This window comes from Ranitomeya imitator, chromosome 1 (genome assembly GCF_032444005.1).
Source record: "Ranitomeya imitator isolate aRanImi1 chromosome 1, aRanImi1.pri, whole genome shotgun sequence".
Classification (NCBI taxonomy): Eukaryota; Metazoa; Chordata; class Amphibia; order Anura; family Dendrobatidae; genus Ranitomeya; species Ranitomeya imitator.
In genome coordinates this window covers 905,573,034-905,645,122 of record NC_091282.1, presented here as the reverse complement: position 1 = coordinate 905,645,122, position 72,089 = coordinate 905,573,034, and the positions used below count along the sequence as shown (strand labels likewise).

The 72,089-nt window shown below is 43.5% G+C and overlaps 1 protein-coding gene and 1 long non-coding RNA gene across 2 annotated transcripts; both read left to right on the top strand.

Moving 5' to 3' along the window:
* The first annotated feature begins 24,950 nt into the window (after positions 1 to 24,950).
* On the top strand, positions 24,951 to 25,412 carry LOC138658210 (uncharacterized). The gene is made up of 3 exons (XR_011317394.1): positions 24,951 to 25,043; positions 25,131 to 25,202; positions 25,328 to 25,412. It is a non-coding gene; the product is annotated as an uncharacterized lncRNA (long non-coding RNA).
* Positions 25,413 to 40,704: 15,292 nt separating this feature from the next.
* LOC138658209 (C-X-C motif chemokine 10-like) lies at positions 40,705 to 42,539 on the top strand. Its single transcript, XM_069745721.1, has 4 exons — positions 40,705 to 40,818; positions 40,900 to 41,023; positions 41,337 to 41,420; positions 42,137 to 42,539. The coding sequence occupies exons 1-4, from the start codon at positions 40,758 to 40,760 to the stop codon at positions 42,171 to 42,173; spliced, it is 306 nt and encodes a 101-aa protein (XP_069601822.1). The 5' UTR covers positions 40,705 to 40,757; the 3' UTR covers positions 42,174 to 42,539.
* Positions 42,540 to 72,089: the final 29,550 nt, after the last annotated feature.

The following is a 72,089-nucleotide window of genomic DNA, read 5'->3' as shown; positions in this document are numbered from 1 at the left end:
GAAGCAGGTCTAAAAAACTGTCAGTATACAACTAAATATCAGGTTAGTGATTCACAGGAATGCTAAATCCACAAAAAAGTACTTATTGTGAGTTTTTAAAGACAAATGCAGACACTGCTATTTTTTTTAGAACAGCTCAATGTTCATTTTTTGCTATTTTCTGCAAAGTAGTTAAAAATTATATACATTTTTCTTCATGTTTTGAATTAGAAAACATTGTGCAGTGTTCCCAATGCATGGAACTAAAAACTAGTATAAAGATTTAGTGATTAACATGGTTTTGAACACACTGCTATTAATTTGAACACTACTGTATATACACCAACCTCCAGCCCCAATGCTTGCTATATGTATATAGACCATCTTCATTTGATTTTAACTTTATTTACTGACGTGAGTTTGCATAGATGTGCGCTATGTATAATTTATATTAATTATAATCACATGTTGACACATGATTGGTTCCTTTCCTTTTAACCCTTTCGCGCCCGAGCCTGTTTTTGCCTTCGTGATCGGGACAATTTTTACAATTCTGACCACTGTCACTTTATGAGGTAATAACTCTGGAACTCTTCTATGGATCCTGATGATTCTGAGACTGTTTTCTCATGACGTATTGTACTTTATTATAATGATTTGCATTTATTTGTGAAAAAAAAAACAGAAATTTGGCAAAAAGTTAGAAAATTTCGCAATTTTCATTTTTATGCCCTTAAATCAGAGAGTCATATCACACAAAATAGTAAATAAAAAACATTTCCTACATGTCTACTTTACATCAGCACAATTTTGGAACCAAAATTTTTTTTGTTATGAAGTTATAAGGGTTAAAATTTGACCAGCGATTTTTCATTTTTTCAACAAATTTTACAAAACCATTTTTTTTAGGAACCACCTCACATTTAAAGTCACTTTGAGGGGTCTATATGAAAGAAAATACCCAAAAATTATACCACTCTAAAAAAAATGCACCCCCTCAAGTTGCGCAAAACCACATTCAAGAAGTTTATTAACCCTTCAGGTGATTCACAAGAATTAATGGAATGTGGAAGGAAAAAAATAACATTTCACTTTTTCCCACAAAAATGTTTCTTTATCCTAATATTTTCCATTTTCACAAGGATAATGAAAGAAAATGCACCATAAAATTTGTTGGTAGATGTCTCCTGAGTATGCCAATACCACATATGTGGAGGAAAACTATTGTTTGAGCGCACGGCAGGGCTTGGAAGGGAAGGAGCACTATTTGACTTTTGGAATACATAATGTTAGATGTCGAGATCCCGCCTCTGCACAAGGTGAATCTCAAACCATCTCCGCTGCGGTCTCCCATTCTTCTCCAACCACAGTGGAGTCTGCTTAGCGGAGATGTCGGTCCCAGCATCTAGCTCTGGCTGGTCCTGGACGACTGGCTTCTGCCATTGTAGCCAGTACTGGGCAGCGGCGAGCAGACGTGTTTGGGACTAAGTCCTGCTCTTCCCTTTCTGAGCATGCCCAGGGCAAGATCTCTCATTGGAGATCAAGGGGCACATGCTTAGATACTGCAGCAAATCCCATTGGTCCTTTAGAAAGGTCCTGAAGGTGTTCTTCTTCTGTGGCTGACTCCCATTGGTCCTTCTGGAAAGGTCCTGTTCTTGCTGCAGCTATAAAAGGTTCGCATGGCCGCACGGCCATGCGCTAGTGTACATTTGGAATCGTATGTGTGTTGATGAGTGCAAGTCGTTCTTTAAAATCCCCTCCCTTGTGTTTGACTGTTCGCAAAAGGTGGATGCTTGCTGTCTAGCTCCTGACTAAGCTGCCAACATAAAGACACACGATACAGCATCTATTGCTGTAGCCGCCAGTGCGGCGCCGTGCGCTTATAGAGCGCTTTCCTATCCCAAGTCTGGGTGGTTAGTGGCATCTGCCAAAGCGGCACAGCATGCACTCTTGTGCTTTAAGTTATATTTTCTGTTACTTTGACACCCCAGATGCGGTGTTGAGTGCAAGTGGTCTGAATGTACTCTAATCCTGTGTCTTGAGATAAAGTCCTGAGACTCATTGCTTGTGCTCTTGGTGCGGTGACGCAACAGGATTTGCTTCCTTCACACAGGGTGAAGTTAACCCGTGTGTGTATCCACATTGTACCGCCATATAGTCCGTCATTACTCAGCAGCATGTTCCATCTCTTCTCCGTGGACCCCGGGCTGCGAACGCACCTTATACCATATCTCTTAAAATTTGGTGCTTTCCGCTAGCTTTAACATTACACTAGCACCACTGTCTGGCTGGTAATGACGGACAAACAGCAATCCTTGCTGTACATCCAGCAGCTGGAGGGTAGGTTGGCAGCTCTCGAGCGCACAACCTCAGCTGTGGATGTAACCGCAGTTGCTGTTCAGGCTGCTAGCGTGGCTGCAGCAACCTTGTCCACTGCCACCCCTGTTCCGACTCTATCTCGCCTCCCGCTGCCAGAACATTTTTCTGGTGATAGTATGTCTCGTAGGGGTTTCGTGAGTCAGTGCTCTATACATCTCGAGCTTCAGGCCGCACGTTTCCCCAGAGAGTGGGCTAAGGTAGGATTTATTGTGTCTCTCCTGTCGGACAGGGCGTTGGAGTGGGCTACGCTGCTGTGGGAGCGTGGCGATCATGTGGTGCAGAGTGCTTTGTTGTAACTGAGCTCTCTGAAACAGGTCTTTTTAGGACCTCGTGTCACCCATGATACGGCGCTCCAACTGTTGGCATTGACTCAGGGCTCATCCTTGGTCAGCCATTTTGCCGTTCACTTTCGCACCCTAGCATCTGAGCTGGAGTGGTCGGATAAAGCCCTTATTCCGATATTTTGGAGGGGGCTGGCTGACCACATAAAGGATGCTCTGGCCACTAGGGAGATTACCACCACACTGGAGGAGTTAATAGCAGTGTCCACTCGTATTGACCTCCGTTTTCACGAGCGGAGGTTAGAGCGAGCCCAGTGTAGGCAGAGGTTTCGGCTGGCTCCCACCTTTGCCAAACCTATGGAATCTCCAGTCCAGGCCTCTGAGTCACATGAAGCCATGGAAGTGTCACGAGCGGGATCTAAGTCCCGGACCGCTCGTGCACTCCAGTATTGTCATGTTTGCCAGCAGTCAGGACATGTTGCCACCTGATGTTCCCAGTGGTCGAGGAAACGTCAGCGTCTAGTAGTAGTAGATGGAGGTACACTAGACACGGCGATGTTTGCCTCCAAATTGTCCTTTAAGGGGACAATTACTATAGGCCCATTTTCCCACTCGGTAGAGCTCTGCGTGGATTCTGGGGTGGAGGGCAATTTTATGTCATCTGCTTTTGCCCAACGTCACGTAATTCCCCTGGTAATGTTAGCTCAACCAGTGACCGTACGAGTGGTAAATGGGTCGACACTGCCCTCACAGATAGCACACCAGACCATCCCTTTCACTCTGTCCATGTCGCCATCTCATCAGGAGATTATATCTCTGCTCATCATTCCTGAGGGAATTGACGAGGTCCTGTTAGGGATGCCTTGGCTACGGTACCATTCTCCTCATATTGAGTGGTCCACAGGCAGAACTTTGGGATGGGGTGAATCTTGTGGGGGTAGATGTCAGAGGGAATGTATTCAGGTTGCTACTACTGAGGTACCCGCAGATCTATCCTCTCTCCCCAAGCAATATTGGCCCTATGCAGACGTGTTCTCCAAAAGAGCTGCAGAGACCCTTCCGCCTCACCGCCCCTATGACTGTCCTATTGACCTCTTGCCTAGTGCTGAGCCTCCCCGGGGTCGAGTCTATCCGTTATCTCTCCCAGAGACGGAGGCAATGTCACAGTTCATCCAGGAAAATCTGTCAAGAGGATTCATTAGGAAGTCAGTGTCACCTGCAGGGGCTGGGTTCTTCTTCATGCAGAAGACGAACGGGGAACTACGTCCATGCATAGATTACAGGGGTCTTAATGCCATCACCGTTAAGAATAAGTATCCTTTGCCCCTGATATCTGAGCTCTTTGACAGGCTTCGGGGAGCAAGGGTATTTACAAAATTAGATCTGCGGGGTGCTTACAACCTGATTCGCATCGGTGAGGGGGACGAATAGAAGACTGCTTTTAACACCAGGGATGGGCACTATGAATATCTGGTGATGCCCTTCGGGCTCTGTAATGCCCCAGCCGTTTTTCAAGACTTTGTGAACGACATCTTCCGGGATATGCTCTCCACCTCGGTCGTAGTCTGTCTGGATGATATCCTCATCTACTCCCCAGATATTGACTCCAACCGGAGAGATGTTTGCAGAGTCTTCGACCTCTTATGGGCAAATTCCCTCTACGCAAAGTTGGAGAAATGTGTGTTTGAGCAGGAGTCCTTACCTTTCCTGGTCTATATCATCTCCGCCCAGGAATTGGCTATGGATCCTGCCAAACTACAGGCTCTGATGGACTGGCAGGAACCCCATTCTCTTAAAACAGTGCAGCGCTTTATGGGGTTAATTAATTACTATCGCCAGTTCATTCCCCATTTCTCAACTTTGGTAGCTCCCTTCGTTGCCCTCTCCAAGAAGGGAGCAAATCCCAAATTGTGGTCTGAGGAGGTCTCCAAGGCCTTTCTCTCCATTAAGTCACACTTCGCTAGTGCTCCCATCCTACATCGCCCCAATGTAGATAAGCCATTTATAATGGAGGTGGATGCCTCATCTGTTGGTGCTGGAGCAGTTCTTTTCCAAAAGGATGCTCAAGGTCGGAAGCATCCTTGCTTCTTCTTTTCTAAGACCCTCTGACCAGCAGAGAGAAATTATTCCATCGGGGACAGGAAGTTGCTAGCCATGAAGTTGGCCTTCTCAGAGTGGAGACATCTCTTAGAGGGAGCTCGTTTTCCCTTCCAAGTCTTCACAGATCACAAGAATTTGGTGTACCTGCAGACAGCCCAGCGGTTAAATTCTCACCAGGCAAGATGGTCCTTGTTCTTCTCCCGGTTCCATTTCACCCTCCATTTTCTTTCCGGGGAGAAGAACATTCGTGCCGATGCTCTCTCTCGCTCCGTGCGTGGTATCATCTGAGGAGGAGGAAGAGGAGCCTCGGCTAATTGTCCCCACCGAGAGCCTGAGAACTGTGGCTCCGGTTTTGCTTGAGTCTGTGCCTTCGGGGAAGACTTTTGTACCATCCAATCTGCGTCCGGAGGTTCTCTCTTGGGCTCACTCGTCCAGGGTGGGTGGACATTTTGGGTCCAAAAGGACATCTGAGCTACTGGCGAGAACATATTGGTGGCCGTATATGGCTCGTGACGTCACTGACTATGTTCAGGCATGTGCCTCTCTTGTGCCAAGAACAAGTCTCCTTGGCAACGGCCAGCTGGGTTGCTTTACCACCTGCCGGTGGCGGACAGGCCCTGGGAGATGGTCGGCATGGACTTTGTGGTGGGCTTACCCAAGTGTCTTAGCTGCACCATTATCTGTGTGATCACCGACCATTTTTCCAAAATGGTGCACTTGGTGTCTCTTCCACGGCTACCTTCTGCACGGGCTCTGGCAGCATTGTTCATGAAGCATATCTTTCGCCTACATGGTATGCCGGACAAAATTGTCAGTGACCGGGGTCACAAGTTTGCGTCTCGATTCTGGAGAGAGCTTTGTTGTCTACTCAGTGTTGAGTTGAATCTCTCCTCGGCATATCATCCCGAGATGAATGGGTTGGTTGAGAGGGCCAACCAGACGCTGGTCACATATTTACGACATTTTGTTTCTGCCAGGCAGGATGACTGGGCATCCTTGCTACTGTGAGCAGAGTTTGCGCTTAACAACGCTGTAGCCAACTCCACCGGTCAGACTCTATTCCTCCTAAATTATGGCCAGCATCCGCCTGTCCCTGTGCCCATGCCCGTGTCTTCTGCTGACTCCAGGGTGGCAGACTGGGCTGTGGAGGCACGGGACATTTGGAACTGCACTCAACATGCCATTTGGGCCTCGAAGGAGAGAATGAGGACCTCCGCTGATGCTCATCGGCGCTCCGCTCCGACCTTTGCTCCTGGCGTCTTGGTGTGGCTCTCCGCCCGTAACATCAGGTTGCGAGTTGAGTCCACTAAGTTTGCACCTTGCTACTTGGGTCCCTTCAAGGTCCTTGAACAGGTTAACCCTGTGGTCTACTGTCTGGCCCTTCCTCCACGCCTGGGTATCACCGACACCTTTCATGTGTCCCTCTTGAAGCCCGTATACATGTCCCGGTTTTCCAAGTCATCTGCCGGGACATCAGGTTCGTCTACGAACGATTACGAGGTGAACGCTATTTTGGGGTGCAATGTGGTACATGGCAAAAAATTCTATTTGGTGGATTGGAAGGGTTATGGCCCAGAGGACAGGTCCTGGGAGCCTGCTGAGCACATTCGAGCTCCGCAGCTCATTGCTGCCTTCGAGCGTAGCAAGGTCCAAGGAGGGGGGGCATGTTAGGTGTCGAAATCCCGCCTCTGCACAGGGGGAATCTCGAACCATCTCCGCTGCGGTCCCTGTTATGAACAGGTAATTCAGAACCACAATGGACCTTGAAGTTCAGAGCACACAAAGTGACCTGACAATTACCAAAAACATAGGACGAGCTCTGAGACGTGGGAACTCTGCTGACCGCAATCCCTAATCCTATCCAACCACACTAGAGGCAGCCGTGGATTGCGCCTAACGCTCCCTATGCAACTCGGCACAGCCTGAGAAACTAGCTAGGCCTAAGATAGAAAAACAAGCCTACCTTGCCTCAGAGAAATACCCCAAAGGAAAAGGCAGCCCCCCACATATAATGACTGTGAGTAGAGATGAAAATACAAACGCAGAGATAAAATAGATTTAGCAAAGTGAGGCCCAACTTACTGAACAGACCGAAGATAGGAAAGATAACTTTGCGGTAAACACAAAACCCTACAAACAACCACGCAGAGGGGCAAAAAGACCCTCCGCACCGACTAACGGTACGGAGGTGCTCCCTCTGCGTCCCAGAGCTTCCAGCAAGCAAGAAAAACCAATTAAGCAAGCTGGACAGAAAAAATAGCAAAACAAAATAACACAAGCAAAACTTAGCTTATGCAGAGCAGGCGGCCACAGGAACGATTCAGGAGGAAGCAAGACCAATACTAGAACATTGACTGGAGGCCAGGAGCAAAGCACTAGGTGGAGTTAAATAGAGCAGCACCTAACGACTTCACCACATCACCTGAGGAAGGAAACTCAGAAGCCGCAGTACCACTCGTGACCACAGGAGGGAGCTCTGCCACAGAATTCACAACAGTACCCCCCCCTTGAGGAGGGGTCACCGAACCCTCACCAGAGCCCCCAGGCCGACAAGGATGAGCCACATGAAAGGCACGAACAAGATCGGCAGCATGGACATCAGAGGCAAAGACCCAGGAATTATCTTCCTGACCATAACCCTTCCACTTAACCAGATACTGGAGTTTCCGTCTCGAAACACGAGAATCCAAAATCTTCTCCACAATATACTCCAACTCCCCCTCCACCAAAACCGGGGCAGGAGGATCAACAGATGGAACCATAGGTGCCACGTATCTCCGCAACAATGACCTATGGAATACGTTATGGATGGAAAAAGAATCTGGAAGGGTCAAACGAAAAGACACAGGATTAAGAACCTCAGAAATCCTATACGGACCAATGAAACGAGGCTTAAACTTAGGAGAGGAAACCTTCATAGGAATATGACGAGATGACAACCAAACCAAATCCCCAACACGAAGTCGGGGACCCACACAGCGTCTGTGATTAGCGAAACGTTGAGCCTTCTCCTGGGACAAGGTCAAATTGTCCACTACATGAGTCCAAATCTACTGTAACCTGTCCACCACCGTATCCACACCAGGACAGTCCGAAGACTCAACCTGCCCTGAAGAGAAACGAGGATGGAACCCAGAGTTGCAAAAAAACGGCGGAACCAAGGTAGCCGAGCTGGCCCGATTATTAAGGGCGAACTCAGCCAAAGGCAAGAAGGACACCCAATCATCCTGATCAGCAGAAACAAAGCATCTCAGATATGTTTCCAAGGTCTGATTGGTTCGTTCGGTCTGGCCATTAGTCTGAGGATGGAAAGCCGAGGAAAAAGACAAATCAATGCCCATCCTAGCACAAAAAGCTCGCCAAAACCTCGAAGCAAACTGGGAACTTCTGTCAGAAACGATGTTCTCTGGAATGCCATGTAAACGAACCACATGCTGGAAGAACAATGGCACCAAATCAGAGGAGGAAGGTAATTTAGACAAGGGTACCAAATGGATCATCTTAGAGAAGCGATCACAAACCACCCAAATGACCGACATTTTTTGAGAGACGGGGAGATCCGAAATAAAATCCATAGAGATATGTGTCCAAGGCCTCTTCGGGACCGGCAAGGGCAAAAGCAACCCACTGGCACGAGAACAGCAGGGCTTAGCCCGAGCAGAAATCCCACAGGACTGCACAAAAGAACGCACATCCCGCGACAGAGACGGCCACCAAAAGGATCTAGCCACTAAATCTCTGGTACCAAAGATTCCAGGATGACCAGCCAACACCGAACAATGAACCTCAGAGATAACTTTATTCGTCCACCTATCAGGGACAAACAGTTTCTCCGCTGGGCAACGATCAGGTTTATTAGCCTGAAATTTTTGCAGCACCCGCCGCAAATCAGGGGAGATGGCAGACAAAATTACTCCCTCTTTGAGAATACCCGCCGGCTCAGACAAACCCGGAGAGTCGGGCACAAAACTCCTAGACAGGGCATCCGCCTTCACATTTTTAGAGCCCGGAAGGTACGAAACCACAAAGTCAAAACGGGAGAAAAACAGCGACCAACGAGCCTGTCTAGGATTCAACCGTTTGGCAGACTCGAGATAAGTCAAGTTCTTGTGATCAGTCAAGACCACCACGCGATGCTTAGCTCCTTCAAGCCAATGACGCCACTCCTCGAATGCCCACTTCATGGCCAGCAACTCTCGATTGCCAATATCATAATTTCGCTCAGCAGGCGAAAACTTCCTGGAAAAGAAGGCGCATGGTTTCATCACTGAGCAATCAGAACTTCTTTGCGACAAAACAGCCCCCGCTCCAATTTCAGAAGCATCAACCTCGACCTGGAACGGAAGCGAAACATCTGGTTGACACAACACAGGGGCAGAAGAAAAACGACGCTTTAACTCTTGAAAAGCTTCCACAGCAGCAGAAGACCAATTGACCACATCAGCACCCTTCTTGGTCAAATCGGTCAATGGTTTAGCAATACTAGAAAAATTACAGATGAAGCAACGATAAAAATTAGCAAAGCCCAGGAACTTTTGCAGACTCTTCAGAGATGTCGGCTGAGTCCAATCATAGATGGCCTGGACCTTAACAGGGTCCATCTCGATAGTAGAAGGGGAAAAAATGAACCCCAAAAATGAAACCTTCTGAACACCAAAGAGACACTTTGATCCCTTCACAAACAAAGAATTAGCACGCAGGACCTGGAACACCATTCTGACCTGCTTCACATGAGACTCCCAATCATCCGAGAAGACCAAAATATCATCCAAGTATACAATCAGGAATTTATCCAGGTACTCTCGGAAGATGTCATGCATAAAGGACTGAAACACCGATGGAGCATTGGCAAGTCCGAAAGGCATAACTAGGTACTCAAAATGGCCCTCGGGCGTATTAAATGCAGTTTTCCATTCATTACCCCGCTTAATACGCACAAGATTATACGCGCCACGAAGATCTATCTTGGTGAACCAACTAGCCCCCTTGATCCGAGCAAACAAATCAGATAGCAGCGGCAAGGGGTACTGAAATTTGACCGTGATTTTATTTAGAAGGCGGTAATCTATACAAGGTCTCAGCGAACCATCCTTCTTGGCCACAAAAAAGAACCCCGTTCCCAATGGCGACGATGACGGGCGAATATGACCCTTCTCCAAGGACTCCTTCACGTAACTCCGCATAGCGGCGTGCTTAGGTACAGATAAATTAAACAGTCGACCTTTAAGAAACTTACTACCAGGAATCAAATCGATAGCACAATCACAATCCCTATGCGGAGGTAGGGCATTGGACTTGGGCTCATCAAATACATCCCGGTAATCAGACAAGAACTCTGGGACCTCAGAAGGGGTGGATGACGAAATAGACAGAAATGGGACATCACCATGTACCCCCTGACAACCCCAGCTGGACACAGACATTGATTTCCAATCTAATACTGGGTTATGGACTTGTAGCCATGGCAACCCCAACACGACCACATCATGCAGATTATGCAACACCAGAAAGCGAATATCCTCCTGATGTGCAGGAGCCATGCACATGGTCAGCTGGGTCCAGTACTGAGGCTTATTCTTGGCCAAAGGCGCAGCATCAATTCCTCTCAATGCAATAGGACACTGCAAGGGCTCCAAGAAAAACCCACAACGCCTAGCATACTCCAAGTCCATCAAATTCAGGGCAGCGCCTGAATCCACAAATGCCATGACAGAATAAGATGACAAAGAGCAGATCAAAGTAACGGACAAAATAAATGTTGACTGTACCGTACCAATGGTGGCAGACCTAGCGAACCGCTTAGTGCGCTTAGGACAATCGGAGATAGCATGAGTGGAATCACCACAGTAGAAACACAGCCCATTCTGACGTCTGTGTTCTTGCCGTTAAACTCTGGTCAAAGTCCTATCGCACTGCATAAGCTCAGGTTTATGCACGAAAAATACCGCCAAATGGTGCACAGATTTACGCTCACGCAAGCGTCGACCGATCTGAATGGCCAAAGACATAGACTCATTCAGACCAGCAGGCATGGGAAATCCCACCATGACATCCTTAAGGGCTTCAGAGAGACCCTTTCTGAAAATAGCTGCCAGCGCACCTTCATTCCATTGAGTGAGCACGGACCACTTTCTAAACTTCTGACAATAAATCTCTATCTCATCCTGACCCTGACACAGAGCCAGCAAATTTTTCTCTGCCTGATCCACCGAATTAGGTTCATCGTACAGCAATCCGAGCGCCAGGAAAAACGCATCAATATTACATAATGCAGGATCTCCTGGCGCAAGGGAAAATGCCCAGTCTTGAGGGTCGCCACGTAGAAAAGAAATAATGATCCTAACTTGTTGAACTGGGTCACCAGAGGAGCGAGGTTTCAAAGCCAGAAACAGTTTACAATTATTTTTGAAACTCAGAAATTTTGCTCTATCTCCAGAAAACAAATCAGGAATAGGAATTCTTGGTTCTAACATAGAATTCTGAACCACAAAGTCTTGAATATTTTGTACTCTTGCAGTGAGATGATCCACACATGAAGACAGACCTTTAATGTCCATCACTACACCTGTGTCCTGAACCACCCAAATGTCTAGGGGAAAAAAAAGGCAAAACACAGTGCAAAGAAAAAAAAATGGTCTCAGAACTTCTTTTTTCCCTCTATTGAGAAGCATTAGTACTTTGGGCCTCCAGTACTGTTATGAACAGGTAATTCAGAACCACAATGGACCTTGAAGTTCAGAGCACACAAAGTGACCTGACAATTACCAAAAACATAGGACGAGCTCTGAGACGTGGGAACTCTGCTGACCGCAATCCCTAATCCTATCCAACCACACTAGAGGCAGCCGTGGATTGCGCCTAACGCTCCCTATGCAACTCGGCACAGCCTGAGAAACTAGCTAGGCCTAAGATAGAAAAACAAGCCTACCTTGCCTCAGAGAAATACCCCAAAGGAAAAGGCAGCCCCCCACATATAATGACTGTGAGTAGAGATGAAAATACAAACGCAGAGATGAAATAGATTTAGCAAAGTGAGGCCCAACTTACTGAACAGACCGAAGATAGGAAAGATAACTTTGCGGTAAACACAAAACCCTACAAACAACCACGCAGAGGGGCAAAAAGACCCTCCGCATCGACTAACGGTACGGAGGTGCTCCCTCTGCGTCCCAGAGCTTCCAGCAAGCAAGAAAAACCAATTAAGCAAGCTGGACAGAAAAAATAGCAAAACAAAATAACACAAGCAACACTTAGCTTATGCAGAGCAGACGGCCACAGGAACGATCCAGGAGGAAGCAAGACCAATACTAGAACATTGACTGGAGGCCAGGAGCAAAGCACTAGGTGGAGTTAAATAGAGCAGCACCTAACGACTTCACCACATCACCTGAGGAAGGAAACTCAGAAGCCGCAGTACCACTCGTGACCACAGGAGGGAGCTCTGCCACAGAATTCACAACAGGTCCCAATTATTGTCCAACCGCAGTGGAGTCTGCTCAGCGGAGACGTCGGTCCCAGTGTCTAGCTCAGGCTGATACTGGATGACTGGTTACTGCTGCCTTTCCAGCTTCTGCCATTGTAGCCAGTACTGGGTATCAGCGAGCAGACATATTTGGGACTAAGTCCTGCTCTTCCCTTTCTGAGCATGCCCAGGGCAAGATCTCTTGTTGGATATCAAAGAGCACATGCTTAGATACTGTAGCAAATCCCATTGGTCCTTTAGGAAGGTCCTGAAGGTGTTCTTCTTCTGTGGCTGACTCCCATTGGTCCTTCTGGAAAGGTCCGGGTCTTGCTGCAGCTATAAAAGGTTTGCATGGCCACACGGCCATGCGCTAGTGTACATTTGGAATCGTGTGTGTGTGTTGATGAGTGCAAGTCGTTCTTTAAAATCCCCTCCCATGTGTGTGACTGCTTGCAAAAGTGGATGCTTGCTGTCTAGCACCCGACTAAACTGTCAACATAAAGAAACACGATACAGTGTCTATTGCTGTAACCGCCAGTGTGGCGCCATGCGCTTATAGAGCGCTTTCCTATCCCAAGTCTGGGTGGTTGGTGGCGTCCGCCAAAGCGGAACAGCACGCACTGTTGTGGTTTAAGTTATATTTTCTGTTACGTTGACACCCAAGTTGCGGTGTCGAGCGCAAGTGGTCTGAAAGTACTCTAATCCTGTGTCTTGGGATAGAGTCCTGAGACTCCTTGCTTGTGCTCTTGGTGCGGTACCGCAGCCCTGTGATGCAACAGGGTTTGCTTCCTTCACACAGGGTGAAGTTAACCCTTGTGTATCCACATTGTACAGCCATATAGTCCGTCATTACTCAGCAGCAGGTTCCATCTCTGCTCGGTGGACCCCGGGCTGCGAACGCACCTTATACCATCTCTCTTATAATTTGGTGCGTTCCGCTAGCCCTAACACATAATTGGCTTGAATCAATAGCCGACGTCATGTTGCATTTGGAGAGCCCCTGAGGTTCCTAAACAGTAGACACCCCCCACAAATGACCCCATTTTGGTAACTAGACCCCTCATGGACTTTATCTAGATGCGTGATGAGCACCTTGAAACCTTAGGGGCTTCACAGAATTTTATAATGTTGAGCCATGAAAATTTAAAACACATTTTTTCCCACAAAAATGTTATTTTAGCCTCAATTTTTTTTATTTTCGCAAGGGTAGCAAGAAAAATAGTCCCCTAAATTTGTTGTGCAATTTCTCCTGAGTACATCAATACCCCATAAGTGGTCGAAAACTACTTTTGAGGCACAGTGCAAAGCTAAAAAAGGAAGGAGCGCCATATTATTGTGCAGGTTTTGCTTCATTGGTTTGAGGGGGCCATGTCACATTGGCAGAGCCCCTGAGGTGCCAGAACAGCAGAACCCCCCATAAGTGACCCCATTTTACAAATTACACCTCTCAATGAGTTAATCTAGAGGTGCAGGGATCATATTGACACAAGTGTGTCATAGAATTTGATACCATTGGGCAGTGAGGAGAAAATAATTACATTTTTACCACAAAAAAAATTGTTCTAGCCCCAGATTTTACATTTTCACACTGGGAAATGGGTAAAAATGGTTCCAAAATGTGTTACACAATTTCTTCTGAACTTGGCAATACTCCATATGTGGCTCTACAGTACTGCTTAGCCACACAGTAAGACTCTTGAGGGACGGAGTGCTATTTGACTCTTGGAAATCAAATTATTATAGAATAGTTTCCGGACTCTATATAAAGAGCCCCTAAATGACAGAAAAGCAGAATCCCCCCTCAAGTGACCCCAGTTTGGAAATTATACCCCTTTGGGAATTTATCTCAAGTGTAGTGATTATTTTGACTCCATAAGTATTGTACAGAAACAGGCAGCAGTGAATGTTGCTGAGTGAAAATTGCAAACTGCCATTATAGAGACCGGGACGCTGTAGTGACCAGTAAGTTGCAGTCACCAGTATGTTATGCCCAGCCCGTGCTTCTGGAGGCATGCATCCATAAATTAGGCGGGCTCTCCTCACTACAGAAATGCCAAATATGTGGATGATATATGTGGTTGAGGTACACTGTGTAGCTCAGAGGGGAGGGGGGCATTTGAATTTGGGAGCGCAGAATTTCTTTTACTGGAGTGAGTAGCCATAATGCTTTTCCAGAGCCTAACAAGCCACCATAGCTGGCAGAACTGGAAATCATTACGTGACCTCCGGCTGCCTGGCAAACGTGGGATCTGCCAGGATGAGATCTGATCACATCACGGGGGGGCATCAGAGAGGTGAGTAAAGCAGGGGTCTCCCTCTGCTATCTTCCAAATGCTGCGATCGCGGCATCTAGAAGATAGCCAAGGGTTAACATCATTGGGACCTGATCTAATCAGGTCCCGATGATGTCACCTGTCAGAGCTACCATTCTCCACAGGAGTTCTGGCGCTTGCTGCGAGACCACCCACCACTTCTAAATGTCGGCGCTGCACAAAGCCCAGCAAGTGCCGACCTTTATTTACTGTTGGTGGTCGGGAAGAGGTTAAATGAATTTCCATAATTCTCTAATTCAGCCTTTGACTAAGAGCGACACCTTAATCAGCAACATGTCAGTCTTTGCTATCTTGTGAACCAATTTTTGTCCGTACTTTGGATTTCTAATAGATAAAATAGATTTTGTAATTTAACTCTATATGGATATGCCATTCTCCTTAGAATATTGTTTAATAGCAACTGAAACACTTGATTTTTTGCAAATCACATGTACAAGCATAAACCAAAAAGCTAATATCATTCCCTGACATACATTATGATTTAAAATAAACCTACCAGATATTGCAGAATATTGTATAGTAAGAAATGAAACTGAAAGACTTTCTTCCTGGAAATCACATGTATGAGAATAAGGCGAGAATCTGACATTGCCTTTCCTTTTTCAGGAATTTGAAAACTGATACTAAACAAGAAGTCGCTGTTCTCTCATGGAAAGTACAAAATCTTTTTGTCAAGCACAACATTTTTTTTGAACAATGGAATGGAATAGCTTCATAAACATTTTATCCATAATCTCCTCTCTCAAGTTTCACTTGTCTTAATGTAACCAAATAATATAAAACTTTTTGAGGCTACATTTGTTTTAATCACCAAGTTATATAGTAAGTCAAAAAGTTATACTTGAGAATAGGCTAAGTAATGTCATATTTTAATGCAGAAAATAATCTATGAGAATGTATTTTGTCTTAAAACAGAATCGTTGTTACAAAATGTATTTTCCTAAGTTAAAAAGATTTAGCCATAAAACACCTCTCCTATAAATGGTAGTTATATGCAAAAGGGAATTAAAAGTTATTATATGCAGTCATGGCCGAAAGTGTTGGCACCATTGAAATTGTGACAGAACATGAAGTATTTCACCCAGAAAATTATTGCAATTACACGTTTTGTTATACACACATTCATTTCCTTTGTGTTTATTAGAACAACACAAACAAAACAGAGAAAAAGAGGCAAGATGAACATAATTTCACACAAAACCCCTAAAATGGGCCAGACAAAATGGTTGGCACCCTCAAATTAATATTTGGTTGCACACCCTTTGGAATAAATAACTGCAATCAATCAATTCCTACAAGCATCAACAAGCTTCTTACATCTCTCAACTGGAATTTTGGGCCACTCTTCTTGTGCAAATTGCTCCAGGTCTCTAATATTTGAAGGGTGCCTTCTCCCAACAGCAATTTTAAGATCTCTCCACGGATGTTCAATGGCATTTAGATCCAGACTCATTGCTAGCAACTTCACAACTCTCCAGCACTTTGTTTCCATTCTTTTCTGCGTGCTTCTTGACGTATTTTGGGGGTCATTGTCCTGGTGAAAGACTTAGGACCTATGACGCAAACCTAGTTTTATGACACTGGGCACTATATTACGACAAAAAATCCTTTGGTAATCTTCAGATTTCATGATGCCTTCCACACAGTCGAGGCACGCAGTCACAGAGACAAGAACCTGAAAACATCTTTGAACCTCCACCATATTTGACTGTAAGTACTGTGTTCTTTTCTCATTCCATTTTCAGTAAATAGTAGAATGATATGCTTTACTAAAAAAGCCCTATCTTGGTCTCATCTGTCCACGAAATTCCATCCCAAAAGAATTTTGGCTTACTCATGTACATTTTGTCAAGCTCTATTCTAGCTTATTTATGTCGGCAGTAGGTCCTCCTGGATATCTTGCCATAGCGTTTCTTTTCATTCAAATGTTGATAGATAGTTCGCACTGACACTGTTGCACCCTGAGCCTGCAGGACAGCTTGAATTTCATTGGAACTTGATAGGGAATGCTTATCCATCATCCGGACTATCCTGTGTTGCAAGAAATACTCAGAGAGAGAAATCCAGCACCATCTGTTTGTCTTGTCTACTAAATCCCAGATTAAAGCTCCATAAAACAAGGAGCCAATCAAAAAAAGGCAGTTTGTGGAATGTGAGGTGGCACTCAATGTCCTTTAAAATCCCCCTTTATTAGGGGGACATGTTGAAGAGCAGTGAAGTGTGAAACGGCCGGCCATGTCCACACAGGTCACATTCTGTGCCTGCTGCTTTGTTTTAACTTTTTCTAATAAAGGAATATTTTAACGAGACGGTAAGTGCCATCTCTCTTTTTCTCACTTTCCACAAACTAGCCTGTGTTGCAACCTTTTATCAATTTTCCTCTACTGTCCACGTCCAGGGAGATTAGCTACAGTGTCATGAGTTTTAAACTTCTTGATTTTTGTTGCACACCGTGGACAAGGGAACATCGAGATCTCTGGAGATGAAATTGCAACTTTAAAATTGTTGATATTGTTCAACAATTTTGGTTATCAGGTCCTCAGACAGTTTTCTTCTCCTATTTCTCTTCTCCAAGCTTAGTGTTGCACACCCAGACACACAATCCAAAGTTTGAGTCAACTTCTCCCCTTTTATCTAGTTTCAAGTGTGATATTTACAGTATATTGCCCACACCTGTTACTTGTCTCAAGTGAGTTTGAAGGACCATCAAATGCTTGAAACAAAATAGTTTGCCCACAATTTTGGAAATGTGCCAACAATTTTGTCCAGCCCATTTTTGGGTTTTATGTGAAATGGTATCCATTTTGTCTTTTTTTCTTTGTTTTTGTTTTTTGTGTTGTTCAAATACAGTTTTTTTGGCGCCATTTTTCTTTTTATTTTCAACACTCTATTCCCACATTCACAATCCATTTTCTTATGAAGGTCTGTGTCATGACTCTGTTGTCGGGTGTCCTGGGACCAGGGGCACCCTAGTTTGCCCTGTTCCACGGATTACTTCTGATAGTAAAGACCTTGACTTAGCTCCTGAATCCACCCTAAGTCTGTACCCTTCCTCCACCCAAGGAAAAGAGAAGTAGTAGTGTACTGTAATGCACCAACTAGACTAACAAGGTAATACAAACAGGGATAGAGGAAAATACAAATCTAACAAATATACTCACACAAACAACAGAGGCATATATTGGGAAGCAAAGGATGGGGTAAAACCAAAGTAGGAGAAGGAGGGGAATTAGCACACACCCAAAACCTAGCAACAGACACAGATAAAGCCACCAAATGCATTCTCAAACAACAACCACCAACCACCATCTCCTTACCATGCAGGATAAGCTACCTCTGGACATGAGTGCTTGCCAGAGCCCAGATTATATATGAGAAGGGAATGGCTAACAGTGAACAGATGAGAGCCTTAATGCAGGAAAGCTTCCAAGAGCTCTGAACTGAGATTAACCCCTGCACTGCTAAAAGAAACCTGCACCATTTAATATGAAGGTGAAGTGCTTCTAAACAGTGCCAGTGCAGGAGTAGGAGAAAGCAGACGCTGCGGTCCTCTGGCTCCTCTCTGTTGCAGTAAACACGTGACAGTCTGATTATAAAAATGTCATACGCTTATGAGTTGTTATCACAATAAAATCAGATATTACATATTTCAAAAGTAGTGACAAGTTCTTTTGTCTTTGCTGTGCACCCAACAAGTAGGAGTGCTGTATAGCTTCTTGCGTATACAGTGGGGAAAAAAGTATTTAGTCAGCCACCAATTGTGCAAGTTCTCCCACTTAAAAAGATGAGAGAGGCTAGTAACTGACATCATAGCAAGACCACAACTGTGAGAGTCAAAATTGAGAAAACAAATCCAGAAAATCACCTTGTCTGATTTGGCAAGATTTTTTTTTCAAATTATAGTGAAAAATAAGTGTTTGGTCATTAACAAAAGTTCATCTCAATATTTTATTATATATCTTTGTTGGCAATGACAGAGGTCAAACATTTTCTGTAAATCTTCACAAGATTGGCACACACTGTTGGTGGTATGTTGGCCCATTTCTCCATGCAGATCTCCTCTAGAGCACTGATGTTTTGGGCCTGTCGCTGGTCAACACTGACTTTCAACTTCCTCCAAAGGTTATTGAGATCTGGAGACTGTCTAGGACACTGCAGCACCTTCATATGCTTCATACAAAGTCACTCCTTCCTTGCCCTGGTGGTGTGCTTGGGATCATTATCATGCTGAAAGACCCATCTATGCTTTATCTTCAATGCCCTTGCTGATGGAAGGAGGTTTGCACTCTAAATCTCATAATTCATGGCCTCATTCATTCTTTCACATACATGGATCAGTTGCCCAGGTCCCTTTACAGAGAATCAGCACCACAGCATGCTGTTGCCACCCCCATGCTTCACAGTAGGTATGGTATTCTTTGGATGCAACTCAGCATTCTGTCTCCTCCAAACATGACGAGTTTTGTTTCTACCAAACAGTTCTACTTTGGTTTCATCAGACCATATGACATTCTCCCAATACTCTTCTGGATAATCTAAATGCTCTCTAGCAATCTTCAGAAGGGCCCAGATATATACTGGCTTAAGCAGGGGGACATGTCTGGCACTGCAGGATCTGAGTCCCTGGCGGCATAGTGTGTTACTGATGATAGCCTTGGTTACAGAGCTCCCAACTCTATGCAGGTCATTCACTAGGTCCCCTCGTGTGGTTCTGGGATTTTTGCTCACCATTCTTGTGATCATTTTGACCTCATGGGGTGAGATCTTCTGTGGAGCCCCAGATCGAGGGAGATTATCAGTGGTCTTATATGTATTCCATTTTCTTATTATTGCTCCCACAGTTGATTTCATCAAATCAAGCTGCTTGCCTATTGCAGATTTAGTGTTCCCAGCCTGGTGCAGGGGTACAATTTTGTTTCTGGTGTCCTTCAAAAGCTCTTTGATCTTCACCATAGTGGAGTTTGGAGTGTGACTGTTTGAGGTTGTGGACAGGTATCTTTTATACTGATAACCAGTTCAAACAGGTGCAATCACTAAAGGTAACGTGTAACGTTGCTGTTACCCTTGAAAAACCTGTGGACTAAATGCAGCTTGTGAACAAGCCCTGAAAAAAGTCCTTTCTTCTCATGCCATTGGCCCATTGTAAACCATGTAATACATAGGAAACAAAATAGTTCAACAAATGACTGGCACTATCTTTAAAAATAAGTCTAGAAAGTACTGGAAAATATTGTTGAATAAGAAGCAAAACGACAACACCTGTTTCTTGGAAATCATATGTATAAGCATAAACCATAACATTAAAATTCCCTGACTGACATTATCTTTCAAAATAGACCAACATGATATTGAAGAATACTGTATAATAAGAAGTGAAACAGATATAATTGCTTCCTTGAAATCAGATATATGAGCATGACCTTTGCATTTCACATTCCCCTTCCTTTTTTAAGAATCTGACACTGATACCAAACAATAACTCATTGTTCTCTCATGGAAAGTAGAACATCATTTTGTCAAGCACAGCATCTCTTTTGAGAATAGGAAAAGGAATAGCTTCATAAACATCGTATCCATAATCTGTCAATTTTGATGTGTCATCATGAATACTTCAAAGGCTTTTCCAGTTTGATGTCAATAATGCTTAAATAGTATGGTCAGCAATTTTGTCCATAAAATGGCTCCTGATGGAGGAACATGTGACCAAACCAGTCCATTTGCCTCCTCCAATAGTAAAACACTTCACATGAGAAAGCTGCTTTTTTATTGAGGGAGGCTGATGGACAGGTCTGGTCACATGCTCCTTTATCAGCAGACATTTTGTGGGCAGAAGTTGTGTTCAGTGTGTGAGGAAAGCTGTACTAAGAAGGTATAGAGACCAACCATATTTAAAGGGAACCTATAACGTGAAAAAACACTATTAACCTGCAGATATGGGGTTAGTCTGCAGGTTAATAACATCCTGAACTTGCCTGCTGTTGGCACCTAGATTCCTGCTGCTAGGAAGAAATTAATTTTATTCTTTCCAGTAGCGTTCGAGTGTAGAGAGTGATGATTCATTTTGATGTAAAGTCTTTTTATTTTGTCCACCATCGATCTGTATCCTGAAAGATAAAAAAAAACAAAAAACATACAATAACAACGATAACAGTTGTAGGGATGTGGACTGCCTTACCATGTCCCTACCCCTGAAGACAACTGACTCAACATGTGGATACCATTGCGCGGTTTTATATGTAAAAGTAATTTGTGTCTAATGTAACGTATTATGGTGCTGTAAAGTATGTAAAGTCTTAATGCACAATGTGAATATAGCATAAGATATAGAATAAGGATAATAGGTTTAGCTTACAATATAGGAAATGGTTAAGAATAGATCTAGCCCAGTGGGTGGGCACCGGTGCTGATAAAAGAGGGGCACTCTAGTTAGCAGGGTTCAGAGTCAGTTAGTGAAGTGCATAGTGAAGGTCAAGTTCAGGTGTGGTGGGTTGCTAGGTGCAGCATGAGCCAACCTTTCAAGGTAGTGGGAGGCCGAATAGAGTCCCCTGATGGACATTGCTACAACGTCTGGAGCCTGGGTCTTGGTTCAAGTACCAAGGAGTGAGCCTGGTCTTCTGACATCACGAGATCGGTGGACGTTGAATTACATGGGGGGCAGGTGGCCGGTCCTGGGTGCACTGCCAAAGTGTACATCGAATCCCCGAGGCTGATGGAGTCAGCGGGCTTAGGCCTCTTTCACACTTCAGTCTTTCGGCGTCAGTCAAAAACCGCCATTTTCGTCATTTTCGTCAAATGACGGATCCGCCATTTTTTTTTTGGCGGATCCGCTATTTTCCCATTGACTTGCATTAGAGACGGATTGTGGCGGATGGTCGTCTGTTCCATCCGCCATGCGACGGATCCGTCAATATTTGGCGGACGTTGTCTAGACATTGACGGACTTTGTAACGTTTTTTGGCGCTGCCGAAAAGGCGGACCGCGGCGGATCCATCGCGTCCACCTTTTTTTAGAATAGGCGCCTATGGGCGACGGATCCGTCGCGATCCGCTTTTTGGCGGATCCGTCGCCTCAATCCGCTTTTTTTGATTGAGCATGCTCCAAAAAGTGGATACTTTGCCCAGACAACCCAAAAACTATATAAAGAGGACAGGTCATTCCCAAATGTACCAGCCAGCAAGAGAGACCCTTCCATGCAAGAGAGACCCAGCCAGACCCTGCCAGCAAGACCTTGCCAGCCAGGCCCTGCCAGCCAGCCAGAGAGGCCCTGCAAGCCAGAGACACCCTGCCAGACCCTGCCAGCAAGACCTTGCGAGCCAGGCCCTGCTAGCCAGCCAGAGAGGCCCTGCAAGCCAGAGACACCCTGCCAGACCCTGCCAGCAAGACCTTGCGAGCCAGGCCCTGCTAGCCAGCCAGAGAGGCCCTGCAAGCCAGAGACACCCTGCCAGACCCTGCAAGCAAGACCTTGCCAGCCAGGCCCTGCCAGCGAGGCCCTGCAAGCCAGAGACACCCTGCCAGACCCTGCAAGCAAGGCCTTGCCATCCAGGCCCTGCCAGCCAGCCAGAGAGGCCCTGCAAGCCAGAGACACCCTGCCAGACCCTGCCAGTAAGACCTTGCGAGCCAGGCCCTGCTAGCCAGCCAGAGAGGCCCTGCAAGCCAGAGACACCCTGCCAGACCCTGCAAGCAAGACCTTGCCAGCCAGGCCCTGCTAGCCAGCCAGAGAGGCCCTGCAAGCCAGAGACACCCTGCCAGACCCTGCAAGCAAGACCTTGCCAGCCAGGCCCTGCCAGCCAGCCAGAGAGGCCCTGCAAGCCAGACCCTGCCTGAGACAGCCATGTGAGTACTGCCATCCAGCGTGCGTGCGTGTGCTTGTGTGCGTGCGTGCTTGTGTGCTTGTGTGTGTGCGTGCGTGCTTGTGTGCGTGCGTGCTTGTGTGCTTGTGTGTGTGCTTGTGTGCGTGCGTGCTTGTGTGCTTGTGTGCGTGTGTGCTTGTGTGCTTGTGTGTGTGCTTGTGTGCGTGCGTGCTTGTGTGCTTGTGTGCGTGCGTGCTTGTGTGCGTGCGTGCTTGTGTGCGTGCGTCTGCCTGCCCTGTTTATATGTTTTTCATACTATGCTGGTATTTTGAATAGCTGAGGTGTAAAATGTGTTTTGTGTGTGTGTATAAATGATGTGTGATGTGTTCTGCATTTTTGTTGTTCTCCATAATGTACTTGTATTTCAAATAAAGAGCAGTGTAGCTCCTACTGTACCATAAAAAAATTAAATTTTAAAAAATATAGTAATAAAAATTTCACAAAACTGTCAGTAGTCTCATTTCAAGATAAATGTAATATTGGGTAAACATGCAGTAAAGGTTATATATACAAATGTGTAATGCAAATCTTTGCTATAGAATGTTATCTGGTTTTAGAAAATACAAACTGTAGGGTAATCATAATTAACAATTTTGGGAATTGGTATTTTAATTTCGAATGAGGAACATTTTTTATAAGGTGAAACTTTGTTTAGGTGGGTTTTACCAACATGCGCATTGCGCATATCAATTTAAGTTTTGGTGTTGCTTTAAAGGGTTTTTTTGGGGGTTTTTTTGGTGGGGAAATAGGGGCTAGAGGGTTTGGCAGCTTGTGCATCAAGCATATCTACCATATAAAGTATGACGGTTAAAAAAAAAAATTTTCATTTTGTGTTGGAGGAAATCTAAAAGTTTTTTAAAACGATGTAAAGGTACCGTCACACTTAGCGACGCTGCAGCGATACCGACAACGATCCGGATCGCTGCACGTTGCTGTTTGGTCGCTGGAGAGCTGTCACACAGACCGCTCTCCAGCGACCAACGATGCCGGTAACCAGGGTAAACATCGGGTAACTAAGCGCAGGGCCGCGCTTAGTAACCCGATGTTTACCCTGGTTACCATCCTAAAAGTAAAAAAAACAAACACTACATACTTACCTACAGCTGTCTGTCCTCCAGCGCTGTGCTCTGCACTCCTCCTGTACTGTCTGTGTGAGCACAGCGGCCGGAAAGCAGAGCGGTGACGTCACCGCTCTGCTTTCCGGCTGACCGACGCTCACAGCCAGTACAGGAGGAGTGCAGAGCACAGCGCCGAGGACAGACGGCTGTAGGTAAGTATGTAGTGTTTGTTTTTTTTACTTTTAGGATGGTAACCAGGGTAAACATCGGGTTACTAAGCGCGGCCCTGCGCTTAGTTACCCGATGTTTACCCTGGTTACCAGTGAAGACATCGCTGAATCGGTGTCACACACGCCGATTCAGCGATGTCTGCGGGGAGTCCAGCGACCAAATAAAGTTCTGGACTTTCTTCCCCGACCAGCGACAGCACAGCAGGGGCCTGATCGCTGCTGCCTGTCACACTGGACGATATCGCTAGCGAGGACGCTGCAACGTCACGGATCGCTAGCGATATCGTCTAGTGTGACGGTACCTTAAGTGTAAAGTCCCTACAGCTGCATCTATCCTTTTGTATAAACATCCAAAAAAGCAAAAAGAAGCAATATAGCCATAAAATGATGAAATTTTATTACAAATAAATAAATACAAAATATCGAAATTCATAAAAATGGGACAGAAAAATATGCACAAAAAATAGACACAACTTTCCCCGGACGAAGCTAAACGCGAAACGCGCGTCGGGTTGCTGTCATCACCATCAGGTAAATCTTTTGGCTGCTATCCTCGCATTTGCTATACTTTGCACCTTCTACATGCATGAATTAATACTGAGATAAAGTCTTTTTGCCTCTATATGATCCCTTCTTACTTTTGTTCAACCATTAACACCCCTGCTACTTTGGTTTCACTATGAATATGGTTTTGGCAATATGTGGCAATATGTGTATCACGTTGTAGGCATGACTTTTGTTGCAGAATTAATTAGTACTACATTATTTTGCTATTAGCTAGCACTAGCACTTGAGGTTATGTCTGCAGCGTTTTTCACATGTAGCCTTTATCTTATTTGGAGGATCTTTATACTTTTTTGCACTTTATATGTTCTATGAGGATTACATTTGGTAAACATACTTAGCATGCCTGTGCGTTACTCTTTTTATGCGCAATGCACGTTACATTTATGTCTTGCACTATGCTATATTGTGCATTGATTGCTGCACTTTTTTAGATTTGCTGTATTTACATGGTATATCTTCTTGCCTTTTGGTGGCTACTATTTTTTGTGCATATTTTTCTGTCCCATGTTTATGAATTTCGATATTTTGTATTTATTTATTTGTAATAAAATTTCATCATTTTATGGCTATATTGCTTCTTTTTGCTTTTTTGGATGTTCATGTTAATTTGGAGCATTGCCATATAACTAGGCAGGTATTTCTCCTATTTTTTGATGTATCCTTTTGTATAGTAGCTTAGAACTCTCTGTATACTTACAGATCCTAGGGACCAAGAGGGACGCAAGGGACTGACCAACCCAAGATTGACGCAAGACCATAATGTCTTCTTCTGAGAGCCCCCCAGCACATCAGCAGCAAACTGAGGTGTCTTTTTTTTTCCTTCTAAAATATTTTTTTGGGGTACAACTATGGTAATTGTTTTTTAACCCTTTATGTGTTCTGTATTCACAGGAATATGAAGCAGAGGGGCTAACAGAAGGAGACGGACAGGGTGGAGAAATACAAGGAGCGGGAGCGCATAGTGTAAGTTTTGAACAGACCGATCCTCACATACAATGCACTACACCCAACACAAACATTCAGCACAGCACACAATACATATGCCTCGATCAAAGAACATTATTAATTTTATTTTTTTTTTAAATTAGTCTTCACAATCCGGGGCTCGACGTAGAGTTCCTCAAAGCACCTCCCATAGTCGTCGGAATGATAATCGCGGCGGTCGCCGGAGAGTAAGTTCCTTTTTGTTTTGGTGTTTAGTAAAATGTAAAATTCATGTGTTGTAATCTTTCCCTTTTTATTCTTATATTTTTGTTAGGCTTCATAGCGTGCTCCCGAACAAGATGATGAAGAGGAGGGCATCGATGTGAACACCCTCATCGAAGCAGTACAAAGTCGGGAGCCGCTGTGGAACATGTCGGACCGCCGCCATGCTGACCAGTTAATCACCCGACAGCTATAGGAGGAAGTGTGCAGTGCTGTTATGGATAACTGGGAGGAACTCGATGCTGGGGCCCAGGATCTAGCGCGTAAGTATTCACACTTCATAACCTTATGTTAGCATGATTTAATGTGGTGTATAGTAACCAATTTTTGCTTTCTCTTTCCAGGTAACAGGATTATCGTGCGGTGGCGGTCACTCAGGGATCGCTTCAAGAGGGAGTTTAATAAGGAGATGCAGGCCCCGAGTGGATCTAGAGGACGCAGGAGCAGATACAAACATGCCAGAGCCCTGTCGTTCCTCCGGTCGACGCTGCTGAGCAGAAGGTAAATATTCAACACCACATATTTTCAGTCAAACTGTAAAAATGTGTAACCTTCAATTTTTTTTGCAGCAAGGGCAATTGTAATATCCAGATACTAATTTTTTTTTTTCTTCTTTAACAGCACTTTCTGCAGCACTCGGGAGCCTGCATCAGAGTTGCACCCCTCTGGAGCGATCCCTCAAGAGTCCGCCACCGGGGACCACGTCGACCCCTCTGTTTCTGCACCTTCCCTTTCGTTTGATCCCTCAGCCTCATCCACCAGCGCTGGAGCAGCAGGGCGGACTTCGTCACTTGAAGCTGCAGGTGATGAGTTAGAGTTCCCTTTACCCCACCCCTCTGCCACTGCCGCAACATCTAGACCAACTTTGTGGTCAGGACGGCAGTGCCAGAGAGGTCAGGAAAGGAGCTATGCGCCTGACTTTTTGCAGCTGAATGCATCCTTTCACAGTGCCATCAAGCTTTTGAGTGAGCAAACGTCTGCTGGGTACAATATGCTTAACAAAAGCATACTTGAACTCAGCAGTCGTCTTGATAGGATGCAATCAGATGCAAACCAGTCACCAAGGCACTGTTTTTTTCAGTCGGTCCTCAGGCACATGGAAAATCTAACTCCTGACCTGCAGATGCATGTGATGCAAGGCTGCCACACTGCTCTAGCGCAGGCGATGTCCCATGCCCCTCCACCTACCCTTCATGTTTCAACACCTTTCCCCTCTCAAGCCACCGTCTATCCTCCCGTCCGTCCTCCTCCTGTCCGTCCTCCTCCCGTCCATTCTACTCCTTCGTCATTTGTTCCTTCCCCCCTTAGTCTTTCACAGTTTTTACCGTCCCCCTTCCATTCTTCCCCTTTAACTTCTCCGTTCCCAATCCCACCAACACCTTCATACCTCACACACACCACATCTGCACCTCAACTCTCTACACAACCTCATGTTTTCACCACCCATTCCACTTCTGTTCCTCCCCGTGATGTCCTGTCCCCCACTCTCGACGTGGTCCGCCCTGTCAGCCCCTCCGCTACTATCTCCACCCCAAACTATGAGAATCTGTAAATAAATAAACAGTTTTTTGGTTTAAAAACAATTTTATTGTCTTTCTCTTTTTTTTTTAAAGTTTTTAAGTCACCAAGGTTATGGCAATAGTAACAATAAACAGTGTTTAAAGGGTACCGTTGCAAAACATACAATGCTGCATTAAAGTACAAAGATTTTGTAAGCAAACAAAAAATGGTATTTTTACAAGTGTAAAAAGAAAAAATTTTTTACACCATTTCATACTGCCAGTCAACTGATCCTGCAGGAGACATGAAGTAGTCTGCAAAACTGTCCCGCATTCTGGAGACTGCTACTGGACTGCGAAAAGTGGGGTTGTGGTAATCCCGTAAGGTGCTTTCTGACACATTATCCTCCAGGGAAACTTGTTCTTTTGATAAAACAAAATTGTGCAGGACAACGCACGCTTTCACCACATCATCGACAGTTTCAGTCTGCAGTTTAATTGCAGTTAGCAGGACTCTCCATTTGGCAGTTAAGATGCCAAAAGCACATTCCACTACTCTTCGTGCTCTGGTTAAGCGGTAATTGTAAATTTTCTTCCTCTGGGTCAGTCCACTACTTCCAAAGGGTTTCAGCAAATGTGGGGAAAGCTGGAACGCATCATCTCCAACGCAAACAAATGGTAATAGTGGACCAGTGGTTCCAGGGAGAGGTCTAGGGGGCGGAAACTCAAATGTCTCTCCATATAAACGGCGCCCCATTGGTGAATTTTTAAAGATTTGTGAATCATTTGCGTGTCCATACACACCGATATCAACAGCGATGAACTTGCATTGTGCATCGGCTATGGCCATCAACACAATAGAAAAGTACTTCTTATAGTTATAAAACTGTGATCCAGAGCCTGAAGGTTTGACGATCCGTATGTGCTTTCCATCAACTGCTCCAACACAATTTGGAAACTGGCAAATTTGATGAAAATTTTGGGCGATCTCCAGCCACCTCTCCTGTGATGGCTCTGGGATGTATTCCACTTGTAGGCACTCCCACAATGCCCGGCAGGTATCTCTGATGATCCCCGAGATGGTGGATATCCCAAGCCGAAACTGAAAATGGAGGGATGAGAACGACTCTCCAGTTGCAAGGAATCTGTTAACAAAACGAAAAGACAATAATTAATAAAAAAATTCAAAAAACAACATTACAGTTATAAGTCTGATGAATGAGAATCATTTAAAAAAAAAATTACTTACCGAATAGTCACCATGAGACGCTCTGCTGGTGATATGGAGAATCGCATCTGGGTGTCTCGTCTCCGTATACAGTCTTCCACATAGCCCAATAAAAATTCGAAATTTTCAGCTCTCATCCTCACATAATTGAAGAACTTCTGAGGGTTTTCCCTTAGTTCGATGTAAAGCGTGGAATAAACACCACGGGTTATACGTTGTGCTGTGATGGGATGGATCCACAGCCTTCTCTTCCGCCGCTGCCGTAGGATGCGCAGTCTTTCTTCCTCCCTCTCTCGAACGCTGACTGCCAACTGATTAGCCTCAAAAGTAAAATCCGCATAGATCTTTGCAATGTTCGCCAGGACTCCTTCCATCTCTGCCACTTTCTCTACAACCTTTCAAAGATGTGGTATAAATACATGCTATATATAGTTTTCCAGTAGTTTCCAGTAGCCAATCACATTGAAATCCTCCCCTTTTAAAAAACGGATCCGTCAAAAAACGGTTACAACGGATGTGAAAACGGTCGCAACGGTTCTAACGGATCCGTTTTTTTAACGGATCAAGGCAGCTGATCCGTCAAAAAAACGGATCCGTTAGAACCGTTTTTTCACCAAATTTGACGGATCCGTCGATCCGCCACGATGTCGGACCTAACTGACGCCACACAACTGAAGTGTGAAAGAGACCTTAGGGGTAGTCCAGGAGAAGCGGGCAGCAGAACCAAAGAGGACTTGTACTAAGGAGGAAGGAAGTGTGAACTGCAGTGCCCTATGCCACCTGTCACCACCTGAACTTCAACTGATTAGTAAACATTTGCCTGTTGTAAAAAAACTTGCTGTCCCTTGAATCGTGTGCGGAGGCTCCTGAAGATGGAAGCCTTCGGCCTACAAGTGATGCACATCAGACCCTGCGCCGCACCAGGACAGGGACACTGTAAAGTTGCAGAATGGAACCGGACCACACCAATGGTCGCGACTACTGCTCTGCTGCTCTTTACATACGGACTGTACACGGAGGACAAGCAAGAAAAAAATTGCTTAAAGTTTTCTGGAGGAAACTCTGAATAATTTTTATGTACTAGTGTGAACCTAGCCTTACTCTGGGCACAGGCTGCAAACATTGTTCTGATAAGGCTGGGGTCACATGAGTGTTGATTCTCTCATGCAAGAGAATCGACTTGATTATGCTAATGACATAATTTGATCAGAATGTCAGTTTAGTGTGATCAGATTCTCTCAGATGAGAAAATTGTAGCACAGGTTAGAAGTAGACGGAGAACTTAATTTCCCCATCTTCTTCATTGTGTTAGTCTGTGGATGTCAGACTGCACTCAGATGACATCTGAGTGCAGTCTGATGTTTTACACGAACCCATAGACTTGAATGGTCGCGTGTCATTTGATTTTCAGAGCTAATCGTAGCATGCTGTGATTTTTTCCAGACAGTTTCGGTCTGTGGAAAAGGCATAGATCTGCACTGCCCCATTATATAACATCGGTGAGAGTGTGATCTGATAAAATATTGGATAGCACTCATCCAAATAATACACTTGTGTGAGCAAGCCCTAAACAAAACACTGAAAGGAGGAGACAGAAACTGACCCTTTCACTGCCAGCGTCAGTAACCCAAATGAGAATATTGTTATATTAATGTTGATAAAAACTGGCAAATAAACTGGGGAAAAGAAGCCTCTAACATGCACTTTTTTACAGTATTAAGACAAATCCCCTAACAAAGTGAATTACAAAGTTTCATAACTTTCCATGCTTGAAAAAAATTATAAAAAAAGAAAAAAATGTTTAGTTCACCTGACAAATGGTGATTGGCAGCCTGTTTAGACAGGTGGATAATCAGGAAACGCCCAGCGTAAATAAGCCATTATTGATATTGGATGGTGAACCTTGATCACTGCGTCACTGAATGATATCTGGCACCAGCAGCTCACTGGTGAACTCCGGTGAAAAGTACCGTACTTGTTTTATATTTCTTTGTCCTCTAACATTAAATTATTTTGGTCATCTTTTAGCAGGCCTATACAATTGGGGTTTGTGTTTTTTCATTTGTACATTTAAAAAAGCTTATTTTTAATTTTCCTTTTAATGAACTTTTCTGTGGCTAGATTTGTTAACTTGATTTCATGTTTACATTTCCTATTGAGATCTTTTGTTTTAGCGGTATTGTACTTAGTACTTTCCTTTTAAATCAAAATTTGTTCATTTTAATACTGGACATTTTGTTGCTAGAGGGCATGAACATACTTTAGGAATCTTGTAATAAAGGATTCTTGTAATAAATATTTAAACCCTTCAAGTCGCGGCCCTTTTCCGTTTTTCCGTGTTCATTTTTTGCTCCCCTCCTTCCCAGAGCCATAACTTTTTATTTTTCCGTCAATTTGGCCATGTGAGGGCTTGTTTTTTGCAGGACAAGTTGCACTTTTGAACGACATTATTGGTTTACCATGTCGTGTACTAGAAAACGGGAAAAAAATTCCAAGTGCAGTGAAATTGAAAAAAAAAAAGAGCAATCCCACACTTGTTTTTTTTTTTTTTTTTTTTTTTGCTAGGTTCCCTAAATGCTAAAACTGACCTGCCACTGTCATTCTCCAGGTCATTATGAGTTTATAGACCCCAAACATGTCCAGGTTACGTTTTATCTAAGTGGTGAAAAAAAAAATTCCAAACTTTGCTAAAAAAAAAAAAAATTGCGCTATTTTCCAATACCCATAGCGTCTCCATTTTTCATGATCTGGGGTCAGGTGAGAGCTTATTTTTTGCATGCCGAGCTGACGTTTTTAATTATACCATTTTGGTGAAGATACGTTCTTTTGATCGCCCGTTATTGCATTTTAATGCACTGTCATGGCGACCAAAAAACATAATTCTGGCGTTCCGAATTTTTTTCTCGCTACGCTGTTTAGCGATCAGGTTAATGCTTTTTTTATTGATCGGGCGATTCTGAATGCGGCGATACCAAATATGTGTAGGTTTGATTTTTTTTTATTGTTTTATTTTGAATGGGGCAAAAGGGGGGTGATTTAAACTTATATTTTTTTTTAAATTTTTTTCATATTTTTTTAAATGTTTTTTTTTTACTTTTGCCATGCTTCAATAGCCTCTATGGGAGGCTAGAAGCTGGAATAGCCTGATCGGCTCTGCTACATAGCAGCGATCATCAAATCGCTCCTATGTAGTTGAATTGCAGGCTTGCTATGAGCGCCGACCACAATCTCAAGGAAACCTCTGGTTACTATGCTGACGCATCGCTGACCCCCCCGATCATGTGACGGGGGTCGACGATGCGAGCATTTCCAGCCGCACGCGTCCGGAAGCGCCGGTTAAATGCCGCTGTCAGCATTTTAACTAGTTAATAGCAGCGGGTGGATCACAATTTCACCCGCCGCTATTGCGGGCACATGTCAGCTGTTCAAAACAGCTGACATGTCCTGGCTTTGATGCGGGCTCACCGCCGGAGCCCACATCAAAGCAGGGGATCCGACCTCCGCAGTAATAGTACGGCTGAGGTCGGTAAGGGGTTAAATACTCGCCATTTATGTTCAGAAACCCCATAAATGATCCCAGTCTACAAGAATAAGGCCCTAATTCATCAGTGTTGTTCACGCTGGTTTTGATGAATCAGGGCCTATGTTCTTTCTCCTCTATCTTCTCGTTGAGTAATGCCATGAAAATGCTGCTGTTTGCCACCTCAGGATCTCAAAGACCTCGGTATAGGAGCTGAGTTTAGGGCATTCTTATTTTACAATGAGGAATATAGTATTTAAGCAGGAGCTGTCCAAGTACTGCAAAACTCCTTTAACCCCTTAACCCCTGAGGGTGGTTTGTACATTAATGACCAGGCCAATTTTTACAATTCTGACCACTGTCCCTTTATGAGGTAATAACTATGGAACGCTTCAACGGATCCCGGTGATTCAGAGACTGTTTTCTCATGACATATTGTACTTCATGATAGTGGTAAAATTACTTTATGACGTGGGTTTATTTGTGAAAAAAACACGGAAATTTGGCGAAAATGTTTAAAATTTTGCAATTTTCCAACTTTGAATTTTCATGCCCTTAAATCACAGAGATATGTCACACAAAATTCTTAATAAGTAACATTGGAGTTCAGATTTTGCTGTAATAGTTTGAGGGTGCCATGTCACATTGGCAGAGCCACTGATTTTTTATACCACTGAGCGGTGAAGAAATAATGAATTATATTTTTACCACTAAAATTTTGTTTTAGCCCCAATTTTTTAATTTTTATAGGGGCTAATAGGAATTTTTTTTTTGCAACGAACTGAGGTCCATTTTTTCCTGAGTGCGCCAATACCCTGCATGGCATCGCAAAATATTTGTCAGGCACAGTGCAAAGCTCAGAAGGCAAGGAGCGCCAGATTTTACTGTTATGGTTTGCATGTTCCATGACCCACTGGGAGAGCCCATGAGGTGCCAGAACAGCAGAACCCCCATAAGTGACTCCATTTTACGAACTACACCTCTCAACGAATTCACCTAGGGGTGCAGTGATCATATTGACACCATGGGTGTGTCACATAATTTTATACCATTGGGCAGTGAAGACAAAATATCTACATTTTTACCACCAAATTTTTGTTTTAGCCCCAGATTTTAAATTTTCACATAAGAAGTGTCTACATTACCAGCTCACAAGATCCTTGACCCACTCATCATGGACTGCAAGATTGCTGCCATCATCTGCGCTGCACTGTTATCCGCTACTTTAACCCTTTCACGACATGCGCCGTACTATTACTGCGCATGCCGTGTCACCCCCTTTGATGTGGGCTCCGGCGGTGAGCCCATATCAAAGTCGCGACATGTCAGCTGTTTTGTACAGCTGACATGTGCGCGCAATAGCGGCGGGTGAAATCGCTATTCACCCACTGCTACTAACCTGTTAAATGCTGCTGTCAAAAGCAGACAGCGGCATTTAACTGGCGCTTCCGGCCGGGCGGCCGGAAATTATGTCATCGCCGACCCCCGTCACATGATCGGGGGTCGGCGATGCATCAGGAAGGTAACCATAGAGGTCCTTGAGACCTCTATGGTTACTGATGCTGGCCTGTTGTGAGCGCCCCCCTGTGGTCGGCGCTCACAGCACACCTGCATTTCAGCTACATAGCAGCGATCTGATGATCGCTGCTATGTAGCAGAGCCGATCAGGCTATGCTAGCTTCTAGCGTCCCATGGAGGCTATTGAAGCATGGCACAAGTAAAAAAAAATGTTTTTAAAAATATGAAAAAAATATAAAAAATATAAAAGTTTAAATCACCCCCCTTTCGCCCCATCCTAAATAAAATAATTAACAAAAAAAAACCTACACGTATTTGGTATCGCCGCGTTCAGACTCGCCCGATCTATCAATAAAAAAAGCATTAACCTGATTGCTAAACAGCATAGCAAGAAAAAAATCCGAAACGCCAGAATTACGTTTTTTTGGTCGCCGTAACATTGCATTAAAATGCAATAACGGGCGATCAAAAGAACGCATCTGCACCGAAATGGTATCATTAAAAACGTCAGCTCGGCACGCAAAAAATAAGCCCTCACCCGACCCCAGATCACGAAAAATAGAGACGCTTCGGGTATCGGAAAATGGCACTTTTTTTTTTTTAAGCAAAGTTTTGAATTTTTTTTCACCACTTGGATAAAAAATAACCTAGACATGTTAGATGTCTATGAACTTGTAATGACCTAGAGAATCACAATGGCAGGTCAGTTTTAGCATTTAATGAACCTAGCAAAAAAGCCAAACAAAAAACAAGTGTGGGATTGCACTTTTTTTGCAATTTCACCGCACTTGGAATTTTTTTCCCGTTTTCTAGTAAAAGACATGGTAAAACCAATGGTGTTGTTCAAAAGTACAACTCGTCCCACAAAAAATAAGCCCTCACATGGCCAAATTGACGGAAAACTTAAAAAGTTATGGCTCTGGGAAGGAGGGAAGTGAAAAATGAAAACGCAAAAACGAAAAAGGGCCGCGACTTGAAGGGGTTAATACAAGGTACAGTTATAGAAAGTTATATAACTCTTTACTATTAATGCATTATGTCTAGATGATGACTTATCAATTTTCCTTTCCTAGGAGCAGCTGTACCTCGAGGATATCGCTGTCTGTGCACAACATTTTCTGACAAGCTTAACAATGGAAAAGTTGGAGATTTACCCCAGAAGTTTTACATGTGATAATATTGAACATATCTAAGTAGATCACTAAGGTTTTTGTGCACATTTACATGAACACTAACTTATACAATGTTTTGTTTATACTGTATAAGTTTTGTTATATTATTCAAGTTTTTTTAAGGCAAGTCTGTTGCAAAAATGTATGTATCTATCCCATACATCTGAATGGGATTTGCAATAATCAGTGTACGGAACAGATTTTTAGATTCAGAAATTTCTGTTTCTAAGAGCTAACAACAATTACAGTGGGTACGCAAAGTATTCAGACCCCTTTAAATTTTTCACTCTTTGTTTCATTGCAGCTATTTGGTAATTTCAAATAAGGGCATTTTTTTCTCAATAATGTACACTCAGCACCCGATCTTGACTGAAAAAAACAGAAATGTAAACATTTTTGAAAATTTATTAAAAAAGAAAAACTGAAATATCACATGGTCATAAGTATTCAGACCCTTTGCTCAGTATTGAGTAGAAACACCCTTTGAGCTGGTACAGCCATGAGTCTTCTTGGGAATGATGCAACAAGTTTTTCTCACCTGGATTTGGGGATCCTCTGCCATTCTTCCAACAGATCCTCTTCAGTTCCATTAGGTTGGATGGTGAACATTGGTGGACAACCATTTTCTGGTCTCTCCAGAGATGCTCAATTGGGTTTAGGTCAGGGTTCTGCCTGGGCCAATCAAGAATGGTCACAGAGTTCTGAAGCCACTCCTTTGTTATTTTAGCTGTGTGCTTTGGGTCATTGTCTTGTTGGAAGGTGAACCTTCGGCCACGTTTGAGGTCCAGAGCACTCTGGAAGAGGTTTTCATCCAGGATATCTCTGTAGTTGGCCACATTCATGTTTCCTTCAATGTCAACCAGTCATCCTGTCCCTGCAGCTGAAAAACACCCCCATAGCATGATGCTGCCACCACCATGTTTCACTGTTGGGATTGTATTGGGCAGGTGATGAGCAGTGCCTAGTTTTCTCCACACATACCGCTAAGGCTAGGTTCACATTGCGTTAACAGCAGCCCGTTCAACACATGCGTTAATGGGCTGCTGTTAACGCAAGTGCCGACATTCCATCGCGCTAGCGCAGATAGAGCTAGCAGATGCTCTATCTGCGCTAGCAGGGATGGACCCAGAAACGCTACGGCCCGCGACCCAGGGTCCATCACCCAATGACGGCACATCGCTAGCGCACGCCCATTGTTATGCCACGGTGTAACGTAGTCCATCTAACGGACGCCACACACGCAGTGTGAACCCAGCCTTAGAGTTGTTACAAAAAAAGTTCTATCTTCATCTCATCAGACCAGAGAATCTTATTTCTCATACTCTGGGAGTCCTTCGTGTGTATTTTAGCAAACTCTATGCGAGCTTTCATATGTCTTGCACTGAGGAGAGGCTTCCGTTGGGCCACTCTGCCATAAGACCTGACTGGTGGAGGGCTGCAGTTATAGTTGACTTTGTGGAACTTTCTCCCATCTCCTTACTGCATCTCTGGAGCTCAGCCACAGTAATCTTGGGGTTCTTCTTTACCTCTCTCACCAAGGCTCTTCTCCCACAATTGCTCAGTTTGGCTGGACGGCCAGGTCTTGGAAGACTTCTAGTGGTCCCAAACTTCTTCCATTTAAGTATTATGGAGGCCACTGTGCTCTTAGGAACCTTAGTACTTAGGAACCTTGAGTACTGCAGAAATTCTTTTGTAACCTTGGCCAGACCTGAGCCTTGCCACAATTCTGTCTCTGAGCTCCTTGGTCAGTTCCTTTGACCTCATGATTCTCATTTGGTCTGACATGCACTGTGAGCTGTGAGGTCTTATATAGACAGGTGTGTGCCTTTCCAAATCAAGTCCTATCAGTTTATTTAAAAAAAACAGCTGGACTCCAATGAAGGAGTAGAACATCTCAAGGAGGATCACAAGGAAATGGACAGAATGTGACTTAAATAGTGTTTGAGCAAGAGGACTGAATACTTATGACCATGTGATATTTTAGTTTTTATTTTAAATTAAATTTGCAAAAATTTCTACATTTCTGTTTTTTTTTTTTTAGCAAGATGGAGTGCAGAGTGTACATTAATGAGAAAAAAATGAAGTTTTTGAATTTACCAAATGGCTGCAATGAAACAATGAGTGAAAAATACTTTCCATACCCACTGTACAGTTAAAAATAGTTAAAAACAAGCCATCAGGCAAAAATCTTTCCTCCCATTGAGGGAAAATAATATTTTTTTTTTAGGTTTTCTGAGCCAACGCTTGCAAGAGGACGAGTGATAAACATTTTGCAAGGCGATAAATTATAAAAAAAATCTTACTGTTTCACTTTTAACAGCGCAACGTTAAAAAATCGAAGTCTTCCAATATGTGTCAATCCTGAATTGAAAGAAGTAAAGGCTCTTTTTGGAGGAAGAAATCGGTAGGTGTCAAAGCTTCATAAGGAATGTGATTTTGTGAAATATTTTAGGACTCCATCTTGACTGGCAGTGTTTTTCCTAGTAAAAATATTCATTATCTCTCTAAATGATAAGGTGCATGATCTCTAGAGATCTGAACGTTGATACCCCCACATACAAAAAGTCTACTGAGTGTGTTAAGGCTCCAGGACTGAGCCTGAAGGACTGGACACTTGTTTTCTTCCCGGAGCCAGAGGCTATTTGTTTTCTGTTATTTTTACCAAATGGTTTATGATGCAATAAACCTTTGTGGACTTTTAAAGGAACGTGCCTCCTGAGTGTCAGCCGTCGCACCTGAGTGAGTGAAATCCCTACAGAAGGTATACCATCTAGCTGCCATAACATCACTCCAGCGGACCCCTTAAAGCAGCGTCGGTCACCCTTACTGAATACCACAGGTGGCGTCACGAACATAAACTCTTTATCCCTTTAAAGACCTTTTCCTTTTACACGGATGTCCCAGGGCAATGGACTGGGTCAGCTACCATGACATCCCCCTGTGAACCCCACGGCCCCATGGGGGCGAACCATGTGTTTATTTCTATGCCTGGTATTTTCAGTTGCCCATGTTTATGATGCCTTGTCCGTCTTTTTGGTGTACTGCGGTGCACGGCTACTCCCCTCTCCCCTGGGTGGGGGAAGGGTACAGATGGAGGGCAGATATAGGAGATAAGGCAAAGTACATGGCCCCAGCATCTTCACCTTCAGAAGTAACGGGGAATAGTGTGAACTATGGCACCCTCTAGCATTAGGGACAGGGAAGGAACTTCTGTTCCCTGGTCACCCACAACCGAGTCATGACAGCATGTATCAGCAATAAGGTTCCCTTTAAATTGTTCTTTTGGAGCATGCTTGTGTGAGTGCATATTGTGATAGAGCATTTGTGTTTCTACAGTCATGGCCAAAAATTTTGAGAATGACACCAAAATTATATTTTCACATGATCTGCTGCCCTCTAGTTTTTATTAGTGTTTGTCTGATGTTTATATCACATACAGAAATATAATTGCAATCATATAATGAGTACCAATAGGTTATATTGACAGTTAGAATGAGTTAATGCAGCAAGTCAATATTTGCAGTGGTGACCCTTCTTCTTCAAGACCTCTGCAATTCTCCCTGGCATGCTCTCAATCAACTTCTGGACCAAATCCTGACTGATAGCAATCCATTCTTGCATAATCAATGCTTGCATTTTGCCAGAATTTGTTGGTTTTTGTTTGTCCACCCGTCTCTTGATGATTGACCACAAGTTCTCAATGGGATTAAGATCTGGGGAGTTTCCAGGCCATGGACCCAAAATCTCTATGTTTTGTTCCATGAGCCATTCAGTTATCACCTTTGCTTTATAGGTACCAACAGAATGGTGGAGCTGGAATGGCAGAGATTAATTATTTTAATGATAATTATCTCCTTATTTTATATCATTCCCTAACTTTGGTCTATTTTTTTGTAATCCTGGAAAATAGACAGTAGTGGTTTCAAAAGAAAGGAAGATAAAATAGAAAGAATTATATTTTTTATTTTATCTTTTGTATCTATGACTGTGTCTGAAAAACTACATGTGTAATCCCAGACGTAAGGTACCGTCACATTAAGCGACGCTGCAGCGATATAGACAACGATGCCGATCGCTGCAGCGTCGCTGTTTGGTCGCTGGAGAGCTGTCACACAGACAGCTCTCCAGCGACCAACGATGCCGAAGTCCCCTGCACTGTGTAAGCGCCAGCCATAAAGCAGAGTGGTGATGTCACCGCTGTGCTTTACGGCCAGCCAGCGCTCAGTCAGTGCAGGGAAGCAGAACGCAGGGAAGCAGAACGACGGGGGACAGACACCGGAATGTATGTAGGTAGTGTTTGTTTTTTTTTACATTTACACTGGTAACCAGGGTAAACATCGGGTTACTAAGCGCGGCCCTGCGCTTAGTAACCCGATGTTTACCCTGGTTTCCAGTGAAGACATCGCTGAATCGGCGTCACACACGCCGATTCAGCGATGTCTGCGGGAGATCCAGCGACGAAATAAAGTTCTGGCCTTTCTGCTCCAACCAACGATGTCACAGCAGGATCCAGATCACTGCTGCGTGTCAAACACAACGATATCGCTATCCAGGACGCTGCGACGTCACGGATCGCTAGCGATATCGTTGTTAAGTTGTTCAGTGTGAAGGTACCTTATGGCAAGGTGCTCCATCATGCTGGAAAAGGCATTGTTGGGCGCCAAATTGCTATTGGACGGTTGGGAGAAGTTGCTCTTGGAGGACATTCTGGTACCATTCTTTATTCATGGCTGTGTTTTTAGGCAAGTGAGCCGATTCCCTTGGCTGAGAAGCAACCCCACACATGAATGGTTTCAGGATGCTTTACAGTTGGCATGAGACAAGACTGGTGGTAGCGCTCACTTCTTCTCCGAATAAGCTGTTTTCCAGATGTCCCAAACAATCAAAAAGGGGATTCATCAGAGAAAATGACTTTGCCCCAGTCCTCAGCAGTCCACTCCCTGTACCTTTTGCAAAATATCAGTCGGTCCCTGATGTTTTTTCTGGAGAGAAGTGGCTTCTTTGCTGCCCTCCTTGAAACCAGGCCTTGCTCAAAGAGTCTCCGCCTCACAGTGCGTACAGAAGCACTCACACCAGCCTGCTGCCATTCCTGAGCAAGCTCGGCGCTGCTGGTAGTCCGATCCCGCAGCTGGAACAGTTTTAAGATACGGTCCTGGCGCTTGCTGGTCTTTCTTGGGCGCCCTGGAGCCTTTTTGACAACAATGGAAGCTCTCACCTTGAAGTTCTTGATGATGCGATAGATTGTTGACTGAGGTGCAATCTTTGCAGCTGCGATACTCTTCCCTGTTAGGCCATTTTTGTGCAGTGCAATGATGGCTGCACGTGTTTCTTTAGAGATAACCATGGTTAACTGAAGAGAAACAATGATACCAAGCACCAGCCTCCTTTTAAAGTGTCCAGTGATGTCATTCTTACTTAATCATGACTGATTGATCGCCAGCCCTGTCCTCATCAACACCCACACCTGTGTTAATGGATCAATCACTAAAACGATGTTAGCTGCTCCTTTTAAGGCAGGACTGCAATGATGTTGAAATGTGTTTTGGGGGTTAAAGTTCATTTTCTGGGCAAATATTAACTTTGCAAGTAGAGTAATTGCTGTTAAGCTGATCACTCTGACATTCAGGAGTATATGCAAATTGCCATTAGAAAAAATGAAGCAGTAGACTTTGGAAAAAATAATATTTGTCTCAATCTCAAAATTTTTGTCCATGACTGTATATAAAAGTGTGGAACATACACAGACTAATGTAGTGCATGCTCATACTATGCTAGTCTTGCTGGAGTATAAGACCCCAAATTCTTTAAGAGGTGCTCTCCGCTTAATGAATCTGGAGCATATTCTGAGTGACGTGCACCTCCATGCGCCACATCACAAATGCTCCAGTAGACTTTACAAAGCTCTTATACCACTTTTGTGGCGTAAAAGCTTTGATGAATAGGTCCATAATATTCCATGACATTAGACGACTGAATAAAAAGCCACTTAGGACAGTAGCACAATACACATGCATTCATGCTTTTAATACCTTCAAATTCTTTATTACATTTTTATAGGCTCAAATACATGATGGCGGTGCTACAAAGTCTAGACCATTTTTTGCATAAAATAAAAGCTAAGCAAATGTATTAGCATTTTCTTGACTAACCTAAACAAGGATGTGTAATTTATAAGCAATGAGTTTTATTTAGATTGAAGAAAGTATTGAGTTCCTCTTTCTCTTCTTCTAAATTGATATTATGTAAAGGAAACTTAGAATGTCAGAATTTCCCACTTCTGATGATGTAATACATTAAAGGTCTATATATACGGTTAGGTCTTACTCCTTTAGAGTGTCTACATTACCAGCTCACAAGATACTTCCTCCACTCATCATGGACTGCAAGATTGTTGCCATCATCTGCGCTGCGCTGTTATCCGCTGCTCTAATACAAGGTACAGTTATAGAAAGTTCTATCACTCTTTACTATTAATGCATTATGTCTAGATGATCACTTAACAATATTCCGTTCCTAGGAGCGGCTGTACCTCGAGGAAATCGCTGTCTGTGCACAAAGTTTTCTAACAAGCTTAACATAAAGAAGGTGGAAAAGTTGGAGATTTACCCCAGAAGTTCTACATGTGATAATATTGAATACACGTAAGTAGATGGCATGTAACACAGAATTACTCACGTTATTGCCAGTAAATACAATGAAATAAATGTTTTTATTCTATTCAATGGTTATATGTCCAATATGTAACTAGTATATACAGTTGTGTGAAAAAGTATTTGCGCCTTCCTGATTTACTGTTTGTCACACTTAAATGTTTCAGATCACCAAACAAATATTAGACAAAAGATAATACAAGTAAACACAAAATGCAGTTTTTAACTGAAGGCCTTTATTATTAAGGGGAAAAGAAATCCAAACAAATATTACAAAAAATTATTTTTGCCTTTGTTTTAATAGTGCAACTTTAAAAAAAAGGAATCGCCCTATATGTGTCAGTCCTCACATAAAAGAAGTAAGGGCTCTTTTGGGAAGAAAAAATGGGTAAGTGTCAATGTTTCAGAAAGAATCAAGACTACATCTGGGGCTCAAAATTTTGTCCTAGTAGTTAGATAGATAGTTTCTTTCTATCTATCTGTCATTATCTATGTATCTATCTATCTATCTATCTATCTATCTATCTATCTATCTATCCCATATCTATCTATCCTATATCTATCTATCTATCTATCTATCTATCTATCTATCTATCTATCTATCTATCTATCTATTATCTATCTATTTATCTATCTCTCATATCCATCTGTCTATCTATCTATCCCATATCTATCTATCTATCTATCATCTATCTATCTATCTATCTATCTATCTATCTATCCCATATCTATCTATCTCTCTCTATTTATTTATCATCTATCTATCTATCCCATATCTATCTATCTATCTATCTATCTATCTATCTATCTATCTATCTATCTATCTATCTATCCCATATCTATCTATCTATCCCATATCTATCTATCTATCCCATATCTATCTATCTATCCCATATCTATCTCTATTTATTTATCCCATATCTATCTATCTATCTATCTATCTCTATCTATCTCCATTATCTATCTCTCATATCTATCTATCTGTTATCTATCCCGTATCTATCTATGTGTGTCTGCCTGTATATCTTTCTGTCTACAATAACTATACATCTATCTGTCTATCTGTCAGTTTATCTATGCTAACCAATGTATTAAATCTTCTAGGCAACACAATCATGTTGAAGTGATTCACCACCAGTAGATATGGACATGCATTGAAGACCTTGCTGACCATCTGAATAGTTTTCATAGTCATTATATATCTATTGTTAATTATCAATAATTAATTACCCATAACCAACTATTGAGATTTATTAAGTGATATATTTTGTGATTCATTTTTTGATGATTTCAAGACAAATTATTTTGCTTTCTCCAATTGGCATAATTTATTGAAAATCTTGCATGTAAATACTGTAAATATGTGTAAGTATGTATTATGTATATATAACATGTAAATAGTATATACTATACTCTGTACATTGTTCCTCAAATGCATTTTATACAAAAAAAAGTATTATTTTAACTGAAGTTATAAAGATCCATCTATTAAAAAAAATATACTGTACATATTACTGTATTATTTTACTCAAGTTGTTAAAATATATATATCATTCTGGAAAATTGGAATCATTTAATAATGTTTTTGGAGGTCATGCACATGTTCATATGTAATACATGGATAGTTATACACTGTCGGTCTATAGTCTTATATTGATATGCTTGGATACGCAAGGGAAGAATGAACCTAGGCGTGAAAGTCATTAAATGGGTATTAAATATAACGCAATAAATTCATTATCTACCCTTAATACATTGAATAGGCTTAATGAGGCATTATAGTTTCAGCAAAAAAAATCCCCCCAAAATGTTTTTTTTTTATAATTTTCTAATATATATTTTGCATTTCTTCCCAAATTGCCACATCACTGTTTGCTGTAATTGTTATTGTCAGAGGATACATTGTTTTTATATAATAGACCTTATAGTGCAGCGGGGCTGGTGCAGTGTGATAGATCAGGCAGTGACCCAGTAAAGTTCAAAACTAAGTCTCTTTTAATTATCAGCGTACTCGTAAATAGAATCCTCTGGATCGCAGGCGGGAAACAAAGACAGTCCGTGACTGAGGCCGGTAGCTGCTGGCAACTGCACCGCCATGTACGCTGAGGGGTGCCAGGCCTTTTTGGCTATGCTTGGCTCTGTGTTGCCTCACACAGCTTTCTACACTGCCCGCTTGCAAAACCAAACTGACATACCCAACCCTCTGCTGCAGGGGTTTCTACAAGCAACCTGTGACCGTAGGCCACATGGAAAATACGTCCGGGAAGGAAACGGACCACACCACTACCATCCTGTAGTCCGTTTCAAAAATAAAAGCCTAGAGCAGGTTTTCTTAAATCTGCCTTGGACAAATAGCTTGCCAAGACGAACACTCTTTTTTTTTGCATTTCAATCACAGCTATGCCTGTGGCTGCAATGCACTCCCGCAGCCTCAATATGCTACTGTGCGCATCCTGGAGGACACATAGCGACCCTCGCATATGAAACCGGTCTCTGCCTCACAACACACAAGTAATAAGCTCATTAGACCGCACAGCTCTGATACACATATAATTCTGTAATCCGTCCTGCACCAGTGTGTTCATCACATAGTAAGAAAGGATTGAATTATCATACTGCTTATCATAACAAACCCAAAATTGTAATGACACTCGTCTGAACAAAACGGAAACATTGTACAGAAACAGAAATATATTCAAAAGAAACTAATATAATTTGGACAAATCTTAAAAATAAAAGATCTCCAGACTGGATAATAACAAGTGATAACAACAGAGTACAAAATATGGAAAGAACTAATACATTACAAGATAAAAAGAAAAAAGAAAAAATGACAAAACGCTATCAAAATTAATTTTTCTTGCTATTCGCAATCCTTAAGTCATACAAATTAAGCAAATAATTTTAAAAAAGTACTATTTCATACCAACACGTTAGTTTAAAAGGCATTCTTGAGGAGCCAGTCAATTTTGTGGCTAAAATAGCCCTTACATTGGGGTTTGTGTTTCTCCAAGCTTATATAATTATAACAATAGCAATAATAACAATCATACCACAACACAGACATGGCCAAATACTAAAAAGGTTTCAAGTGTGGCCATGGAAAGTGTAAATGCTGTGACCACACTCAGAGAGGCAATAGTTTTTCCTCTGCAGTAACAAAATAAAATGTGTAAAATAAATATGAATGTTAATTTTAAGACGAGTTCATTATACAGTGACATTTAAAAGTTTTGACACCCTGGGTCAAAATTACTGTTATTGTGAACAGTTAAGCCAGTTGAAGATGAAATGATCTCTAAAAGGCCTAAAGAGAGGTAATCACGTCTACTGCGGAATATGTTGGCGCTATATAAATACAGATTATTATTATTATTATTACTACCCAGGACTTCACTCTTAGAGAGGTATTCACATTAGACACGTTAGGACCCATCAGTTTTGAGACCACCTTGTCATTGGTTGATGGGCATGCATGAATTGCCCAAATTATGTTCTAAGCATCTCATTTTTATCCTAGCATCCACAAGCAGTATTGCTATTCATATTTCATATGTTTCAAATTGACATGCTTTGTCACTATAGAGTGCAACTTTTTTGGTTATTGTATATGGAGATGGATGCTTCTAGTTGGCCCTTGTTCTCATTAGCTTGGAAGTGCCAGTCAGTCTTTTTGTCATTGTATGTTAGCTTTCTGACCGAGCACTCCGCCCTTCAGCATGTGGTGGATTTTAATTGCTGATGGGTCCTGCCTACCCATAAAATCAGACTTGGAAGAGAGGTAATCACATCTACACAGGAATTCAGTCTTCAGTCTTAGAGAGGTATTCTCATAAGACACCTCAGGACCCATCAGTTTTGAGACTACCTTGTCGTTGGTTGATGGGCATTCATGAATTGGCCAAATTATGTGCTAAGCGTCTCATTTTTTCCTAGTATCAGAAGCAGTATTGGTATTCATATTTCATAAATATCACATTGACATGCTTTAGCACTACAGAGTGCAACTTTATTTGATTATTGTATATGGAGGTAGCTGCTCCTAGTCAGCACCTATTCACATTAGATTGAATGTGTCAGTCTGTCTTTTTGCCATTGTACATTTCCTTTATATTTTAGGCAACATATGTAGCACCCCAGGATTTCGGGTACCACAATGGTATTGCCTTCCTCTTGGGGAGGCTGATGCCATGCTTGGAAGCAACAAGGATCCCATTAACAGGTAACACATACATGCAACGTGTTCTGACTCTAGGCTAGAAAGGAGAGCTTTAGACCCAGTTTCAAGGAAGCTTCCCTATATATGTTCTGGCTTGGAGGAGGAGTTAGTTCAGTCTGTAGGAGAGTGTGAGGGGAAAAGGAGAACAGGAGAAGTGAGGAGTTGGAGGGGAGCTGTAACCTTGTGAGAAGCCTCAGGCAGCAAGGGACGCACATTACAGCGCAGTAAGGAAGGCTTCCAACTCCACCTGGCTAAAGGGATTCCAAGTCGCTTCCAGGCTGTCCAGATTCCAAAGACCGCCTGTAACCTGTGTACTGGAAATTCATCAGTAAAAGGTAAAGAGACTGCAACCTTGTGTCCTTCAATTGTTTCTGGCACTACACCATCTATCATCTTTGCCCACTACACCGGGAGCCCTGGGGATTAAGCTTCACCTGTGGGAAGCCATACCATCCCTGCTGCAATAAAACCATCCCCAATGGACCCCTTTAAGCAGCATTGGTCATACCTGACTGAATACCACAGGTGGCGTCACAAACATTCTGTATTCTCTTTCAAAACAACCCCTTTAAAGAACTTCCCTTTAACTTGGACGTCCAGGACCACAGACTGGGTCACTGCCACCATGACTACTTCTTTAATGACCACCGGACCCGGCCCAGGTACCCCACGGCCCTAGCAGGCGCTCCATACATATATATACACTGTATTTTTCGGCGTATAAGACTACGGAGTATAAAATGACCCCCCAATTTTTCCAGTTAAAATATACAATCTTCTTAAAAGTTAGGGGTCTTCTTATACGCCGTGTGTCATTTTATAGGGCGGGTGACCAATGTGCACATGGTGGGGGGAGAGTGGTCCCGATGACGAAGAGAGGGGGCATCTCACAGGGAAGGTGTAAGTGGAGTGTCGCCCTATTACCTCATTGTGGCAGCGATGCTCTCTGTGCTGGGGGGTGGTGGCGGCGGCTCCTCTTTGTGCAGCGTGGGGTCTCTGTGCTGGGTGGCGGCAGCAGCTCCTCTTTTTGCAGCGTGGGGGCTCTGTGCTGGGGGGACAGCGGCGTATCTTTGTGCAGCATCACGGCTCCGCTGGCATTTCCTCAAAGCCCGGAGGCCCCGGCAGCTCCATTGCTGCGATGCGGTGGCCTCCGGGAAAATGGCCGCTGGGGGCGGCGCATGCTCAGATTCAGATCCCATCTCCCAGGAAAGACCAGGTGATACAAATTTCCTAGCTTCATAAAAACCCAGCCTCCTCTAACCTTGTGCCAAAAAACAGCAGGTATGGGTTCTTCTAATGAGCTGCCTAGCACTCTGAAATTGAAAATGGTGGAGACTCACGATGCAGGAGAAGGCTTTAAGAAGATAGCAAAGCGTTTTCAAGTTGCCCTTTCTTCAGTTTGAAATGTAATTAAATAAATGGCAGTTAACAGGAACAGTGGAGTTCAACATAAGTTCTGGAAGACCAAGAAAAATTTCAGTAAGAACTGCTTGTAGGATTGCTAGAGAGGCAAATCAGAACCCCCGCTTGACTGCAAATGATCTTCAGAAAGATTTAGCATACTCTGGAGTTGTGGTATGTGAGGAATTGGCCACAGACTAAAGACTATAGGATAAATGGACATAGGACAGAGTCCACAGCTCTACAGGTTGCAGACTTTTTCTAGCACGGAGCACTGGTTGTATCGATACTATTGTATTTTATTAGAGATTTTCTTGCTGTGTTTTTATAGTGATTTGCTTGTTCATCGGTTTACCCTCAGGAATCAATGTTTCCATTCACTAACAGTAAGCAGAGGAAAATATGCAAGCTTGATCTTATGTATACATAAGGCCACACCCAAGAGTAGTAATCAAGGAACTTTATCATTCCATTGTTCTTATAGCCACTAGGCCCATTGTGTGGATGGGAAGAGTAGATCCAGGGGAGCCATCACCACAGGGGCTCTCACATACAATCCCAGGTGATGGAATGCTGGAAAATTCTTCATTCTTTGAGCTAAAGGTACCGTCACATTTAGCGACGCTGCAGCGATACCGACAACGATGCCGATCGCTGCAGCGTCGCTGTCTGGTCGCTGGAGAGCTGTCACACAGACAGCTCTCCAGCGACCAACGATCCGAAGTCCCCGGGTAACCAGGGTAAACATTGGGTTACTAAGCGCAGGGCCGCACTTATTAACCCGATGTTTACCCTGGTTACCAGTGTAAATGTAAAAATAACAAACACTACATACTTACATTCCTGTCGCGTCCCCCGGCTTTCTGCTTCCCTGCACTGTGTAAGTGCTGGCCGTAAAAGCAGAGCGGTGACGTCACCGCTGTAATTGCTTTACGGCTGGCCGGCGCTGACACAGGATGCAGGAGGAGTGCAGGGAAGCAGAACGACGGGGACAGACACCGGAATGTAAGTATGTAGTGTTTTTTTTTTTTTACATTTACGCTGGTAGCCAGGGTAAACATCGGGTTACTAAGCGCGGCCCTGCGCTTAGTAACCCGATGTATACCTTGGTTATCAGTGAATACATTTCAAAAACCTGACCTGCACATCCAAACATAGACTGAGTGTGAACAGGTGCTGAACCCAGAGTCGCCAACTCGTATATAGTTAAGTAAAAAGGGCAGCACACTGTAGCGCCAAAACATGCAAACTTGAAAACACGAAATTTGAACTGCATTACTGCACTAGAAATATGAAAAATGAGAGCTTTTAGCGTATAAAAATGGCCATATTTATGTGTACCTCGTAGCCACTTTACGGCATCTCTCTTATACGAGGTCCTACGCTTGACCTACCTCACCGAGAATAAACGTCTCCATCTGAATGGGTACATGTGAAACCTCTTCTTGGACTCAAATTCTCTCTTTCTGTGGAGGGGTATTGGACCTACTATAATTAAAACACCTGTGGCTAGGAGGCGGGGAGTGCACGATCAGAAGGCTAAAGAATACATTTCAAAAACCTGACCTGCACATCCAAACATAGACTGAGTGTGAACAGGTGCTGAACCCAGAGTCGCCAACTCGTATATAGTTAAGTAAAAAGGGCAGCACACTGTAGCGCCAAAACATGCAAACTTGAAAACACGAAATTTGAACTGCATTACTGCACTAGAAATATGAAAAATGAGAGCTTTTAGCGTATAAAAATGGCCATATTTATGTGTACCTCGTAGCCACTTTACGGCATCTCTCTTATACGAGGTCCTACGCTTGACCTACCTCACCGAGAATAAACGTCTCCATCTGAATGGGTACATGTGAAACCTCTTCTTGGACTCAAATTCTCTCTTTCTGTGGAGGGGTATTGGACCTACTATAATTAAAACACCTGTGGCTAGGAGGCGGGGAGTGCACGATCAGAAGGCTAAAGAATACATTTCAAAAACCTGACCTGCACATCCAAACATAGACTGAGTGTGAACAGGTGCTGAACCCAGAGTCGCCAACTCGTATATAGTTAAGTAAAAAGGGCAGCACACTGTAGCGCCAAAACATGCAAACTTGAAAACACGAAATTTGAACTGCATTACTGCACTAGAAATATGAAAAATGAGAGCTTTTAGCGTATAAAAATGGCCATATTTATGTGTACCTCGTAGCCACTTTACGGCATCTCTCTTATACGAGGTCCTACGCTTGACCTACCTCACCGAGAATAAACGTCTCCATCTGAATGGGTACATGTGAAACCTCTTCTTGGACTCAAATTCTCTCTTTCTGTGGAGGGGTATTGGACCTACTATAATTAAAACACCTGTGGCTAGGAGGCGGGGAGTGCACGATCAGAAGGCTAAAGAATACATTTCAAAAACCTGGCCTGCACATCCAAACATAGACTGAGTGTGAACAGGTGCTGAACCCAGAGTCGCCAACTCGTATATAGTTAAGTAAAAAGGGCAGCACACTGTAGCGCCAAAACATGCAAACTTGAAAACACGAAATTTGAACTGCATTACTGCACTAGAAATATGAAAAATGAGAGCTTTTAGCGTATAAAAATGGCCATATTTATGTGTACCTCGTAGCCACTTTACGGCATCTCTCTTATACGAGGTCCTACGCTTGACCTACCTCACCGAGAATAAACGTCTCCATCTGAATGGGTACATGTGAAACCTCTTCTTGGACTCAAATTCTCTCTTTCTGTGGAGGGGTATTGGACCTACTATAATTAAAACACCTGTGGCTAGGAGGCGGGGAGTGCACGATCAGAAGGCTAAAGAATACATTTCAAAAACCTGGCCTGCACATCCAAACATAGACTGAGTGTGAACAGGTGCTGAACCCAGAGTCGCCAACTCGTATATAGTTAAGTAAAAAGGGCAGCACACTGTAGCGCCAAAACATGCAAACTTGAAAACACGAAATTTGAACTGCATTACTGCACTAGAAATATGAAAAATGAGAGCTTTTAGCGTATAAAAATGGCCATATTTATGTGTACCTCGTAGCCACTTTACGGCATCTCTCTTATACGAGGTCCTACGCTTGACCTACCTCACCGAGAATAAACGTCTCCATCTGAATGGGTACATGTGAAACCTCTTCTTGGACTCAAATTCTCTCTTTCTGTGGAGGGGTATTGGACCTACTATAATTAAAACACCTGTGGCTAGGAGGCGGGGAGTGCACGATCAGAAGGCTAAAGAATACATTTCAAAAACCTGACCTGCACATCCAAACATAGACTGAGTGTGAACAGGTGCTGAACCCAGAGTCGCCAACTCGTATATAGTTAAGTAAAAAGGGCAGCACACTGTAGCGCCAAAACATGCAAACTTGAAAACACGAAATTTGAACTGCATTACTGCACTAGAAATATGAAAAATGAGAGCTTTTAGCGTATAAAAATGGCCATATTTATGTGTACCTCGTAGCCACTTTACGGCATCTCTCTTATACGAGGTCCTACGCTTGACCTACCTCACCGAGAATAAACGTCTCCATCTGAATGGGTACATGTGAAACCTCTTCTTGGACTCAAATTCTCTCTTTCTGTGGAGGGGTATTGGACCTACTATAATTAAAACACCTGTGGCTAGGAGGCGGGGAGTGCACGATCAGAAGGCTAAAGAATACATTTCAAAAACCTGACCTGCACATCCAAACATAGACTGAGTGTGAACAGGTGCTGAACCCAGAGTTGCCAACTCGTATATAGTTAAGTAAAAAGGGCAGCACACTGTAGCGCCAAAACATGCAAACTTGAAAACACGAAATTTGAACTGCATTACTGCACTAGAAATATGAAAAATGAGAGCTTTTAGCGTATAAAAATGGCCATATTTATGTGTACCTCATAGCCACTTTACGGCATCTCTCTTATACGAGGTCCTACGCTTGACCTACCTCACCGAGAATAAACGTCTCCATCTGAATGGGTACATGTGAAACCTCTTCTTGGACTCAAATTCTCTCTTTCTGTGGAGGGGTATTGGACCTACTATAATTAAAACACCTGTGGCTAGGAGGCGGGGAGTGCACGATCAGAAGGCTAAAGAATACATTTCAAAAACCTGACCTGCACATCCAAACATAGACTGAGTGTGAACAGGTGCTGAACCCAGAGTCGCCAACTCGTATATAGTTAAGTAAAAAGGGCAGCACACTGTAGCGCCAAAACATGCAAACTTGAAAACACGAAATTTGAACTGCATTACTGCACTAGAAATATGAAAAATGAGAGCTTTTAGCGTATAAAAATGGCCATATTTATGTGTACCTCGTAGCCACTTTACGGCATCTCTCTTATACGAGGTCCTACGCTTGACCTACCTCACCGAGAATAAACGTCTCCATCTGAATGGGTACATGTGAAACCTCTTCTTGGACTCAAATTCTCTCTTTCTGTGGAGGGGTATTGGACCTACTATAATTAAAACACCTGTGGCTAGGAGGCGGGGAGTGCACGATCAGAAGGCTAAAGAATACATTTCAAAAACCTGACCTGCACATCCAAACATAGACTGAGTGTGAACAGGTGCTGAACCCAGAGTCGCCAACTCGTATATAGTTAAGTAAAAAGGGCAGCACACTGTAGCGCCAAAACATGCAAACTTGAAAACACGAAATTTGAACTGCATTACTGCACTAGAAATATGAAAAATGAGAGCTTTTAGCGTATAAAAATGGCCATATTTATGTGTACCTCGTAGCCACTTTACGGCATCTCTCTTATACGAGGTCCTACGCTTGACCTACCTCACCGAGAATAAACGTCTCCATCTGAATGGGTACATGTGAAACCTCTTCTTGGACTCAAATTCTCTCTTTCTGTGGAGGGGTATTGGACCTACTATAATTAAAACACCTGTGGCTAGGAGGCGGGGAGTGCACGATCAGAAGGCTAAAGAATACATTTCAAAAACCTGACCTGCACATCCAAACATAGACTGAGTGTGAACAGGTGCTGAACCCAGAGTCGCCAACTCGTATATAGTTAAGTAAAAAGGGCAGCACACTGTAGCGCCAAAACATGCAAACTTGAAAACACGAAATTTGAACTGCATTACTGCACTAGAAATATGAAAAATGAGAGCTTTTAACGTATAAAAATGGCCATATTTATGTGTACCTCGTAGCCACTTTACGGCATCTCTCTTATACGAGGTCCTACGCTTGACCTACCTCACCGAGAATAAACGTCTCCATCTGAATGGGTACATGTGAAACCTCTTCTTGGACTCAAATTCTCTCTTTCTGTGGAGGGGTATTGGACCTACTATAATTAAAACACCTGTGGCTAGGAGGCGGGGAGTGCACGATCAGAAGGCTAAAGAATACATTTCAAAAACCTGACCTGCACATCCAAACATAGACTGAGTGTGAACAGGTGCTGAACCCAGAGTCGCCAACTCGTATATAGTTAAGTAAAAAGGGCAGCACACTGTAGCGCCAAAACATGCAAACTTGAAAACACGAAATTTGAACTGCATTACTGCACTAGAAATATGAAAAATGAGAGCTTTTAGCGTATAAAAATGGCCATATTTATGTGTACCTCGTAGCCACTTTACGGCATCTCTCTTATACGAGGTCCTACGCTTGACCTACCTCACCGAGAATAAACGTCTCCATCTGAATGGGTATTAATTATAGTAGGTCCAATACCCCTCCACAGAAAGAGAGAATTTGAGTCCAAGAAGAGGTTTCACATGTACCCATTCAGATGGAGACGTTTATTCTCGGTGAGGTAGGTCAAGCGTAGGACCTCGTATAAGAGAGATGCCGTAAAGTGGCTACGAGGTACACATAAATATGGCCATTTTTATACGCTAAAAGCTCTCATTTTTCATATTTCTAGTGCAGTAATGCAGTTCAAATTTCGTGTTTTCAAGTTTGCATGTTTTGGCGCTACAGTGTGCTGCCCTTTTTACTTAACTATATACGAGTTGGCGACTCTGGGTTCAGCACCTGTTCACACTCAGTCTATGTTTGGATGTGCAGGTCAGGTTTTTGAAATGTATTCTTTAGCCTTCTGATCGTGCACTCCCCGCCTCCTAGCCACAGGTGTTTTAATTATAGTAGGTCCAATACCCCTCCACAGAAAGAGAGAATTTGAGTCCAAGAAGAGGTTTCACATGTACCCATTCAGATGGAGACGTTTATTCTCGGTGAGGTAGGTCAAGCGTAGGACCTCGTATAAGAGAGATGCCGTAAAGTGGCTACGAGGTACACATAAATATGGCCATTTTTATACGCTAAAAGCTCTCATTTTTCATATTTCTAGTGCAGTAATGCAGTTCAAATTTCGTGTTTTCAAGTTTGCATGTTTTGGCGCTACAGTGTGCTGCCCTTTTTACTTAACTATATACGAGTTGGCGACTCTGGGTTCAGCACCTGTTCACACTCAGTCTATGTTTGGATGTGCAGGTCAGGTTTTTGAAATGTATTCTTTAGCCTTCTGATCGTGCACTCCCCGCCTCCTAGCCACAGGTGTTTTAATTATAGTAGGTCCAATACCCCTCCACAGAAAGAGAGAATTTGAGTCCAAGAAGAGGTTTCACATGTACCCATTCAGATGGAGACGTTTATTCTCGGTGAGGTAGGTCAAGCGTAGGACCTCGTATAAGAGAGATGCCGTAAAGTGGCTACGAGGTACACATAAATATGGCCATTTTTATACGCTAAAAGCTCTCATTTTTCATATTTCTAGTGCAGTAATGCAGTTCAAATTTCGTGTTTTCAAGTTTGCATGTTTTGGCGCTACAGTGTGCTGCCCTTTTTACTTAACTATATACGAGTTGGCGACTCTGGGTTCAGCACCTGTTCACACTCAGTCTATGTTTGGATGTGCAGGTCAGGTTTTTGAAATGTATTCTTTAGCCTTCTGATCGTGCACTCCCCGCCTCCTAGCCACAGGTGTTTTAATTATAGTAGGTCCAATACCCCTCCACAGAAAGAGAGAATTTGAGTCCAAGAAGAGGTTTCACATGTACCCATTCAGATGGAGACGTTTATTCTCGGTGAGGTAGGTCAAGCGTAGGACCTCGTATAAGAGAGATGCCGTAAAGTGGCTACGAGGTACACATAAATATGGCCATTTTTATACGCTAAAAGCTCTCATTTTTCATATTTCTAGTGCAGTAATGCAGTTCAAATTTCGTGTTTTCAAGTTTGCATGTTTTGGCGCTACAGTGTGCTGCCCTTTTTACTTAACTATATACGAGTTGGCGACTCTGGGTTCAGCACCTGTTCACACTCAGTCTATGTTTGGATGTGCAGGTCAGGTTTTTGAAATGTATTCTTTAGCCTTCTGATCGTGCACTCCCCGCCTCCTAGCCACAGGTGTTTTAATTATAGTAGGTCCAATACCCCTCCACAGAAAGAGAGAATTTGAGTCCAAGAAGAGGTTTCACATGTACCCATTCAGATGGAGACGTTTATTCTCGGTGAGGTAGGTCAAGCGTAGGACCTCGTATAAGAGAGATGCCGTAAAGTGGCTACGAGGTACACATAAATATGGCCATTTTTATACGCTAAAAGCTCTCATTTTTCATATTTCTAGTGCAGTAATGCAGTTCAAATTTCGTGTTTTCAAGTTTGCATGTTTTGGCGCTACAGTGTGCTGCCCTTTTTACTTAACTATATACGAGTTGGCGACTCTGGGTTCAGCACCTGTTCACACTCAGTCTATGTTTGGATGTGCAGGTCAGGTTTTTGAAATGTATTCTTTAGCCTTCTGATCGTGCACTCCCCGCCTCCTAGCCACAGGTGTTTTAATTATAGTAGGTCCAATACCCCTCCACAGAAAGAGAGAATTTGAGTCCAAGAAGAGGTTTCACATGTACCCATTCAGATGGAGACGTTTATTCTCGGTGAGGTAGGTCAAGCGTAGGACCTCGTATAAGAGAGATGCCGTAAAGTGGCTACGAGGTACACATAAATATGGCCATTTTTATACGCTAAAAGCTCTCATTTTTCATATTTCTAGTGCAGTAATGCAGTTCAAATTTCGTGTTTTCAAGTTTGCATGTTTTGGCGCTACAGTGTGCTGCCCTTTTTACTTAACTATATACGAGTTGGCGACTCTGGGTTCAGCACCTGTTCACACTCAGTCTATGTTTGGATGTGCAGGTCAGGTTTTTGAAATGTATTCTTTAGCCTTCTGATCGTGCACTCCCCGCCTCCTAGCCACAGGTGTTTTAATTATAGTAGGTCCAATACCCCTCCACAGAAAGAGAGAATTTGAGTCCAAGAAGAGGTTTCACATGTACCCATTCAGATGGAGACGTTTATTCTCGGTGAGGTAGGTCAAGCGTAGGACCTCGTATAAGAGAGATGCCGTAAAGTGGCTACGAGGTACACATAAATATGGCCATTTTTATACGCTAAAAGCTCTCATTTTTCATATTTCTAGTGCAGTAATGCAGTTCAAATTTCGTGTTTTCAAGTTTGCATGTTTTGGCGCTACAGTGTGCTGCCCTTTTTACTTAACTATATACGAGTTGGCGACTCTGGGTTCAGCACCTGTTCACACTCAGTCTATGTTTGGATGTGCAGGTCAGGTTTTTGAAATGTATTCTTTAGCCTTCTGATCGTGCACTCCCCGCCTCCTAGCCACAGGTGTTTTAATTATAGTAGGTCCAATACCCCTCCACAGAAAGAGAGAATTTGAGTCCAAGAAGAGGTTTCACATGTACCCATTCAGATGGAGACGTTTATTCTCGGTGAGGTAGGTCAAGCGTAGGACCTCGTATAAGAGAGATGCCGTAAAGTGGCTACGAGGTACACATAAATATGGCCATTTTTATACGCTAAAAGCTCTCATTTTTCATATTTCTAGTGCAGTAATGCAGTTCAAATTTCGTGTTTTCAAGTTTGCATGTTTTGGGGCTACAGTGTGCTGCCCTTTTTACTTAACTATATACGAGTTGGCGACTCTGGGTTCAGCACCTGTTCACACTCAGTCTATGTTTGGATGTGCAGGTCAGGTTTTTGAAATGTATTCTTTAGCCTTCTGATCGTGCACTCCCCGCCTCCTAGCCACAGGTGTTTTAATTATAGTAGGTCCAATACCCCTCCACAGAAAGAGAGAATTTGAGTCCAAGAAGAGGTTTCACATGTACCCATTCAGATGGAGACGTTTATTCTCGGTGAGGTAGGTCAAGCGTAGGACCTCGTATAAGAGAGATGCCGTAAAGTGGCTACGAGGTACACATAAATATGGCCATTTTTATACGCTAAAAGCTCTCATTTTTCATATTTCTAGTGCAGTAATGCAGTTCAAATTTCGTGTTTTCAAGTTTGCATGTTTTGGCGCTACAGTGTGCTGCCCTTTTTACTTAACTATATACGAGTTGGCGACTCTGGGTTCAGCACCTGTTCACACTCAGTCTATGTTTGGATGTGCAGGTCAGGTTTTTGAAATGTATTCTTTAGCCTTCTGATCGTGCACTCCCCGCCTCCTAGCCACAGGTGTTTTAATTATAGTAGGTCCAATACCCCTCCACAGAAAGAGAGAATTTGAGTCCAAGAAGAGGTTTCACATGTACCCATTCAGATGGAGACGTTTATTCTCGGTGAGGTAGGTCAAGCGTAGGACCTCGTATAAGAGAGATGCCGTAAAGTGGCTACGAGGTACACATAAATATGGCCATTTTTATACGCTAAAAGCTCTCATTTTTCATATTTCTAGTGCAGTAATGCAGTTCAAATTTCGTGTTTTCAAGTTTGCATGTTTTGGCGCTACAGTGTGCTGCCCTTTTTACTTAACTATATACGAGTTGGCGACTCTGGGTTCAGCACCTGTTCACACTCAGTCTATGTTTGGATGTGCAGGTCAGGTTTTTGAAATGTATTCTTTAGCCTTCTGATCGTGCACTCCCCGCCTCCTAGCCACAGGTGTTTTAATTATAGTAGGTCCAATACCCCTCCACAGAAAGAGAGAATTTGAGTCCAAGAAGAGGTTTCACATGTACCCATTCAGATGGAGACGTTTATTCTCGGTGAGGTAGGTCAAGCGTAGGACCTCGTATAAGAGAGATGCCGTAAAGTGGCTACGAGGTACACATAAATATGGCCATTTTTATACGCTAAAAGCTCTCATTTTTCATATTTCTAGTGCAGTAATGCAGTTCAAATTTCGTGTTTTCAAGTTTGCATGTTTTGGCGCTACAGTGTGCTGCCCTTTTTACTTAACTATATACGAGTTGGCGACTCTGGGTTCAGCACCTGTTCACACTCAGTCTATGTTTGGATGTGCAGGTCAGGTTTTTGAAATGTATTCTTTAGCCTTCTGATCGTGCACTCCCCGCCTCCTAGCCACAGGTGTTTTAATTATAGTAGGTCCAATACCCCTCCACAGAAAGAGAGAATTTGAGTCCAAGAAGAGGTTTCACATGTACCCATTCAGATGGAGACGTTTATTCTCGGTGAGGTAGGTCAAGCGTAGGACCTCGTATAAGAGAGATGCCGTAAAGTGGCTACGAGGTACACATAAATATGGCCATTTTTATACGCTAAAAGCTCTCATTTTTCATATTTCTAGTGCAGTAATGCAGTTCAAATTTCGTGTTTTCAAGTTTGCATGTTTTGGCGCTACAGTGTGCTGCCCTTTTTACTTAACTATATACGAGTTGGCGACTCTGGGTTCAGCACCTGTTCACACTCAGTCTATGTTTGGATGTGCAGGTCAGGTTTTTGAAATGTATTCTTTAGCCTTCTGATCGTGCACTCCCCGCCTCCTAGCCACAGGTGTTTTAATTATAGTAGGTCCAATACCCCTCCACAGAAAGAGAGAATTTGAGTCCAAGAAGAGGTTTTACATGTACCCATTCAGATGGAGACGTTTATTCTCGGTGAGGTAGGTCAAGCGTAGGACCTCGTATAAGAGAGATGCCGTAAAGTGGCTACGAGGTACACATAAATATGGCCATTTTTATACGCTAAAAGCTCTCATTTTTCATATTTCTAGTGCAGTAATGCAGTTCAAATTTCGTGTTTTCAAGTTTGCATGTTTTGGCGCTACAGTGTGCTGCCCTTTTTACTTAACTATATACGAGTTGGCGACTCTGGGTTCAGCACCTGTTCACACTCAGTCTATGTTTGGATGTGCAGGTCAGGTTTTTGAAATGTATTCTTTAGCCTTCTGATCGTGCACTCCCCGCCTCCTAGCCACAGGTGTTTTAATTATAGTAGGTCCAATACCCCTCCACAGAAAGAGAGAATTTGAGTCCAAGAAGAGGTTTCACATGTACCCATTCAGATGGAGACGTTTATTCTCGGTGAGGTAGGTCAAGCGTAGGACCTCGTATAAGAGAGATGCCGTAAAGTGGCTACGAGGTACACATAAATATGGCCATTTTTATACGCTAAAAGCTCTCATTTTTCATATTTCTAGTGCAGTAATGCAGTTCAAATTTCGTGTTTTCAAGTTTGCATGTTTTGGCGCTACAGTGTGCTGCCCTTTTTACTTAACTATATACGAGTTGGCGACTCTGGGTTCAGCACCTGTTCACACTCAGTCTATGTTTGGATGTGCAGGTCAGGTTTTTGAAATGTATTCTTTAGCCTTCTGATCGTGCACTCCCCGCCTCCTAGCCACAGGTGTTTTAATTATAGTAGGTCCAATACCCCTCCACAGAAAGAGAGAATTTGAGTCCAAGAAGAGGTTTCACATGTACCCATTCAGATGGAGACGTTTATTCTCGGTGAGGTAGGTCAAGCGTAGGACCTCGTATAAGAGAGATGCCGTAAAGTGGCTACGAGGTACACATAAATATGGCCATTTTTATACGCTAAAAGCTCTCATTTTTCATATTTCTAGTGCAGTAATGCAGTTCAAATTTCGTGTTTTCAAGTTTGCATGTTTTGGCGCTACAGTGTGCTGCCCTTTTTACTTGGTTATCAGTGAAGACATCGCTGAATCGGCGTCACACACGCCGATTCAGCGATGTCTGCGGGAGATCCAGCGACGAAATAAAGTTCTGGACTTTCTGCGCCGACCAACGATGTCACAGCAGGATCCTGATCGCTGCTGCCTGTCAAACTCAACAATATCGCTAGCCAGGACGCTGCAACGTCACGGATCGCTAGCGATATCATTCAGTGTGACGGTACCTTAAAAGCGAATGTTTTAGAGGGAGTGATTTGTTGGTAGAGTTACATCGAAGAGAGAGGATCAAGATTGATGTCCTGGAGGACATGTATGGATGACTTATGGAGTTTCGAGTTCAGTGGCTGGCTGGGCTGAACACACTTGTTACTGTTGAGGGATTTGTCTTCTGTATTTCAGGAACTTTCTTAACTGGAACTGTTGCTGCTGCATATATGAGCTTTGGTTGTGTTACCTGTCATTTGGAGAAGCCTAGACTATGACTACAGGCTATACTGGCAGAAGATATGAAATCTATGGGCAGTGGAACTATCAGCCTTGAGGAAGGGATCTTGTGTACTGAGGACATTGTATTTGGCCATCTACCTCGATTTGTTGAAAAACCATGTACGTCTGGAATAAAAAATAATTGCATCGTTAACCTGCCTAGGTGATTATTGTAACCCACAACCTTATATCACCACATGGTACATTGCTCTACTGCTCAGAAACACCTGCAAAAACATGGCCTCCATGGAAGAGTCATCAGAAGAAAACCTCTCCTGCATCTTCACCAGAAAAGTCAGTGACAGAAGCATGCAAAAGAACATCTAAACAAGCCTGAAGCATTTTGAAAACAAGTTCTGTGGACTGATGAGGTTGAACCAGAACTCTTTGGTCACAATAATTAAAGGTATGTGTGGAGAAAAAAGGGCATATAATTTCAGGAAAAGAATATCTCACCATCCATTAAGCATGGGTGTGGATCAATCATGCTTAGAGGTTGTGTTGCAGCCAATGGGGTGGGAAACATCTCACAGGTAGAGGGAAGAATGGATTCACTTACATTTTGACCAATTCTTTATGCAAATATAACACCATCTGTAAAAAAGCTGAAGTTGAAAAGTGGATTGTTTCTTCAAATGGATAATGATCCTAAGCACACATCAAAATCAATAATAGACTAACTCAAAAGGCGCAAGCTGAATGTTTTACAATTGCCCTCACAGTCCCCTGATCTGAACATCACAGAAAATCTGAGACCTCAAAGGAGCAGTGCATGCAAGACGACACAGGAATCTCATAGTACTGGAAGAATTTTCCAAGGAAAAATGGATGAAAATCAAACAAGAAGTGAAAGACTCTTGACTGGCTGCAAAAAGTGTTTACAAGCTGTGATGTTTGCAAAAGGGGGTGGTACTAGGTACTACCAATGCTGGGTGCCCAAACTTTTGCATCGGCCTATTTTACTTTTTGGAATTTTTAACCCCTTGACATGCAGCGACACCCACTTTACATGCTAGCACCAATCACAGGTGTTTAACCCCTGCGATGCCGCTGTCCATAGTGACAGCGACATCACGGCGGGACATCGCAGAGGGAGGGAGCTCCCTCTGTGCTCCCATTGGCACAATGCGATGCAATTGCGTTGTGTCGATGGTCTCCATGGTGACCCTGGGCCAAATGATGGCCGCGGGGCCACCCAGAGACGGTGGCCTTTCAGCTCATGGTGAGAGCACGAGCTGACATGTCTCCTCCCTGCATGTCAGACAATGCTCTAATGCTCTGCAATGCAGAAGCATTGCAGAGTATTAGATCAGCGATCTGTCACTGGAAAGTTGATGTCCCATCCTGGTACAGTGTAAAAAAGTTTTAAAAAGTTGATAACAATTGTAAAAATATTTTTAAAAATCACAAAATAGAGAACAAAAAAAAGAAAAAATATACACATAGAAGTACACATATTTGGTATCGCTAAGTCGGGACCAATAAAACTGCCCAACTAGCTAACCACTTCAGTGAACAACCTTAAAAAAATAAATAAAAAATTAGGTAAAAAACAATGCTTTATCACCATACTGCCAAAAAAAACTGGAATAAAACACGATGAAAATGACCAATTTAAATGAAAATGGTATCTATGAAAACGGCATCTTGTTCTGCAAAAAACAAGATGCCATACAGCTATGTCACTATTAAAAATGGATAATAAACAAGAAAAGAAAAGCCACTATAATGTATGAACACCACCAAAAGTTATAATAAGTCAAACAAGCTTTATTGGTAACATATAAAAACAATTAAAACCATACACACAAAACTCCCTCCATATACAGTACGTGTGCCCAACACTGCCCAATACACAATACTTCCATATAGTAGTGGAAAACATGCATCAAATATGGCAGATAATCAAATAGTATACACATAAATAATTACTGGCAAAGCCGCCCTGTCCTGATCAGCAAAAGATATATCTGTCAATAGCAAAACCCTGTCAGGCTGCAGCTTACCCACAGCAAATAGTCCTCCTGATATGTAATGAGTAGGGCACATGCAAATACGGCCAAATAATTACCCCAAATAGGAAGAAGGAGCACGGCTGTCACCCGTCCTGAGCAAAAGAGGGGAACATGCTGCGGCAGCTAGAAGGTGATCCAGACAGAAGGCTCACAAAATATAGAGACAATATAGCAAGAACTGGGCAGCCAGCAAGTGAAGGGCAACGGAGTGAAGGGCTCCATGGATTCCATGGGCTCCATCTGTGAACTTTATGTGGTGGTGATATTAGTCGTAGTACAGTAGTTTTGATATTATCACTACTCTATATACTGATGATATACAGGTGCTTTTCACAAAATTAGAATATCATCAAAAAGTTAAATTATTTCAGGTCTTCAATACAGAAAGTGCAACTCTTATATAAAGTCCTTACAAACAGAGTGATCTATTTCAAGTGTAAAGTTCTGTTTATGTTAATGATTATGGCTTACAGCCAATGAAAACCCAAAAGATATTATCTCAGTAAATTAGAATAATTTAAAAAACACCTGCAAAGGCTTCCTAAGCACTTAAAAAGGTCCCTTAGCCTGCTTCAGTAGGCTCCACAATCATGGGGAAGACTGATGACTTGACAGATGTCCAGAAGGCAGTCATTCACACGCTCCACAAGAAGGGTAAGCCACAAAAAGTCATTGCTAAAGAACCTGACTGTTCACAGAATGCTGTATCCAAGTATATTAATGGAAAATTGAGTGGAAGGAATAAGTGTGGTAGAAAAGGGTGCACAAGAAACTGGGATAACCGCAGCCTTGTAAGGATTGTCAAGAAAAAGTCATATAAAAATTTGGGGGAGATTCATAAGGAAAGGAGTGCTGCAGGAGTCATTGCTTCAAAAGCCACCACACACAGACGTATCCAGAACATGGGCTAAAAGTGTCATATTCCTTGTGTCAAGCCACTCATGACCAAAGACAACGCCAGAAGCGTCTTACCTGGGCCAAGGAGAAAAAGAACTGGATTGTTGCTCAGTGGTCCAAGATGTTGTTTTCAAATTAAAGTAAATTTGGTATTTCATTTGGAAATCAAGGTCCCAGAGACTGAAGAGTGGAGAGGCCACAATCAAAGCTACTTGAGGTCTAGTGTGAAGTCTCCAGAATCAGTGATGGTTTGGGGAGCCATGTCATCTGCTGGTGTAGGTCCACTGGGTTTTATCAAGACCAAAGTCAGCGCAGCCGTGTACCAGGAAATTTTAGCGCACTCCATGCTTCTCTCTACCGACAAGCTTTTTGGAGATGGAAATTTCATTCTCCAGCAGGACTTGGCACCTGTCCTGTTATGAAAGGTAATTCAGTACCACAATGGACATAGAGGTCAGCGCACATACAGTGACCTGGCAATAACCCAAAAAACAAGAACGAGCTCTGAGACGTGGGAACTCTGTTGACCGCAATCCCTAATCCTCTCCAACCACACTAAAGGCAGCCGTGGATTGCGCCTAACGCTCCCTATGCAACTCGGCACGGCCTGAGAAACTAGCTAGCCTGAAGATAGAAAATAAGCCTACCTTGCCTCAGAGAAATACCCCAAAGGAAAAGGCAGCCCCCACATATAATGACTGTGAGTTAAGATGAAAAGACAAACGTAGAGATGAAATAGATTTAGCAAAGTGAGGCCCAACTTTCTGAACAGAGCGAGGATAGGAAAGGTAACTTTGCGGTCAACACAAAACCCTACAAAAACCACGCAAAGGGGGCAAAAAGACCCTCCGTACCGAACTAACGGCACGGAGGTACACCCTCTGCGTCCCAGAGCTTCCAGCAAGCAGAAAAAAACAAATTGACAAGCTGGACAGAAAAAAACAGCAAACAAATAGCAAAGAGGAACTTAGCTATGCAGAGCAGCAGGCCACAGGAACGATCCAGGAGGAAACAGGTCCAATACTAGAACATTGACTGGAGGCCAGGATCAAAGCACTAGGTGGAGTTAAATAGAGCAGCACCCAACGACTTCACCACATCACCTGAGGAAGGAAACTCAGAAGCCGCAGCACCACTTTCCTCCACCAACGGAAGCTCACAGAGAGAACCAGCCGAAGTACCACTTGTGACCACAGGAGGGAGCTCTGCCACAGAATTCACAACAGTACCCCCCCCTTGAGGAGGGGTCACCGAACCCTCACCAGAGCTCCCAGGACGACCAGGATGAGCCATATGAAAGGCACGAACAAGATCGGGAGCATGGACATCAGAGGCAAAGACCCAGGAATTATCTTCCTGATCATAACCCTTCCACTTAACCAGATACTGGAGTTTCCGCCTTGAAACACGAGAATCCAAAATCTTCTCCACTATATACTCCAACTCCCCCTCCACCAAAACCGGGGCAGGAGGATCAACAGATGGAACCATAGGTGCCACGTATCTCCGCAACAATGACCTAAGGAATACGTTATGTATGTAAAAAGAATCTGGAAGGGTCAGACGAAAAGACACAGGATTAAGAACCTCAGAAATCCTATACGGACCAATAAAACGAGGTTTAAACTTAGGAGAGGAAACCTTCATAGGAATATGACGAGAAGATAACCAAACCAAGTCCCCAACCCGAAGTCGGGGACCCACACAGCGTCTGCGATTAGCGAAACGTTGAGCCTTCTCCTGGGACAAAGTCAAATTGTCCACTACATGAGTCCAAATCTGCTGCAACCTGTCCACCACAGTATCCACACCAGGACAGTCCGAAGACTCAACCTGCCCTGAAGAGAAACGAGGATGGAACCCAGAGTTGCAGAAAAACGGTGAAACCAAGGTAGCCGAGCTGGCCCGATTATTAAGAGTGAACTCAGCCAAAGGCAAAAAGGACACCCAGTCATCCTGATCAGCAGAAACAAAGCATCTCAGATATGTTTCCAAGGTCTGATTGGTTCGTTCGGTCTGGCCATTAGTCTGAGGATGGAAAGCCGAGGAAAAAGACAAGTCAATGCCCATCCTACCACAAAAGGCTCGCCAAAACCTCGAAACAAACTGGGAACCTCTGTCAGAAACGATATTCTCTGGAATGCCATGTAAACGAACCACATGCTGGAAAAACAATGGCACCAAATCAGAGGAGGAAGGCAATTTAGACAAGGGTACCAAATGGACCATCTTAGAGAAGCGATCACAGACCACCCAAATGACTGACATCTTTTGAGAGACGGGAAGATCTGAAATAAAATCCATAGAGATATGTGTCCAAGGCCTCTTCGGGACCGGCAAGGGCAAAAGCAACCCACTGGCACGAGAATAGCAGGGCTTAGCCCGAGCAGAAATCCCACAGGACTGCACAAATGTACGCACATCCCGCGACAGAGATGGCCACCAAAAGGATCTAGCCACTAACTCTCTGGTACCAAAGATTCCAGGATGACCAGCCAACACCGAACAATGAACCTCAGAGATAACTTTATTTGTCCACCTATCAGGGACAAACAGTTTCTCCGCTGGGCAACGATCAGGTTTATTAGCCTGAAATTTTTGCAGCACCCGCCGCAAATCAGGGGAGATGGCAGACACAATTACTCCCTCTTTGAGGATACCCGCCGGCTCAGATACACCCGGAGAGTCGGGCACAAAACTCCTAGACAAAGCATCCGCCTTCACATTTTTAGAGCCCGGAAGGTATGAAATCACAAAGTCAAAACGGGCAAAAAACAACAACCAACAAGCTTGTCTAGGATTCAACCGCTTGGCGGACTCGAGATAAGTCAAGTTCTTATGATCAGTCAAGACCACCACGCGATGCTTAGCTCCTTCAAGCCAATGATGCCACTCCTCGAATGCCCACTTCATGGCCAGCAACTCTCGATTGCCCACATCATAATTTCGCTCGGCAGGCGAAAACTTCCTGGAAAAGAAGGCGCATGGTTTCATCACCGAGCAATCAGAACTTCTCTGCGACAAAACAGCCCCTGCTCCAATCTCAGAAGCATCAACCTCGACCTGGAACGGAAGCGAAACATCTGGTTGACACAACACAGGGGCAGAAGAAAAACGATGCTTCAACTCTTGAAAAGCTTCCACCGCAGCAGAAGACCAATTGACCAAATCAGCACCTTTCTTGGTCAAATCGGTCAATGGTTTAGCAATACTAGAAAAATTGCAGATGAAGCGACGATAAAAATTAGCAAAGCCCAGGAACTTTTGCAGACTTTTCAGAGATGTCGGCTGAGTCCAATTATGGATGGCTTGGACCTTAACAGGGTCCATCTCGATAGTAGAAGGGGAAAAGATGAACCCCAAAAATGAAACCTTCTGAACACCAAAGAGACACTTTGATCCCTTCACAAACAAAGAATTAGCACGCAGGACCTGAAACACCGTTCTGACCTGCTTCACATGAGACTCCCAATCATCCGAGAAGATCAAAATGTCATCTAAGTACACAATCAGGAATTTATCCAGGTACTCTCGGAAGATGTCATGCATAAAGGACTGAAACACTGATGGAGCATTGGCAAGTCCGAATGGCATTACTAGATACTCAAAATGGCCCTCGGGCGTATTAAATGCAGTTTTCCACTCATCGCCTCGCTTAATACGCACAAGATTATACGCACCACGAAGATCTATCTTGGTGAACCAACTAGCCCCCTTAATCCGAGCAAACAAATCAGATAACAATGGCAAGGGGTACTGAAATTTAACCGTGATCTTATTTAGAAGGCGGTAATCTATACAAGGTCTCAGTGAACCATCCTTCTTGGCTACAAAAAAGAACCCTGCTCCTAATGGCGACGATGACGGGCGAATATGCCCCTTCTCCAAAGACTCCTTCACATAACTCCGCATAGCGGCGTGCTCAGGCACAGATAAATTAAACAGTCGACCTTTTGGGAATTTACTACCAGGAATCAAATCGATAGCACAATCACAATCCCTATGCGGAGGTAGGGTATCGGACTTGGGCTCATCAAATAAATCCCGGTAATCAGACAAGAAATCAGGAACCTCAGAAGGGGTGGATGACGAAATAGTCAGAAATGGGACATCACCATGTACCCCCTGACAACCCCAGCTGGACACAGACATGGATTTCCAATCTAATACTGGATTATGGACTTGTAGCCATGGCAACCCCAACACGACCACATCATGCCGATTATGCAACACCAGAAAGAGAATAACCTCCTGATGTGCAGGAGCCATGCACATGGTCAGCTGGGTCCAGTACTGAGGCTTATTCTTGGCCAAAGGCGTAGCATCAATTCCTCTCAATGGAATAGGACACTGCAAGGGCTCCAAGAAAAACCCACAACGCCTAGCATACTCCAAGTCCATCAAATTCAGAGCAGCGCCTGAGTCCACAAATGCCATGACAGAATACGATGACAAAGAGCAGATCAAGGTAACAGACAGAAGAAATTTTGACTGTACCATACCAATGGTGGCAGACCTAGCGAACCGCTTAGTGCGCTTAGGACAATCAGAGATAGCATGAGTGGAATCACCACAGTAGAAACACAGCCCATTCAGACGTCTGTGTTCTTGCCGTTCAACTCTGGTCAAAGTCCTATCGCACTGCATAGGCTCAGGTTCAAGCTCAGGTAATACCGCCAAATGGTGCACAGATTTACGCTCGCGCAAGCGTCGACCGATCTGAATGGCCAAAGACATAGACTCATTCAGACCAGCAGGCATAGGAAATCCCACCATGACATCCTTAAGGGCTTCAGAGAGACCTTTTCTGAAAATAGCTGCGAGCGCACCTTCATTCCACTGAGTGAGTACGGACCACTTTCTAAATTTCTGACAATATACCTCTATTTCATCCTGACCCTGACACAGAGCCAGCAAATTCTTCTCTGCCTGATCCACAGAATTAGGCTCATCGTACAGCAATCCGAGCGCCAGGAAAAATGCATCGATATTACTTAATGCAGGATCTCCTGACGCAAGAGAAAATGCCCAGTCCTGAGGGTCGCCACGCAAAAAAGAAATAACGATCCTAACTTGTTGAACTGGGTCACCAGAGGAGCGAGGTTTCAAAGCCAGAAATAGTTTACAATTATTTTTGAAACTCAGAAATTTAGTTCTATCTCCAAAAAACAAATCAGGAATAGGAATTCTCGGTTCTAACATAGAATTCTGAACCACAAAGTCTTGAATACTTTGTACTCTTGCCGTGAGCTGATCCACACATGAAGACAGACCTTTAATGTCCATTGCTACACCTGTGTCCTGAACCACCCAAATGTCTAGGGGAAAAAAAAGGCAAAACACAGTGCAAAGAAAAAAAATGGTCTCAGAACTTCTTTTTTCCCTCTATTGAGAATCATTAGTACTTTTGGCCTCCAGTACTGTTATGAAAGGTAATTCAGTACCACAATGGACATAGAGGTCAGCGCACATACAGTGACCTGGCAATAACCCAAAAAACAAGAACGAGCTCTGAGACGTGGGAACTCTGTTGACCGCAATCCCTAATCCTCTCCAACCACACTAAAGGCAGCCATGGATTGCGCCTAACGCTCCCTATGCAACTCGGCACGGCCTGAGAAACTAGCTAGCCTGAAGATAGAAAATAAGCCTACCTTGCCTCAGAGAAATACCCCAAAGGAAAAGGCAGCCCCCACATATAATGACTGTGAGTTAAGATGAAAAGACAAACGTAGAGATGAAATAGATTTAGCAAAGTGAGGCCCAACTTTCTGAACAGAGCGAGGATAGGAAAGGTAACTTTGCGGTCAACACAAAACCCTACAAAAACCACGCAAAGGGGGCAAAAAGACCCTCCGTACCGAACTAACGGCACGGAGGTACACCCTCTGCGTCCCAGAGCTTCCAGCAAGCAGAAAAAAACAAATTGACAAGCTGGACAGAAAAAAACAGCAAACAAATAGCAAAGAGGAACTTAGCTATGCAGAGCAGCAGGCCACAGGAATGATCCAGGAGGAAACAGGTCCAATACTAGAACATTGACTGGAGGCCAGGATCAAAGCACTAGGTGGAGTTAAATAGAGCAGCACCCAACGACTTCACCACATCACCTGAGGAAGGAAACTCAGAAGCCGCAGCACCACTTTCCTCCACTAACGGAAGCTCACAGAGAGAACCAGCCGAAGTACCACTTGTGACCACAGGAGGGAGCTCTGCCACAGAATTCACAACACTGTCCACACTGACAAAGTACCCATACCTGGTTTAAAAACAACAGTACCACTGTAAAGAATCTATGGGATACTGTCAAGAGGAAGATGAGAGACACCAGACCCAGCAATGCAGACGAGCTAAAGGCTGCTATCAAAGCAACCTGGACTTCCATAACACATCAGCAGTGCCACAGGCTGATCGCCTCCATGCCACGTCACATTGATGCAGTAATTGATGCAAAAGGAGCCCCGACCAAGTATTGAGTGCATTTACTGAACATGCATTTCAGTAGGCCAACATTTTGGATTTTAAAATCATTTTTCAAGCTTTTGGTATTAAGTATCCTAATTTACTGAGATAATGACTTTTGGGTTTTCATTGGCTGTAAGCCATAATCAACATTAACAGAAATAAACACTTGAAATAGGTCACTCTGTTTGTAATGACTCTATATAATATATGAATTTTACTTTTTGTATTGAAGAACTGAAATAACTGATCTTTTAGATGATATTCTAAGTTAGGCCGGGATCACACATGCGAGAAACACGTCCATGTCTCGCATGTGAAATCCAAGCTCTGGCGCCGGCACTCCAGTGCGGAGCGTGCGGCTCCATGTGTTGCTATGCGGCTGCACGCTCTGCTCTGCTCTGCTCGCATGTGTGATCCCGGCCTAAGTGAGAAGCACTTGTACATAATATGTCCTCCCAGGTTGTAATAATAATATGACTTCTGTTTTGTATATGTAACCATTTAATTGATTGCATATCTTGTTCTAAAAAATAAACATATACCATAAGATAGGGCCTTCCCAAAACCCTGTCTGATGACAAATGCACATCTAGCAGGATGCAGAAGGCCCCCCCCCATTGATATAGCTTGCATAGGATGCCAGTCACACGTAAGTGTGATGCACAGTGTCTGGTTTGCAGCCTATTAACCCCTTCATGACCCCAGCTTTTTTCATTTTTCGTTTTCTTTTTTTGCTCCCGTTCTTCCCAGAGCCATAACTTTTTATTTTTCCATTAATATGGCCATGTGAGGGCTTATTTTTTGGGGGACGAGTTGTAGTTTTGAGCAACACTATTGGTTTTACCATGTCGTGTACTAGAAAACGGGAAAAAAATTTCAAGTGCGGTGAAATTGCAAAAAAAAGTGCAATCTCACACTTGTTTTTTGTTTGGCTTTTTTGCTAGGTTCACTAAATGCTAAAACTGACCTGCCATTATGATTTTCCAGGTCATTAATAGACACCAAACATGTCTAGGTTCTATTTTATCTAAGTGGTGAAAAAAAATTCCAAAGTTTGCTAAAAAAAAAAAATTGCGCCGTTTTCCGTTACCCGTAACGTCTCCATTTTTCGTGATCTCGGGTCGGGTGAGGGCTTATTTTTTGTGTGTCGATCTGACGTTTTTAGGCTATGTGCACACGTATTCTGGTCCACTGCGGATTTTTCTCGAGCAGATTTGATAAATCCACAGTGGAAAACCGCTGCGGATTTATCGCAGATTTACCGCGGTTTTTCTGCGGTTTTCACTGTGGTTTTACAACTGCGGTTTTCCATAGGGGCAGTTGTAAAACCGCTGCGGAAAACACAGAAAGAAGTGACATGCTGCGGAATGTAAACCGCTGCGTTTCCCAGTGGTTTTTTCTGCAGCATGTGCACAGCGTTTTTTGTCTCCCATAGGTTTACATTGAACTGTAAACTCATGGGAAACTGCTGCAGATCCGCAGCAAAATCCGCATCGTGTGCACATAGCCTTAATGATACCATTTTGGTGCAGATACATTCTTTTGATCGCCCGTTATTACATTTTAATGCAATATCACAGCGACCAAAAAAACTCATTTCTGGCGTTATTAATTTTTTTCTCGCTATGTTGTTTAGCAATCAGGTTAATCCTTTCTTTTATTGATAGATCGGGCGATTCTGAACTCGGCAATACCAAATATGTGTAGGTTTGATTTTTTTATTATTGTTTTATTTTTAAATTTCAGGCGAAAGGGGGGTGATTTAAACTTTTATATTTTTTTTATTTTTTTCATATTTTGTAAAACATTTATGTTTTACTTTTGGCATGCTTCAATAGCCTCCATAGGAGGCTAGAAGCTGCCATAGCGTAATCGCCTCTGCTACATAGAGGTGATGCACAGATCACCTCTATGCAGCAGAATTACAGCATTGCTAGGAGCGCCGACCACATGGTGGCGCTCACAGCAATCTGCCATCAACAACCGTAGAGGTCTTGAGGAGACCTCTCGTTGTGATGGCAATGCACCGATGACCCCCAATCACGTGACAGGGGTCAGCGATGCGCTTACTTTCAGCCGCACGGCTGGCAGTGCTTGTTAAATGCCGCTGTCAGAGTTTGACAGCGGCATTTAACTTGTTAATAGCGGCAGGTAGATCGCAACTCCACCCGCCGCTATTGCAGGCACATGTCAGCTGTCCAAAAGTTGACATGTCCCGGCTTTGATGTGGGCTCACCGCAGGAGCCCGCATCAAAGGAAGAGATGTGAAGGGGTCGGGAAGTGGTTAATAAATAAATAATACCCTTCTACTAACACGCAGGCTGCCCAGCACTATAAAATGCAACACACAGGGACAGACGCCCCAATAAACCAAGCCAGCAAAAAGAGGCCTGGCCACATCCTGCAAAAAAATGATATATCTTATTCTAGATCTGTGTTTTTAGTTTTGCAATATGTTAAATAAAACAAATTAAAAAAGGGGATTTTTCCTCCTTACAAAAGTAAATTCATACATTCATGAATGTCAATAGACTCCTTTAAGTTCCCAAAGTATACATTAAAAGTCACTATCGCTCAAGACCATTTTTCTATTTAAACCGCGATATTCCTTTGTCACCTGTGATGTCATTAATTTGTACTCTACTATCCCACATTTTCTAGCCATGACAGCAATACAGCAGCATTAATTCTATACATATAGTTGGCTAAAGGGTGCTACACAACTTATCCCTACCAACACAAGGGGCGATTTACATAAACTACTATTGAAAAAAGAGGCCAATTGGATTATGTGTGCCTGTGCTACAGGTCCTGCTGTTCTCAATGACAGAATAGACATGTCAGTCTTCCTATAGAGTGTTTTATCTTGCTGGCTAAAGGTACCTTCACACTCAGCGACGCTGCAGCGATACCGACAACGATGTCGATCGCTGCAGCGTCGCTGTTTGGTCGCTGGAGAGCTGTCACACAGACAGCTCTCCAGCGACCAACGGTGCCGGTAACCAGGGTAAACATCAGGTTACTAAGCTCAGGGCCGCGCTTAGTAACCCGATGTTTACCCTGGTTACCAGCGTAAAAGTAAAAAAAACAAACACTACATACTTACCTTCCCGCTGTCTGTCCCCGGCGCTGTGCTTTCCTGCACTGACTGTGAGCACAGCGGCCGGAAAGCAGAGCGGTGACGTCACCGCTGTGCTTTCCGGCTGGCCGGCGCTCACAGCCAGTGCAGAGAAGCACAGCGCCGGGGACAGAGAACGGAAGGTAAGTATGTAGTGTTTTTTGTTTTTTTTTACTTTTACGCTGGTAACCAGGGTAAACATCGGGTTACTAAGCGCGGCCCTGCGCTTAGTAACCCGATGTTTACCCTGGTTACCAGTGAAGACATCGCTGAATCGGCGTCACACGCCGATTCAGCGATGTCTGCAGGGAGTCCAGCGACGAAATAAAGTTCTGGACTTTCTGCAGCGGCCAACGACATCACAGCAGGATCCTGATCACTGCTGCGTGTCAAACTGAACGATATCGCTAGCCAGGACGCTGCAACGTCACGGATCGCTAGACATATCGTTCAGTGTGAAGGTACCTTAAGATGATATGCATATGTTCTCCTTTTTATCTGTGTACAGACCCTGAGTTC

Bases quoted from the DNA above. Each gene is read 5' to 3' on its own strand.
- LOC138658209 (XM_069745721.1), top strand. From the start codon at position 40,758: ATGGACTGCAAGATTGTTGCCATCATCTGCGCTGCGCTGTTATCCGCT. The intron at 40,819-40,899 runs GTACAGTTATAG...TTCCGTTCCTAG, and splicing joins ATCCGCTGCTCTAATACAAG to GAGCGGCTGTACCTCGAGGA. The intron at 41,421-42,136 runs GTAAGTGTCAAT...TAAATCTTCTAG, and splicing joins CTTTTGGGAAGAAAAAATGG to GCAACACAATCATGTTGAAG.